Source organism: Perca flavescens, chromosome 16 (assembly GCF_004354835.1).
Source record: "Perca flavescens isolate YP-PL-M2 chromosome 16, PFLA_1.0, whole genome shotgun sequence".
Taxonomy (NCBI): Eukaryota; Metazoa; Chordata; class Actinopteri; order Perciformes; family Percidae; genus Perca; species Perca flavescens.
Genome location: NC_041346.1, coordinates 5,829,643 through 5,901,731, shown reverse-complemented (window position 1 = coordinate 5,901,731; position 72,089 = coordinate 5,829,643). Strand labels below are relative to the sequence as shown.

At 40.7% G+C, this 72,089-nt stretch overlaps 2 protein-coding genes across 2 annotated transcripts in view; one reads left to right on the top strand and one right to left on the bottom strand.

Moving 5' to 3' along the window:
• fech (ferrochelatase) overlaps window positions 1-4,785 on the top strand; it is a 26,156-nt gene extending 21,371 nt beyond the window's left edge. The window contains exon 11 of the mRNA XM_028602274.1: window positions 783-4,785. Within this exon, the coding sequence (XP_028458075.1) occupies window positions 783-920 (138 nt within the window). The 3' untranslated portion in view covers window positions 921-4,785. The remainder of the gene's footprint in view (window positions 1-782) is intronic.
• Window positions 4,786-27,202: 22,417 nt separating this feature from the next.
• Window positions 27,203-65,955, bottom strand: onecut2 (one cut homeobox 2). Its single transcript, XM_028602548.1, has 2 exons — window positions 64,746-65,955; window positions 27,203-27,492 (listed from the first exon to the last, which is right to left on the bottom strand). Exons 1-2 carry the CDS (start codon window positions 65,953-65,955, stop codon window positions 27,203-27,205), a joined length of 1,500 nt encoding a protein of 499 aa, XP_028458349.1.
• Between the last annotated feature and the right edge of the window lie 6,134 nt (window positions 65,956-72,089).

Here is a 72,089-nt window from a genome sequence, read left to right as displayed (position 1 = left end):
GCCTTAATATGTAGCGGAAAAAACACCCAATCTGGCAACACCATAGACGGATAACACCAGCCACCGGTGTCGCACCGCTGCATGCATCATCAAAACAAAAAGCAGCGTGGAGGCGACGAGGCCGCAAAGAGGCGTTGTGTCCACACTTCAGTCACATCCACAGCAAACCTGAAACTGCACATTGAACTGATTGGATATGAAGATGAAATCTGAGACATAGTTTCAATGTTAAAACTGATAAAATAATTGCTGTCTGTGGTTCTATATGGGCTGTGGCAAACATTTTGAAAAATAATAGCTCGCAGCAACATATGGAATAAAAGAACTATGAACTAGTTCATTTTTGGAACTGTGAACTTAGTTCAAAATGTTGAAGTATGAACTGAACTAGTTCATTTTAAAATGAGTGAACTGAACTTTGAACTAGTTCATGTAGAAAGTGGACTTTCCCAACACTGGCTACCGAGAACGCTATCCTCGCCTTACCTGTTCAGCTGACTTTAGCAGGTAAAGTTGGGTAACACGCTTGACTGATCTGCCGTCACAGACGTGAACTAACCACAGACAGTTGTCTCGTTCATGGACTCTCAGCAGTGTGAAGCTGAATGAATATATGGTAAACATAATGGATATTTAGTGTTATTTTTGGCAGGGTTTCCCATTGTACAAGGAATGAATGAGCCCTTGTCTGACAACACAACCAGGTGTTCACAGAGATGAACAAGGGGAGTGTCTCTCTCTTTATGTCTGTCTCAATATTGAATGCTGTCTGTCCTGTCCAGGCTCTGGCAGACCTGGTCAACACCCACCTGAAGTCCAACGAGGCCTGTTCCCGTCAGCTGACCCTCCGCTGCCCGCTGTGCACCAACCCCACTTGTGGGGAAACCAAGGCCTTCTTCGCCAGCCAGCCAACCTCATAGAAACACACACACACACACACACACACACACACTATAGTGCCCTTCCTGCAGCAGTGCTACCTGTGAAAGAAACTTAAGGCCTTCTTCGATAAACCGAAGACTCATACACACAAACACAAACACACACACACACACACACACACACACACATAAACACACACCGTGTCTCCAGCAATAGTGTCAGTTACATAGAAAAACACAACATGAGGGACTTGGGGAAATGGTTTCTGCGAATACATTTTGACGTTTGTTTTATTGTATCTACATGTCGGACGGGAGGAGTTTGACCACAGCGAGTACCTTACCTTACTTACTTAATGGGAAACATACACAAACTCAATCCAAAATTGGCATTTTAGTAGCATTTAGTACATCATATTTTAATAATCAAACAAAATGCTAATATTAGGCTTTGAATACACCGACGAATACAATTTTATTTTTGGTTTTTGGTCTTTTCATGGGAGAAAAAAAAAGATATTTCTAATATCTGCATCTTAACACTCACTTCAGATAATTCATGATTCCATAAATGACTCCCAACCAGCAAACCACACAGATTAAAACAAACGCGAATTGCGGATACCATTTTGCAAAAAGTCCGCGAGGGTAAAAGAACTGACACTGTGCAGGAACTGCTCACATCCCATCAACGCTAAAGAAAACAAAAGCCTTGCACTATTATTTTTTATTTTTTTGTGTGCGCATCTTTTATTGCAGCTCTTCTGGTTACATTCCATGCGATCGGCCCCTGTTAACCCCCATCAGAGACCCCGTTTCTCTTCTCTCTGGTGCTAAATGAAAAACAGTTCGCCAATGACGACGACGCCACACACGAGGGATCTGGTCGTCATGCCGTTGACCCACCAGCCAGCCCTGCTGCAATTCTCGCAATGTGATTGGAGGAGGTTGGTTGCTGCTCAAAATGCTGCTGCCTGTTAGGTGGATACCACTGAACTTAAGAGAGTAAAAAAAAAAAATAAAAAAAATAGAATTTAGGAGGAATTGCGCGGCTACTTTATTTAGGAGAGTCAACTTCATGACAGGAAGATTTGAGTAAAAAAAATATTCTAATCCTCATTCTTAGTCCTGCATCCATCCATCATCTATTCTATGTTGGTGCTTTGCAAAGCTAAGAAAGAGCTTAGAAAGAACCTTGCGTGAGTTCTACAATAATCCACAGTGCCGCTGTAGTCCATCTGCAGATTCCGTTTGGGTCAGCTCATAATGCTTTTTCCTCTCTGCCAACTGCCGCGTGGTGACGTCTGTAATTTCCTTTTTGAATCCTCTCCCTAATGACCTAATTCGTTACTGAAAATCATTTTGAGCCTAATTACGTGCAGGTACTTCTGTTCATTACCAATTCTGATCTAATACTTTGATTCATCAATATCGAAATAGATGTTCGATTTTGTAACATATTTAGCAGTTCGCAGAAGCCTTTTGTTCCATTACTGTAAGCGCTCTGTATACAGTTTTAGTTTTAAGTGATAAGACAAAAGGTTTTTACATTTAATTCATATATCATATTCTTGGAGCCGTGAAAAGCTTTTCACGAGTCACTTTTGAAGGACGGCACGGGAAGTTTAAAAGAGCAAAAAAAAACTACAATGACACTGGAACTGTCCTACAACAACAAGATTCAGTATGCGTTCTTTAAAAAAAAAACAATACTGTGTAGAGAAGTAGCACAATTAAGTAGGATTAGAGTTAAGTTTTAATGTAGATTCACTTTGACTTCGGTCTGCCTAAACCTCTCTGCAGTTTTTTTTCTTCCACTCACACCTCCCCTGATCACAGGGCAGTAACTAAATGTGAATCTAATTAGTCATAAGGTTGAAGGTTTATAGGTTTATTTATTTAGTTTTGCCGTCAGGTGCTACAGCTCCATAAAATGTCTTGAAGTTCACAGGTTTGATTTATCTGCTGTCCCATTCGGCATGAGACTCCCTAATAATGTGTAAAGGTCAAAATAAAACCGTAAAACTTTTTATGGGTAGTACTCGGTACCTCTAACCCCGTCCCTCCACTGTTTTTGTCCTGTGATACCATGAGACTGTGCCTTTTACACTGGCTAACTAGAAATACTGGACTTTATGCGTTATGTTATTTTTTTTTACGTGTGCTTAACCAAAATGCTGACAGGAAAAATCCACCCTGAAATCTGAATTTCCCAGTGTTTTATATTCCAAACTTCCGTAAATGAACTCCGAACTGTACAACTTTAGCAAACGGCAAGCTAACTACATAGAAGTGTGAACTAGCGAGCATAGAAGGCGAGCTAAGTGTTAGCAAACGGGTAGCGTAATTTCTGCAAAGCCTTCGTCGCTTGCAGTTGCGTATAATACAATATCCAATATCAGAGGACAGTAGGTCGATTGAAATAATTGAGAAGCTGTGCAACGTGTAGCCTCTATCTGGTTTTTACTTTTGAACAAACCGCTACAAATACGTAACCTGATAAAAACGGTAGCTAATGTAGACTACCTATGTGCTGTGAGTACAAGGCTAATTCACGAACACTTCGTCTTCCCGTTCTCCTCCAGATGTGGCGCAAATACAGCAGCAGCAACGCTCGCTTGCTAGCTTATTAGCTCGCTTGCTAGGGAGCCAGCTAACCTGTGCATTACTAGTGCTCACATGCTTGCTAGTTAGCTCACTAACTTAGTGTAGGTGCAGCCATTCTGAAGATAATGTGAAAGAACATACAAGATAGCTGTTGACTTATTGATAGTCTGAGCTTGACTTTTCAAAACCAAAAAAAGCAGACCCTCAGACTTTTTATTCTGCCAATAACTGTCAATGAACCTTTGAGGTCTTTAGCGTTTCAGCCTTTTTCCAGTAAGTACAGACAGTATACATTGGAGCTGTTGGATGTGCTTGCCATTGATTACCAACGACGTTGGGAGAGACACTTTATAATTTAGAAAGATTTACATCTTTTTATCTTATTGTGTAGCTATATTGGACCTACTACCAGCACTTGCAACTTCCAAATTTATGTTTCTCTTAGTCACTCTTTGAACATGGTTACACCTAAATGCCAACAATTGCTGTATTTATTGTACTGTTCTTTTAGTTGGTAAATCTCTCTGCTTCCACTGTGTAATGCATACATGCACATTGCAACACATATCCGCGTTCAATACAAACAGCACTACTTTGTGCTTTCAGTGCCCTTCCACAGGTTTGAAAGTGATGGTTTTGTTTTTGAGGAATACTTTACCCAGAGTTCTCTGTTTTATGTCAATGGATCCATGTGGCAGCTCAGTTTAAATGAGTTTCAAATGAGTATTTCTCCTTTTTTTTTGTGCATAGCTGCTAGCTGATCCCACAGACATTAAGCTAAAATAAGCCAATCTCGATGTTACAAGACACCATCAAACTGCGGTATCAGTAACCCAAAAGTAAAATTCCTCAAAAAACCTAACCATCACTTTACTACAACTATATCTAACTACCAATTTGTGCAGAATGTGATGGGTGGGTTTTTCCTCAACCAACATGTTTCTCATTTATTTTGAATTATACTCTGTGTGTCCGGTTTGACAAATCTGTGTGTTTTAAGAGTTTTGCTCGGTGTGTGTGTGTGTGTGTGTGTGCGCTTAGCTGAAAATGCATTTAGCAGAGTTTGCGTTGTACATATAACAAAGACGCTACAGCTTTGTTGCAGCTCAAGCGTACTTTTTTGTTTGGAATTATTTATTTTTGGTCTTTTGTTTGTGTTCCAGACCACATACTGTCTCCATTGTTTGAACTTTTTTATTTTATTTTTTTTATATATATATTTGAGGGACATGGTATTAGCATTGCGATTACAGCATTGTAAATTAAATGCAATAAAAGAAAACAGCGACTGGTGTAAGATGAAGTGTTTGTGTGGTTTCTTCATATAAACAAAGCTGGATGGATGAAAGGTTATATTTATATAATTTATTAATAACTTCTTTTGCTAGCATTAGATATGTACACAGCTAAAAGACATTTAGCATCACAGAGATTAGTTTTGTTAGGGTGTTGGTGAATGTTAGCTTATCTGTGTCGCCAGATCTCGTGAGAGTTTGGTCCTGAGACAGAAAAAGGTACATCTTCTCCTGATGTGTCTGAAAAATTCCATTTTAGTGTCAGAATGTCCAATATTTACTTTAGTGACTATGGCGTGAAAGAATCGCTCATAATCTGTGTTCACTTTCGCTTCTCCCATTGGACTCCACACACTCAGGACCTGCCGCTACTCTACTAAAGAGGCGTGGCCACGGCGGGGCCCAGGTGACACATACAGGAAACTACTCGGAGTTGCGGCGTCTCGGTTCTAAACCATCTCTGATATACTGTACCGTACACAAGAATGCAATTTTTGGCTATGTTGGGTTAGTGGTGTAGTCTAGTTTTTTTGTAGCGAGTATACTGTAATTTTACTCCCATCATTTTACTCGCCCGTCCCAGAGCGACAACCCCATAGGTTTTTTTGTAACGTTACCACGTCGAGCATCGGCCTCATCTGGCTCATTTTCTGTACTTTCTGTAACGTTAAAGTCCGCTGCGGTGTCATCCGAAGCGGCAGTATAGCTTCAGGGGCCAGGCTTACCAAATCACTGAGAGAGTGTAGTTTAAATTTGCTTTCGTTTCATATATCTACTATAGTGATTCATATTTCTTCATTTCAAATTTGCGCAGAGAATGACTGTGTTGTTGTTCCTCGGCGACTCGCAACACCGGCACCGAAGTGTGTAAGTTCTCTCACAAAACTATCATCGTTACGTAACGTTATTCTTGCGTTTTTGTAAGTGAGTATACTAAAATCCTTGACCTTTCCTAGCGGGTATACTCCGTATACCTGCGTATCACGTAGACCAGGGGCGTCAAACTCCGTTTCCCAGAGGGCCACGCTGGAAAATAAGAATCTCATCAAGGGCCATCGAAAAAGTCAAACCTCTTCGACTGTATTATTGCATGTCTAATATACTCTTCTCACTTACAGCTCGGTGGACTTTAAGACCCCAAAAAAGTAACTTAGCCATCAAAGAAAAAAGGTCGACAAACGCGAGGGGGAAAAAAAGTTGGAAAACGCGCCAGAAACGTTGGCAAAAGTTGCAAAAAATTTGGAAAAAAAAGTGCCAGTAGCATCGACAAAAGTGACAAAAACTAGGTGGGCCAAAATGTATTATGAACCTAAATTGTTATGGGGGCCAGATCTAGATTTGGCCCGCGGGCCTTGAGTTTGACACGTGTGACGTAGACGTAAAGTTGATCTTGAGAAAAACCTGGTGAAATATTTGGTTGTCACTTGTACAATGGTGATCATGAATCACGCTGTGGGACGGGTCCACCGATGACCGAGCTTTGGAGACCTAAGACGGTGACTCGGGACAGCGGTAGCCCGGTTTGTGGGGACTTGGCTCGGGAACCGGAGGTTAGCCGGTCCAAGTCACCGTATGGACCGAGTGTGGACTCGCGATGGCTTTGGTGATGCCTTGACTTTTCCACGAGTGCCAGGCTGAAGTTGACATTCATGTCCTCCTAAACCCCTTTAGTGAACTTTCTGCCGTAACCCTCTCTCATCTGTTTCTCTCCTCTTCGTTACCTTACCCGTTTTCTCCTTCCTTCATTGCATCATTTCCCCACCTTTTCCTTTTACCTCTCCTCCTCTTTATTTCCTCCCCCAATAACCCCCTCCTCTCCCTTTTCTCCCTCTTATCGTTTTCAATCTTCTGTCTTCCCGCCCGTATTCCCACCCTCCCCCCTGTATCTCCGTCCTCAGCCCTGTTTTTCCTCCTTTTCCAATCTTTTCCCCATCTTCCAGCTCGGTCCCTCCATCCCTCCACACCTTCCCGTTCATTCCTATCTCGTTCTCTCCCCCTCCACCTCTTCTCCTCCCCCTCCCTCCCTTTTTTTTTTCTTTTCCCAGCAGTCCCCTGCGGTGTTGCAATCACCTCTGCTGCTGTTGATTAAGCTGAGAGAGATTGGCTGTCCACGACCCAATAACCCCTGAGGGCGCCGGGGTGGGCGCCTCCTCCCCTTCTACCCCTGCCCCTCCCCCCCATGCATCTGAGCCAGCTGCAATCTCTCCTTTCATTTTCATTTCTTCTTTTTTCTCCTCACTTTCTCTTTCCTCTTGTCCCCATCCCTGGCCTTTTTTTTTTCTCCATTCAACTCTTCCCTTTCCTCTTGTATCTCTGCCTCCTCTTCTCCAGTTTTATCTCAACTTGTCTCCTCGTTTTTGTCTTCTCTCTTGGAGGCAAATTTGTGAACACTAAGTCACATGTTTGATAGAGCACAGTATAATTTACGCTCCTCTTTTGTTTATTCTTTGTTATTTCAGTAAATGTCTTTACTTCTTACCATGTGTCCAGCTAATTTAAATAGCTCACGTTACTGTATCGTGTCAACAGTTAACTTCATTTAATATTGTATGTGGCTTTGTAACCGGCTCAAAGTCACCTATTTTCGGGTAACTAAACCACCAACTACCACTGATACAACGGAGCTCTGTAGCAGCTTAAACAACTAGCAACTCATGTGTTCTTCTTTCCCTCAAGACATTCATCTCTTACCTCTCCTCTTCCTATCATCTCCTCTCTCAGAGTAGTTCTGCTACTGGAGCTAAAACTCTTGTGTGGACGAAGATCGTTTTTGTCTCAAAATGCCGCTTAGAAAATGAAAACGTCAGCGTAGATGTATAGCCTCACCGTCCCGGTGTCTGCTCTCCTCTAGTCTCCTATTGTTTCTTCCTCCTCTTTTCTCCTCTGGCCTTTCATCTCTCCTCCTCTATTTTCCCTATCATCTCTTTTTCCTCCCTCCTCTCTTCACCCCTTCTCTGGTCTCCTGTCTTTGAACCCTTTCCCTATCACACACCTGTACATGTGTTTTATTTGTTGTGTGGCAAATTAATCCCAAATCAAAGTCAATTTATATATATATATATGTATATATATATATATATATATATATATATATATATATATATATATATATATATTTCTGTTTTTACCCACATTGACGGTAACTTCTGACCAGTTACACTGACACACACACACACACACACACACATTGTGGCACTATCTTTGTGGGGACCCGTCATTGACATAATGCATTCCCTAGCCCCTTACCCTAACCTTAACCATCAAAACTAAATGCCTAACCTTAACCCTTACCCTAACCCTAACCATAACCTAATTCTAACCCTAATCCTAAAACCAAGTCTTAACCCTCAAACAGCACTTTAAACTTGTGGGGTCCAGCATTTTGGCCCTACAAAGCTGTCGGGACCCCACAAGTGTACTGGACCCCCGTTTTTTGGACCCCACGAATATAGTTAAACAAGCCCACGCACACACACACACACACACTTAAAAGTGAAGAAAACTAGGTGGGCCAAAATGTATTATGAACCTAAATTGTTATGGGGGCCGGATCTAAATCTGCCAGGGGCCGGATTTGGCCCGCGGGCTTTGAGTATGACACGTGTGACATAGACGTAAAGTTGTACGTAAAGTATCATGGACTCCCGGTTTTTGGACCCCACGAATATAGTTAAACACACACACACACACACACACACACACACACACACACACACACACACACACACACACACAACCCCTACAACAGTCTCCATGTCAACTTTCAGGCTTTGGTGGCTTTGCTCGTTGTCTGTGATGTAAAAACATCAGATCCCCACCCAGTCACTGAGGGATTTAGTCATCAAATTAGACTGGGCTGCCCCGCACATCTGTACCACCGGGCAACTTCCAAAGACTTCCTGGCAAAAGAACAAGAAAAAAGTTTAAAATCTGGGCGAATTTGCAGTAAATTCAGCAGAATTCTGCTTCCGCAGACTCTGTGTGGACCTGCTGATGATTTTAGAAGTCCATGAAAGCACCAGAAGCTACTGTACAAGAAGACAGACCGAGAGAGACCTCTACTGTTTCTCTCCTCCTATATGCCTGAGCTCCTACCTGTCCTATCCTACCTCTCCTTTCTCCTCACTTTGTATCTTCTCTCCAGACCACCTCATCCACTTTCTCTTGTCATTCTCCTCCTCTTATTCATACTGTTTTCTCTCAACTGCCCTTCATTCTCACGTCTTCTCTCTCTTTTCATCATCCAAACAGCTCTTTAATTTTGAAATCTTTCTCTGTTTTGTGTCTCGTCAGCTCAGTGGGGGAAGGGCTGTTCAGAACCAAAGTGTGCGAGTGTGAGTGTGTGTGTGTGTGTGTGTGTGTTTTGGTGACTGCCGGCTGCTAGTAATTGAAAAGCTGGGACACCAGCTCCTGCAACCCCTGTGACCTCCTATTGAGAGAACGACCATTGATTTCTACAAAGAGAGAGAGAGAGAGAGAGAGAGAGAGTGAGAGAGAGAGTGTGTGTGGACTAAAGTGAAAGAGAAATTAGAAGGGGAAAAAAATTGAGAAAACAGCGAGGAACAAGAACGAAATGCAAGAGGTCAGGGAAGAGAGGAGAGGAGAGGTAGATACAAACTACAGGAAAGCAATAGAGGTAAGCTGGAAAGGATGAAAGGAAGAAAGAGAAGGAAGGGTGAAGACAAAGGAAGGAAAGGAGGAGCCAGACAGACAAAAAAAGGAGGGGAGAAAGGAAATGGAAGATGAAAGGGCATACAGTACATGCTAATTTAGCATTATGGGAGGGAGAATAGAGGGAAAATGATTGGAGGAGAGAGGAATCAGGAAGTTTGGTATAAAGCAAGGAAATGTTGGTTGAATGTCAACATGCATGGGGAAGAAATGAGAAAATGAATATTAAAAACTCGGTTTTGCTAATATTTGCTGCTGTTGATGCTAACAGTCGCCAACAAGTTCCATGAACACATTTCAGATCATAAATTGGTCACTTTTAGTTGTTTTTTGTAATAATTGTTTTGTGAAAGTGTGAATTGGTTGAATTGATTATTTATCAATTTAATGGCCCTGGTGTGTTTGCGTTAAGCATAATTTGCATACTCAACTTTGATTCGGAAGTTGTTATTTGCCACTTTGTCTGGATCGACGACGGTTCATTTACCAGATGGTTCAGGCACTGCCGGAAGTTCCGCCAGATGTCCCTCACTTTCCTCTTTCCTTGTGTTTAAACATCGAGGAACATCAACCGGAACCTCTGAAAAACGTTACTCGCTGAAAATGGCAAGTTCTTAAGAAATTTTGGATTGTGCAACAAGGCAGGCTTGCTTGGTTCTTTCGGGGAATAATGGTTAGTTGCAGCCCTACTTTAATAAAATTGTATTTTTCTCATTGCTCTAAGAACAATCTCTGCAGGGATATAAAAGTGGTAACAGCAGACCTGCGATGACTCCTGTCTTTGTTAAGCTTATAATGTTTAGATTGTGTTTTTTTCTTAGCATCTGATAAGACTTGTTTCAATCCAGTGCATTATCATATATATATATCTATATATATATATATATATATATATATATATATATATATATATATATTAAATATCTTGAAATCCTTTACACCCCACCTACACATATGGACTTAAAACACTAGCAACGTGACAGGAAACCGTTGATATAATATTTCTGGCTCTGGCCACCACTAATCCAAGATGGATTAAAAAAACGCAAGGAACCACATCCTTTTGGAATAGCAACTTCTTTGTCCTGTGCCAGTATACGACGCATTCTCATATCTCATATCGTACGAAAATGTATGCACACCAAAACGTATGATATCCTAAGAAATTACGATCCTACGACGCTGGCTGGTCACCTGACGCTGGCTGGTCACCTGACGCTGGCTGGTCACCTGACGCTGGCTGGTCACCTGGCGCCGGCTGGCTACGAGCTCAATGGCGCCGAGTGGCAGTTGCTAGTTGTTTAAGCCGCTACAGAGCTTTGTGACGCCGGCTACAGAGCTCCGTTGTATCAGTGGTAGTTGGTGGTTTAGTTACCCGAAAATAGGTGACTTTGAGCCGGTTACAAAGCCACCTACAATATTAAATGAAGTTAACTGTTGACACGATACAGTAACCTGAGCTATTTAAATTAGCTGGACACATGGTAAGAAGTAAAGACATTTACTGAAATAACAAAGAATAAACAAAAGAGGAGCGTAAATTATACTGTGCTGTATCAAACATGTGACTTAGTGTTCACAAATTTGCCTCTCTTTAAGCCATAGTTTAATTAATTTTTGCAGCTCTGTACTACAGTAAACCCTTTTTTTCTCACAGGCTGTTCTGTCACGGCAGAATTGACTTGTGTTAATGAAGACCAGCATTTTACAAATGTTTAAAGTGTTTGGTTTCCCACCCTTTGTCCTCCTTTATCAGGCATCTGACCCACAGGTAATAGAAAGACAATGTCACCAGATTAACAGCTACAGAATGGACTGCTGTTTCCCTGGCAACGGAGAGAGGAAGAAGAGCAGGAGGATGGGATGGAGTGATTAAAAAGAGGAGAGGGGGAGGAGGGGGTGAGGTGAAAGGAGAGAAGTGAGGAGTTGGATTGATGGGAGGAGATGGATGCTGGGATGATTACACAGAGAAGAAGAAAAGAATGACGGGAGAAAGAGACACAGATGGCAATAGGGTCCTTAAAGACAGAGACAGATCAAAATAGATGAGTTGACGGATGGAGCGTTTAAAAATATGAGAGGGAAAATGAGCCGGTGAGAGGAAAGGCTGACCTGACTTATGAAAGAACAATATTACTCTGTAGGGAAATAAGTTTGCAGCAGCAAATGTTGAGAAGGAGAAGCAGAGATCAAACAAACATGTTGCCCTTGGTGTGTTTTCTTTTTAAATGTATTTGTGTTTTTTGAATGGTCTTTTTTTTTTTTTATATTTACAACTAAACAAAAAAATGAAAAGCTCTATACAAAAGGCAACACTCTCGTGACAACCAGAAGGCCAAAATCATAATTATTAAAACAAACCAATATTGATTGTTGGGTAGGAGACACATTGTGTCAAATTCAGACACTTTGTACAAATAGGGAGGTGGTCAGAGCGGAGCAAAGCACAGGGCCTTGACACCAGACTCTCCTCCAAGTGCTTCGGTTTAGGCAACATAAGCGCTCTGGTTGAAGACGGGGAAAGATCATGGTTTCTGTTAAATATTAATAAACACGTTGTCTCTCAAATCTCTGTGGACTTTTTCTGTATTAAAGTGCCCATATTATGAAAAGAAAACACTTTTTCTGGGATTTGGGGTGTTATTTTGTGTCCCATCCATGGTGTTCTGAGTGAGATACGGTTTCTGGATGTGTCCTGCCTTCAGTCTCCGGGTGAGCTGTTCACAAGCCGAAACGAGCTGGCTAACTGCAACCGTTAGCATGCTAGCGGCTAACGCTAGCAGGCTACCTCGTTCTCAATAGCAAAGCACTGCTACAACACACACAAGTTCACCATAATCTACAAAAGAACTACTTCCATGTGCGCCCTTGTTTAGAAGTCTTCCAGCTAATCCTGCCTTGTAACTGACCGAAGTCGGAGAAACAGGCTTTCTTTTACCGTCTATGGAGCTAGCTGACATGATCTACGATCTGAGCTACTGAGCATGTGCAAGTGCAATCAAAGATAGTACAGAAGAAAAAGAAGAAAAGAGGTCTCACTCTGTAGCTAAAACAGAAACCAGGTGAAAAGAGGATCTGCGGCAGTGAGAGAGAGCTGTGCAGTACAACAAAAATATGGTGTTTTTTGAAAATTAAACCATGTAAACCTATTCTGGTACAACCTTAAAATACAATTATGAACCTGAAAATGAGCATAATATGGGCGCTTTAAACTAGACCATGAGCTTTCCCTTACATTAAAGGAACACGCCGAGTTAGATATGTCCATACATACCCTTCTCATCTAATAATAATAATAATAAATTGAATTTATATAGCGCTTTTTAAATACTCACAGTCGCTTTACGGGGAAGGTAAATTAGAATCTCTGTGCGTGTCGTAACTCTGTCTGACGCACCCACCACTAGCCTAGTTAGCACAGATCCTGGAGGTAACTGGCTCCATCTAGCCTACTGCTCCCAATAAGTGACAAAATAACGCCAACATTTACCTATTGTGATTTTTTTTGGGGGTACAAAGTCCTTCTACATACTACGTTGCAGTAGCTCCAGCTGCTACTAGTGGAACCAAACTGGAGCTCAGTGGAGATACCAGAAAACACGCTGGCCAATCAGATCAGACTGGGCTTTTTTCGGGAGGGGGGCTTAAAGAGACAGGCGCTCCTACAGAGTGTTTCATACAGAGGGTGAATACAGGTGCAGCAGCCATGGGCAGTATGAGAAACATTAACTGTTTTTTGAACATTAAAGCGTGTAAACATGTCCTAGTATATACAAAAAATACAAGTATGAACCTGAAAGCACTATATAATAGTTCCCCTTTAATTTACATTATATACAGTAAGTAAAGTTTTGAGGTATTTCTTGTGGTTGAGTTTTTTTTTCTCCATTTTTTTGTTATTTTATATTTCTTCACCAAGACATTTCAGATGGAAATACATTTAATTCTCTATTAAAATCCCCAACTATGAAATCTAAGCATGCTAACCTGCAATTGTGTTTCCCATCAGGGTATTTCAGACGAGAAAAAAATAACCAGAAGAAAAGTTGTACATGGATAAGACCATTGTGATTTCTTTATTGATTTTTTTTCTTCTTTTATACATAGAGTGGAACAACATTAATTCTCCCAGTATCTCCTTCATGTTTAATCATCGTTTTATTCCACACCACAAGTTTTCAGTCACTTCTCTATTTCTGTTTCAACCAAATCTCAAAAATAAAAATGCATCATTTGATTTTTGATTGCTGTATGACAACCATGAAAGAAAATGGTAAAAAGAAAAGAAAAAAAGGGGTCAGTAAACAGAAAAGGAAGGAAATATCATTTTGGGTAAGGCGAGGTTTTGGCGGGAAAGCGTGTGATTGGATAATTTGGTCGAGCTCGATGTTTGGGCTTGAATAAGTTATCTGATACGGTTTACATGTTTATTAGCTCAGGAGTAGTGTGCTGTGAAACCTCTGGATTCCCACAGTGACTTAAAAAGTGGACTGATTGTGATTTGGTTCACTGACGGATGTCACGGATTTGCCTCGTTGACCTTTGACACCTTACTGTTGTTGCTGATGTTGGAATCAAAACGCTGCTGTGTTTTGTTCTAAATGTCTACATGGGAAATGCACTTAAATGCATATAGTTTTAAACTGATTTGTTTGGTACGGAGCCCCCGAAGTCCTGGAAAATGATATTGATGACAGTGTAGTGTAAGGCTATCAATGTCAATTTACAGTAGGCAATTTTTCATAATTTAGCGCATTATTCTTTGTGCTAAAATTCATCTGAAATATCTTGCATCTGAACCTCACGGCCATCCAAAAAAAAAATAATAATAATTTTTACGCCCATTTTTTCATTTTCAAAATATGTTCCAATCAGAAAAAAAGGTTTTCTGTTTCCTAAGTTCAGATATTTCTTGATGCTCTGAAGCTAATCGGGAATGTAAGAAAGGTAGAAGTAGAAGTGCTTAAAATGTAATTTGGTTTTCCTTCAACTAACACTGCTCCACCACAGCTCTACCACAGCCGTTGCCTGCCAATCGGAAGGTTGGTGGTTCGATCCTTGGCCCTGCAGTCCCTTGTCGAAGTGTCCTTGGGCAAGACACTGAACCCCGAGTTGCCCCCGATGCTGCGCATCGGAGTGTGAATGTGTGTGAATGATTATCTGATGAGCAGGTGGCACCTTGTACGGCAGCCTCGGCCACAGTCTATGAATGTGTGTGAATGGTGAATGGTTCCTGTACAATGTTAAAGCGCTTTGAGTAGTCGTTGAGACTAGGAAAGCGCTATATAAGAACAGTCCATTTACATTTACTGCATGAACTTTAATACAAACATAACACACAGAATTATTTATTTTGGCCTTTCAAACTTGTTGAGTTCATATTTTCCTTTTGTAAATCTTGCCAATAACAATGTTCTGAATGTAACTTAAATCCAGATAGAAAGAGAAAAACATTTGATGTTTTTCGTCTTACTTTGTTTTGTTCGTGGGGCCATTTGTTCTCTCACTCTTGTTGTTCAAAGCCAGTTTTGCAGACTTGATTCAGCTTTGATTACACACTGCTGCATGATGAACCCAATGTAAACTGTCTGTATGTTTTCTCATAGATGCTGACGCTTCGCCCTTGGAACCCGATTTCAATTGGAACAAGGTTCATATTAGCAGGTCAAAGGTCATACTAATGCGAGATGCAACGCAAAGCTCTGTGTGTATAGCATACCATTTCGGAAATGAAATGAGATGATGATAATAATAATAAGGTTACTAATAAGTATCACAATGCATTACACGGCTAGCTAATTGTAAATATACTCATGCATAAAATCTGGGCAATAGCACTGCTGTACGGATAATGTAACTGTGATGCTAGCATTAGAACAGGAAAGAAAGGACACCAAAACATGACTTTAAAAAACGATGCATAAAAATAAAAAAAGTTAAAAGTGGCTGGATTTAAAACAAAACCGATGGATCAAAGGAGCCGGTATTATTCTGGGCATCATTCCAACATGTTCCCAATCCTAAGAATGTCCACATGAGGGGACAGTGACCCCTTCAAATGAACCAGAGACTAAAAAAAAAAAAAAAAAAAAAAAAAAAAAGATTTGAAATGATAATCACTCAATCCTCGGCAGATGGGACAGATAGAAAACAGCAATACATCAACAAGAAAGAGAGCATTGAAGAAAACAAGCATTTTTCATTTTTGGTTTTAGCGCAACTTTTTAACTATTAAAAAAAAAAAAAAATATCACAACTTAGAAATGTGTAAAGCTTTTTTTTCCCACATTTGTTTCGCTTTAAAGTTACAGTTACCGAAAAAAAAAAAAAAAAAAAAGGAAGAAGAGCAAGTGAATAATTTATGACATACGCTATTATAACATCATCCTAACACTAGTGTCTATGAGGTATATCTGCAACAGTTTGGTAAAGAGAGCACGGTGTGCGCACAACTCGCACACGTTTGTCTCATGCTTTTTGTCATCATTTAAAGCTTTGCAACCATTTCAAGAAAGAGAAGGAGGATGGTGAAAGGGAAGGAGCTGCATTTCCAACAAAGCTTAGGTCAGAGAGTTTGTATTAATGACTGTTTTAATGGTCGTGCCAATAAAGATGAAACTGCACGATTAGTTAATTCCAGATCTCAGAAGAACAAGCTTGGTTTTCAGTCAACAGAAAAAAAAGATTTGCTTCCCTTTAATCATAAAATGACTATCCTGTGATCCCAAGAAAATATTAAATATGACGCTAAAGGAGACTTTTTGCGTCAAGAACAAACGCCTGACCAAAGGCACCTGACCAAGCCTCACTTTTGATGCGATGGGCGTGAGAATGTGTTGAGACTGATATTATAATAAGTTCAAAAGATTAGTCTGTGATCATGAGAAAAAACACGTTAACAGCGCGAAATAACTCGGCTAGATCATGGATGATCACAAAGTAATATAGCCTACCGGTATTTGGCTACTTATGTATTATTGGTATTATTCCACGTGTTGACTCCATCTCATTCTGTTGCTTGAAACAAACTGATTCGTTTTCAAATGCTAATAACTCAAATTTAATTTAAACTATTTTTTTTCTTCAGTTAATGTAGCTGTAGTCTCATCATTTCAGATCTGTCTAAAAACACAAGGGGAATCAGATTGGACTTTTTTTTTTTCCTAGACTAGCTGTGAGAAGATGATAAGCTTATGAAACAGATCTTTCCCGTGGAAACCCAGCTCAGAAATCACAGAGAAAGAAAAAGAGAGGGGATAGTAAAAGGAAAGAGTCAAACAGAACAGAAAGCCTTTGGTATTGACTCAGGATTTCTTTGCACTGATTACATTGCAAAGTACCATAGAGCAAGAGGAAACTCAGAGCGCTGAGGTATTTATTTTTCACAGAAATAGAAAGTGTAGCACAACGGAGAGGACTAGACTTCGCTTTGGTTAAAGCAAGGCACTCATCCAAGGTTATCTCATACTTTGCAACAAAAGCAATCTTGTTGTCTTGTGGTTTCTCTGTTTGCTTTTTGGAAAAGCAAAGTGCAAGAGCAGGGGTCTGAAAACTGGCTCAACCCTCGACTCTAACCAGGACAAGCCACACATTTGTTCCTACGCCATTGGGCTTCCCTGGTCAATTTTGAAGCCAACTGCTTGTAAAAAGGGAAGCAAAATGGCACCGTTGTATATACCTAACCCTACTTTTATATTGCTGCTTAAATGGAAAAACAATGTAGTTTTATTAACTGCATTAAATGATTACATAGACAATGACATGTCTTCTAAGAGATGCAACTCCTCAGCCTCTTCAGACAACTTGTAGTTCTTGTCCTTCACTCTCCTGCATGAGCTAGGAGTGTGTGATCAGTATAAAGTCCATGGACTTTAGTATCACCATCTATCTCAGGGTTGTGTTTTTGGTCTTGTGGAGGCAGTCTAGGGGCCATAAAGCAGAACCAAAAAGTTCACCAACAAACTCAGATTTCATCTTTGGAGGTTTTTGCTATTTGAATTTTTCGGATGATGTTCAAATTTTGCACTTGAACAACAGATGAGGATTGTTGTGGCCTTATTGGGATGTCCTGTTGTACCGTATGTGTCTCCTGATCTCTACTGAGCTGGCTCTATTTCCCAATGACATACAGTATGTTTATGTTTGAAGTGAATAAGGTAGTACAACTACGTTATTTACTCTTAAATGTTCAGTCTCAACATCAATCAAAATGATGCTTCTTCAGGATTTTTAGCCATGCTCACCAATCGGTTGATCGGTCCACCACTTTGGTTCAGACTAAAATATCTAATATATTATCAAATAAATTGCCAGTAAATTTAGGATGGATATTCAAGGTCCCCACGGGATGAATTGGAATCATTTTGGTGAACCTGTGGTTTTTAATGTAGCACCATCATCAGGTCAAACTTTCTATTTGTCCTATAGTTTGGTCTATAACCAAATACCTAATACCCAAGACTAACTACTACTACTACTAACTAATGACATGACTTTTAGTGCTAATTCGCAAATGTTAGCATGCTAAATAAAGATGGTTAATATTGTAACCATTGCCTCAGGATTTTAGTGTTGGCATTGTGAGCCATGGATGTATTATAAGGACTGGACTACAGTGTTCGAGGTGGAGCCCTGTTCATTCATATGAGAGTTGCTCAGTGGTGGATGAAGCCCAAACAGTTCTAAACTGACGCGTTTAAATTATCCGGATGTATGGTGCTGCTTCTGCATTATGGGGCCCATAGAGCAGGCACACTCTGGGCCGCCGCCTGCCGAACTATAGCTTCACTCCGCTAACTTGAATGGGGATTTTGCAGGGGGTTGTGGCACTCCCAAAAAAGGTATCCACTGATTTACAGACGTCTCTTTCGCCATGGAAGATGTTACGTGCTGATGTTAGCATTCAGATAAAAGCACCCCTGTGCCTAAGTACAGTTCCTCCCACTAAAACAGAAAAGTTCAGCCTTGAGCTCAAAGGGTTAAAGCAGCATTGCATCACTGTGGTTGCAGAGCAGCACAACGTTGATAACAGTCAACCATCTAATTACCGCAAAAACACCATTTTCAGTAAATTTGATTTGAGGTCTACTTTTTTCAGGTGTCACGACCATACATTTTTATGGTATCTGCAGCTTTTTAGGTTTCGCTGCAAAACAGCATTTTTGGTTGTTTTAACTACTGCATGTCACAGTCTCGGGACCTCATTATGCTTCCATCAAAGTGCATGTCAGATGGTAAAACTAAATCTGAAAGCCGCTCTCTGATGGCAGAATTAGGTGGTATGATCCTCTATGACGGCAGACCTTTCTTGCCATCGCGCCGTTAGGAACAGCTAGGAGAATCTTTGTGGAGAATGCAGGAAAACAACGTACAACGCAGAACCAACTGAGTCCATATCTGGTCATCATTAGTTATCATTATTTGCCAGTCACATTTACATTATACAGTATATCTTTCTGGCTAACAATGCCTAACAATTGTTTTTTACATTCGAGTTTGGAGTTCTTTTCTTTAGCCTCCACAATCCTTTTTTTGTCGTTTGTCATATTGCTGAATTTGAAATTAAAACTGTCTGCTCTGAGGGTCATTACCCAGACGAATGTTGATTGAGTGAATCTGCCTGCGCTCCCTGATATCCAGCTGACCCCCCGCACTACACCTGCCTCTTTCCTATTCACACATCACGTCTTTTCAAGGAGAAGAGGCAATGCAAGGCCGAAAAGAGAGAAAGAGGGAGGGAGAGAAAAGGAGAAAGTAGAAAAAGAGGACATAATGAGGCAACGTCATTGAGAAAAGAGCACAAACGCATGGAGCTGAGCGCAGACCGCACTGAAGACGACAAAAATCTTTGGTTTCTTTGGTTTCATCAACACGATTAAAAGGACAAATGGAAAGTCAGTGAGGTAGCCTCTCTGGTTCTCACTATCGAAATAGAAAGTTTTTTTTTTTTTTTTTTTTTACACACACACAAAGTCAGTCTTGGAAGCAGCTAGCTTTAAGGGACTCCTCAGTTTTCCTTCCTAACGAGTGAAACAAGTCGGTGTGTTTGCATTCACGCAGTCACACACACACACCAATATTCGGGGGTGGTGGGAATGGGAAACACAGCAGGTATTTTCCTGTAGAGGTGCTGTGTGTTAACATCCCATTCTGTTTACAATAACCTGGATAAGATCTTATACCGACATAGAGAATCATAGAAAAAGTTAGATATAAGCAGGTTTTCTCTGGGATTCCAATTGCACGTCATACTTTATGTTGTGACTCTAAAGTTGTGTGTTTTTACGGAATGTTGGAGAGGACATTCTTCTGCTTGTTGAGTTGTACGGAGCCCATAAGTGTACACCAGTATCTGGTGCAAATCTGGTGCAGATGGAAGTTTTTTGTTTGCACACCAGAAACCTAAAGAGCCCCGTTCACAAATGCAAAACAAAATGCATTTGAATCTTGACACACCCTGACAGAATTACCGGATTTTCTCTTCTGTTGCAATGAACGCTAAAAAATGAAAGCGGGATCAAAAGATAGTGAAATAAAGTGACTGTACATGTCATTTAATAACTCGAAAAGTGGAGTTAGTGTTAAGTTACTCCTTAAAGTTTCCGGTGTGCACTAGAAAAGCTGTTGCTCATGTCTCCTTAGGGGCATCTTAAGGTTGGGATCATAAAATGAAAGCGTTCTATTTTGTCTTCATCGTGAAATAGTTACAATTATATTTACTCATGGCCTCCCATAGTCCAAGAGCATTTTTGATATTGTTCATTTTAGTTATGCAGATGTTTGAGACAAGACATCGGTTTGATTCTAAAACACTTTTCTTTCTTTCTTTCTTCTTGGGGCATAAAATGGCACTTTCTAACATGTGAATACTGTATATAATTTCAATGTATGAATAAGACCTTAACCAGGTTATGAGCTGCGCGGATGTAAACACACGCTGTTTATTGGCCTCTCAAGGATTCCAGTTATCTTTGGTGAGTCAGTTTATGTCAACATGTGGCCCTTACTTCACCTGATCACGTGTCACTAGAACATCAGTCTGAAATTCATTGCTTGTTCAACAATGGTCAGCAGAATGCAAACAAATCAAAAAAATTCGCCATAAAAAAAAAAAACACAGGGAGGAAAAGAAAAAAAACGATGCAGTGCTCATCATTCAGTAGGCTAATATTTGTCATAAAGAGATTGTTTTCATTTGCGAAAAAAAAAAGAAAGACAAATCATTACCAGGACAAAAAACTAGATTGGCTAAAAAAGTGAGAGCAAGTGTTGACATTCAGAAGTACGCAAGTCTAATCTGACATTCCTACATTGTTCTGTCATTAAGTCTAAACATTCATTAAACAACATTGCATTTGCTTTTTAAAGTAAAGCTAACTAAGAATAAATTAACAGGCCTGGCATAAGCACTGCATCTTTGATGCAACCTACTATTCTTAAATACCCATAAATATTCGTCAAAAAACAATTACATCTAATTAAATAACATTAAATTATGAAGTACAAAACTAGTGTGTTCTAAAACACCTCATAAATAAATACAGCATTGAACAGAAAGAAAAGGGAACATTTACAATGTAAACTTTGGCAAAGCTAATCATCAAGGGTAAAAGGGCTCAGAGGGAGATTTGGCAACAAAATTTGTTCGCTTAAATTAATTCACAATTAAAAAGAAAACATAAATTACATTAAATTAAATAAAAAAATCACATATTGCAAAAACCTAGGAAGGAACATAGCAATAATAGTAGACACATAGGCATTGGCAAATAATTGTTTTAAGTACTTAAAAATAAACAAGCAATGAAAACCTCTTTGGGATAGTTTTTGGTTTCATACCCATATTTTTTTTTATTCTTTTTTTTGGGGTTTGGCAGGTTTAGCCTGTGTTACATCCAGACAGAACTGCAAAGTGGGAATGGAAAATGGCCGCCACCCACCTGAGCCACAAGCCACGCCCCTCCGTCGGGCGTGGTCAGCAGGATGGGAGGGTCAGGTGGGCGGAGGATTTCTTTGGACTAGAAGCTTTACATACAGAAAGAGAGAGAGAGAAAATTAAGGATAAAGCTATTTGACCGATATTTTAGCAGTTTCTCTCAGTGGGCGTAGTGGGTATGTTTTTTTGGTTTTGTTTCATTTATTGTTGTTGTATAAATGGAGCAGCAGCGTAGCTCCTCCCCCCTAAAGAACTAGCTAACGTGGCCTTGTTAGCTACGGACGGTTAGCACGCCCGATGATCACCTTCTCTGTGAGGCTCCTCCTCCAGCATGGCAGTGCAAGCTTTAACAAACTGTTGCTGTTATGATCAACTTTTCCACCCAAGCCAGCAGTGCTTCTTTTTTTTTCTTCCTTTTGTTAGCTAAAAAAGCAGACTTTCGTCCCCCTTGGATTTTCCTCCGTCCATTAAATTTGGTCTGGTACCACATCCATGCTACTTATAATTGGAATTCAGTGTTTTTTTTTTTTCATAAATTCATATTGTGATTGACATATCTCAAATAAGAAAAGTTTTTTATTTTTATTCGTCGATTAAATTATGAATGTCGTAATTGGTAAAACGGTCCAAATCCCTGCTTTCAAACAACCTGAGCCAGTCTTCAAGCTGGTATCTTCTTGGTTTGGGTTGAAAAGTAAAAAAAAAAAAAAACAACAACAAATCACAAGAGGCAGTGAGTTAAAGAACACTGTGAGTGACTTCATGTAAAAAGAAAAAAAAGACTTTGATCGATCTAGATTACAGATCCGGGATCTGCTCCTAGACTCTTAAACGGGTATGGAGAAAATAAAAAAAAAATGGGTGTGTGTCAGTGTGCTACTGCTTGTACAGCAGAAAATCTTTGGTATGTACTGTACGTTTCACATAGCATTACATTGTCACTCTCTCCGCAGTAGGAAGTGTGCCGGACAACAGCCAGTTTAAAATGACAACAAACAAAAAAATGGCCTATTTGAATCCCCAGTGGGTGGAAGCAAAACGGAAGATGGAAGCTTTTAAGTAAAACGGTTAACTGTTTTTTTCTCAATCCTGACACACCGAGCTGCTGGTGTCAAACTGTATGGATGTGGGGGGGCGAAATAAACCGTCACTGTACTGTTGCCTGGCAGCTTTTGTCTCTACTGCTGGAGATTGTTGGAGGTAGACTTTGTCCTGTGGATTAGGTAATGACTTGTGGCGGTGAGGAAAAACAAAACGCACAAACGGCAACTGCAGCCAATCGGAGAAACTTTTTGTCTCTTTTTGAGTGTCATGTGACCATAGCCACGGGTGTGAAGGATTTATTACTGTGATGGCTTCATGTGTTTGACGCCATGCTGGAGGAATGACCAATCAAAATACCAGATGTATTCATTTGACCTCAGAAAGATACAGTAGCCTACTGTACAAATCTTTACGAGTCTCGCTGTGGGGAGTTTAAGCTAGATATTTTTGCTACAACAGATGTAGTAGAATTAATTACTAAGTGAAAAGTCCAGATTTACCTTTTTCGCGGGGGAGGAGGACTGCGACTTGAGTTAACGGTGAATCTTTGGTTTGTTAGCTGATGAGGTTTCTGTTGTTCTTTTAACCATTTTTTTTACTTTGAAAAACTGCATAGGCACACGTTAAAGACACTCTTCAACCGTGAGAGACACATTAATGTTCTGCCTGTTGTTTTTTTTGGAAGTCGGAGGCAAGAAAATAGCCGACGGTGTCGTCCGTTGGTTCCTTCCCTCCTTCCCGTGTGGTTTTACCCTTTTCAGTCCCCAAACTTGCTTCCCCTTAAAGATGGCCTGATGCAACATCAGGCAGAACAAAGCTACTTCTCCGATCCCGTGATGTCATCCTTCCTACTAACCTCCTTTGTCGTCGTCGTCGTCGTCATCGTCCTCGACGTCGTCGCCGCCACTCTTTTTTATTGTTTTTTTTTTTTTTTTTTTTTTTTTTTTTTTGGTAATAATTCTCTTCCATCTTCAGTTAGTTTTTTCCGTTTTGTTGGAACAGTTAGGTGCAGAAAAAGGTTTTCTTTGGTTTCGATTTGTCAATAAATAGAAAAAGTCTCAAGTTTTTTTTTTTTTTTTTTTTTTTTTTTTAATTTTAAATTGTTCTTAAAGCCTTTGGCTTGCCTCTAACCAGGCCGGGACTCAGCCTCGGGTTTCTAAGAAGCAGGGGCTGCTCACTAACGCCTTTCCTTTGGTTTTGGTTGTATTTTTGGTTCGATAGCTTGAGTGAGAGATGATTGATGAGGTGATTGCTGATGGCACAGGCTGTTAAAATGGAGTAGGAGGTGTTGGCGGTGTGTTAGTATTTACATCGTGTGTGAAGGCTGTACAGAGTGACGGTGTCAAAGTAAAAACCGATGGGTTGTTGTGGGTTTTGGTAGCGATGGATGCTTTGGTGAAGTTTGTCTGGACGCTCGGACAGGGAAAGTTGGCCTCTGCGTCTCGAGTCCGTGTGTCCTTTTTTTTTTTACCGAGCATCCAACTCTACTACGCTGCAAACAAATTCCATCTTGAGTAGAATCTCAAGTTTTCTCCTCGAAATCTTTTGTCTCAAAAACAACTGTTGAGTGGTAAATGTCACCACTGTCAACAAGGAAACGAGTTAATTTACAAGTGGAAAAAAGTTCCATTGTCTCGCCTTGATGAATGAACCCAATTTGAAGTCTGAATATATAACCTTATTAGCGTTTGCAGCGTCAATACCTGTCTTTCCGATTTCCAGCCCGCTGACCCCTCTGGAAGAGACGAACCTGCCAGGCATCGTCTTTAGATTGTCCTCTTTTAACTATTACAAAGGCCCTGATTCGCCTGGACAGTTCGTCCTCCGCGGGCTCAGGCGGTTTACTGGTTCTGCTGTTGTGTCTGTCACTTGATGCAGTAAGAGCGTGTGGTTAAGTTTTAGCGTGCTTTTTAGGGTTTCTGTGACGGCAGCTCTAGGTTTCCAAAAAGCATCTTAGCTCTACAGCTGGATTTACACCAACAGGTCAAAACTCTTTCAGCAATGATGAACCAATGCAGTCAAACATTTGTAAAAGATGCACAGCCTCTGGACATGGACACTGAAAGATTGTGTCAATCTTCAAACATTATGCGTTGAGTAAGGTAAGAATTGAGTTTTTGATCACATTGGCTAAAAACTAGACAGCTCTTCTTTTAAAAAAAAAGGGCCGTACGCTTCAAACAAACTCTCTTTCCTAGATTGGAATAATGGAGAGCCGCATCCGACAATTTAGATAGCTTTCCGAAACGGACGATCCGACAATCACTCCCCTTTTACACAGTGATTGGCCAGGTGTGCTCAGGTGTGACAGTAGGTGAGGTTTGAACTTCTCTCTCAAGTTCTCCTTTTACATTCTTCGCACAACTACTTCCATCACTTTTCTTGTATATTCCAAAACCATCAATGCCTTTGAGGACAGATTGTCGCCATTTGTATGATTTATTGGACCTCGCCCCTCTCTGTGATGGGCCGAATGTGGCCATTTGGAGCAGGTATAAACAGTTTGGGCTTTAGATGTTTGAAGCATACCTAGGCCTTAAGTGTCTTTTTCTGTGCTGTCCGTGCTCATTTCACAAAACTTTGGCAGAAATGGCTCAAGAAACCAATTTGTGTGCAACTATGTTTTGTAGCTTCTGCTGATTTATTGAAAGCCAAGGAGCTCTTAAAGCTCAGCACTCTCTTGGCTCTTGGATTTTCTGGACGCTGTGGTTGTTCTGTGTCCAAAGAAAATTCATTAATGAACAGGGATTTCCCCCTATTTTATTTAACGCCTATCTAAACAGGGGGAAAACCACAGTCTGGATTTGGTGTTTGGGCTCTGAAAGAGAGCTGTAGCTGTAGAGAAGATGCATGTGGAGTTTTTGCATTTAAAAAAATATGCCTTCAAATCTCAAATCTGCCTTTAGTTCACCACACATTTGGCTCAAATTGTTCAAAAATTGCTGTCGCAGCTGTCGTCATCAAACAGCACCCGATTTTAGTGGCGTTAATAGCATATTTATTCTAACTCATGCTAAGATTCTAGATGGAAACCGCTGCCCTAATGGATGAGTTACCATGGTAACAAATGATGGGTGGGTGAAGCCAGGGTAAACTTTGGTTAGCTTTGGTTTCGCTGACAATGTTTCGGTCAGGGTGGGAATTCTGGGGAACGTTTGGGAAATGACTCTTTAAAGTTGTGTGTGTGTGTGTGTGTTTCTGTAAAGCAGGGGTATTTGCTTGATTGCAACAGAGTGTATCTACGTGCGTGTGTGCATCCGTACATTAAAGTGTGTAACGACAGATGCCGAATGGATTTCAGCCACTGTTTAGAAAAAATGGTATCCTGAGTTTTCTAAGATGTGAAGACCAATCGGCTTGGCAGAGAGCCCCGGTTCTATTGCAAAGAAAATGTGCTTCAAGATTGTGCTCACATATGTTGTATATATTCATATATAATAATACTCCACTGATGCTAAGTATGCTGAGAGAGAAAGCTTGTAATTCTACATGTCGGCAAATGTTTTTTTGATTCTTGTTTTTTGTGCTTGCATATTTTGCCTTTTCCTAACTTTAGGCATCCTCACTGCGCCCTTTAAAGAGTCAAATCAATACATGTTGCTATTTTTAGAGAAAAAAAAAAGTTGGTTACATTGTCATTATGTAAGAAAAATAATAATCCATCTACAACCTGGATTATATATATTCCAGAGATAATTCTTTTTAAATGGATATAGAATATTTTGAGCCAACTCTTCAATTCTGATCTCAAACAAACTTTGTTTTTTTCTGTTAGTGTTTGTGAGCCTGACGGTTCAAATCGGAGACTGCACAGCCAAATGAACTCCACCGCGCAGCCATTAATGAACAAACTGACAAGTTGAACCCTCTACCTACTGATTTAGATAAATAAATCATTGTATGTGACGAAATCATTTCAACAGAAAGTCCACTCGCTTTTCCAGTCTGCTGACTCAGCACACTGTCCAAGCTAGTAAGTGGGCCCTAATGCGGAGATTATTTTGTCAAACATCGTATGGTTTCTCATGTCCAAGAAATGTCCCCTCATACATCTTTGGTTTGGTTAAAAAATAAAATAAAACCTTCCTTAAATTTGACTGTGCAATCTCTGAAATCCGACTTCTGAATGTGAAAGCCTTCAACTCTGCCCCAAACAGATGCCTTATTGCCATCTTTGGGACATTTGTAGGTAAAAATACCACGACATTTCCGCAGAGAATTTTTTTGATCTTATCCCAGAGCTTCTTGCAACATTCTGCGGACATAAAGCTTTCATTGGTTTTGTGTTTGGTTGGTTGGTTCCTAGCTTATATATTGCATAATAGAAAACGTACATCGTCTTCTAGTCTTTGGTATTTGGGCTAGTGTGTCAGCCTTTTGTCCTAAAGGAGACATCTGCAGTGAAAAGTCTATGATTTAAAAGTTTCTTTTTCCCAGTGAGGTTTCTAGGTTTTTCTAAGTGAGTTTACCCTTCAGCTTCATTATGGATTCACGATGGATTTGCAATAGGCGGTTAGGCTACAAACAATTCGTCGCAGTGAGCAGCCCCTTTCTCCGTTTGTCACGCTCGACGAAAGCAAAACAGACAAACAAACGGAAAAAAAAATGTAAAAAGTTAGGTTTTCCTCCTCGCTTCAACCGGACGAAACCTCGACCCGTGGCCTCAACCCCTCCATCCCTCCCCCGTATCTCCATCGCCCCGTCCCACCCCACCCAGGACCCATTCCCTGTCGCTTCCCTCCCCTCCCCCTTCCTATCGCCGTCTATTATCACGCTTTGGTACAAGTGCTGGACGCTGAAGATTGGGCGCCGGGGCTGGCGCCGTCGTCTGTCCATTTGTCAAGGCTCCGGCGGCGGGCGTTCATGAAGAAGTTGCTGACGGTGGTGAGTTCGAGGCCCAGCTGCTGCGAGATGGTGAGCTGCATCTCCTTGGACGGCCGCTTGTTCTCCTTGAAGATGGCCAGCAGGGTGCGCCGCTGCAGGTCGGTGAAGACCAGCCGCGACTTCTTTGGCGTGTTGTTGCGGTCCTTCGCTGTGTCCTGCTCCTTCCGTTTGCACGCTGGGAGGAGGGGATGGAAGAGGAGAGGAGAGGGGGAGAGAAGACAACAAGAGAGGGAAGCAGAGGAGAGGAGGAGTGGGGTGATGGGAAGAAGAGACAGAAAATAAAAGTGTTAGCGTTGTTTGGATTATTTGAACAAAAGCTACATGTTGGAGGAGGATTTGGCAGCCAGTAAGTTGACAGAAGTTCATGTTCCTGTGTACATCTGATATCGGTTTTTCTGCTGTCTTGTCTATGTCTGTCTGAGTCTTCCACTGTGTGATTACTAAAGTTAAACCAATACAGCTCGAGTATTTCACTGATTTGGACACAACAGAATCATATGAGAAGTAAAAAGCAATGTGAAAGTTTGAGATGCAGTGTGAAGTTTATTGATGAATGTTTAGTTACAGGGTGTGATTTGTGAAGAAAGCAGTTTATTGATCATGCCCAACAACAAAAAAAACCTGCAACAATGAAATCCCCCTTCCAATAGCCTAGCATGGAAATAGTGCCACTCTGCCGGCCGTGTCCAAACACTTGCACTGCAAATATCGCGGTGTCAACATAAAACACAGCTCTTTCAAAGCCGGAGAGCGGAGTTCACTATGCGATGAAGACAAAATACTTAGCTCGTTCATTCCTCTGGAACTTAACTAGTTGTTTTGGTGCCTAAACTTAACCGTCATCGCCGCATGACGCTCACTTTTTCTGGCCAAACTCCGCTACCACGGCCCCTGAAAGGAGCGTCATCTGGCGGTGCCTGTACCCGGCTCGCAGTCACCTACTGGCGGCTAAACAAATGCCGCTGGTAGCCGGTGTCCTGGAGCTCTGTAGCTGTAGCAAACTGTTGTTCCCCATTTCTCTTTCTTTGTTCTTTGTCATCTCTCTGCTGTCGGCTGTCCAACAAAGGAAAAAGAATCGCCCCCAAACGAGTAAGAAACACAGGTGTGTTTTGTATTTTAGCAGTTCCCCATTAAAAAGGGAGTGAAACGTTGCCGGTTTGGCTCAGTGGGTAGAGCAGGCGCACATCGACCTCGACCTCGACCTCGACGCAGAGGTCCAGGGTTTGAATCCGATCAGTGACGATTTCCTGCGCGTCTTCCCCCTCTCTGCCCTTTCTCACCTAGCTGTCCTATCAAATAAAGGCGGAAAAGCCCAAATAAAAGGGAGTGAGAAGATAAATTGGAAGCTGTGAGGTGCAGACTGACCCGCTGTCAATTACCAGAGTTATATTTCCCCGCTGTGGGCTCATGTAGCCCTGATGATGCCTGGCGACATCACCAAAACTGTCCAATCAATGAGTCGCCTGTCAAACCGCACCACCACTAAAAAGCAACAACGTACCCGTGGTCTGGACCAACTGAACCACACAGCAGGTGCGAAAGCGCCCTAATATTTCAGTCTGGTTTTGTCAGTCCAGCTCACTTTGGCCATATCAGGCTTCTTCTTCCTCCATGCCGAGCAGGTGCAGGAGGAAAAGCCCTGTGGTCCGAAAATGATCAGTTTCCTTCACTGTTCGTTTATCTCCAACCAATAACGCCTGTGTCCTGTCTCTAAAAAAATCAGTTTGAGTGTAATAACATCTAAAACGTGTCCCTTAGTGTGTTAAAAGCACATTAGTCTATATCGACGATGTTTCATTTCAGGGATTGTTCAGGTGCCGCCGGAAATTACGCCGACTGTCCCTCATTACGCCCAGATGTCCGTTACCTTCTCCGTTCTTTGTGTTGTAATTTTAAACTCCGGTGGATTTTAACTGCTCCTCAGATCGCTGCACTCAGATGCTAGCCACATCATTGTGATGTCATTCATGGCAATGTTTTACATTTTAAATGTGGTCTTCTGTTTTTATCATTTTTACTGCCATTCTGTAGTTAGAGTCAAAGAAAAATGTAAAAATATAAGATTTACTGTAAAGTTGTACATCAATATGAAAATGGAATGTAAAGGAGACAAACACTATCATATATTGATATATAGTAATATAATGTAATACAATAGCAATAATAGTAATAACACAGCATATAATGTGCCTGCTGTCAGTCGCTGAGGAGGAGGAGGGGGGGTGCGTCCGATTTGATCATCTCTCTGAATTAAGTATGCACCAGTCTGAGCCCGGCTGATCAGTTCAGGACTCAATTCAGTAACAAAACTATCACATAAGATGAAACTGTCCTTGCTGTAAACACACACACACGCACGCACGCACGCACACATATATGATGTTTACGCTGAGTAAAACATTCAAACCACAGACACCATGTTTCACCATTTCAAAACATGGAAATATTCTACATGTCTTGTGCATAATTTTAGACACATTCAGCCTGACATATTTGGTATCTTCAGAGACAATGGGATCTCCACTAGAATCTAAATTCAAGTTCTGTGGGCTTCACGGCAGCTTGTTTGTACAACATGAATTAGTGGGAGTGAAGAGGTACTAAAATATATAGGCCTAGTTTTGGGGGGAACTTTTCAAATCTGAAGTACTTTTACAGAAACATGACATGACCTGCTTTGAATTTGTATTGTTCTTACATTATTTTGTTTATGGTTTAGTTTAGCATTGTGGCTAGTTGCTGGATGGAATGACTCACATGTAAATATCCCAAAGTCCCTGTAAATAGGTGAAATGTTATAAGGAACTCATGTTAATCCTTCCTATTGTCTGGAGTGGTAATGCAGTTAGTCACTGACAGGTGGTACTATTGATCTCTGAATATGAGGAGTCACAAACACACTGGGTTTAAAACATATATTGTGTGTGTGTGTGTGTGTGTGTGTGTGTGTGTGTGTATGTGTGTGTGTGTCACACAGACAGAGAGCGAAAGAGACGGCTGCTTTGAATCATCACCATTAAAATGACAGCAAATTTTAAATGAAAGACATCAACAAATGGAAATAATACGGTTGTTACTGTGGATAATACATAATAATGATATTAATATTAACAGCATCAGAACCTGCCTGGTCTTTTAAATGAACGGTATGAACCCCATTTTCATTTTATTTTATCGACTTAATCTAATTTTAGAGCTTTAAGATTGTTATTATTATTACTGGATTTAAAAGTGCTGTTCAACTTATTATTAATATTTCTATAGATGGGACATAAACGTATAGATGGGACATATTATGGTACATAGAAGAACAGCGCAAAACTGTGTGACAAGACTGTGTTTTGTTCTTGTTTATTTAAAGTCTAAACACACACACACACACACACACACCCACCCCTCCCACCCACACGCACACACACACACACACACACACACACACACACACACACACACACACACACACACACACACACAGACAGCGCTGTGGAGATCTGGCAATGCAAGACTGTGGACCTTTTTCACAGCCGACATTTTGACTTGTCATAATAGGAAAAGCACCGCTGAAATTAATAACCTTAGCGATGGCTCAATTCCATCAAGTGTCCCAGTAAGATATTTCAGTGAGTCAGCATGCACAATACCAGGGCCTCTCCTAAGTGGAATGCAGCCATCATTAATGGTTTGGAATACACCTATGACACGTCAACATGTCTGCCGTGAAAAAGGCCTATTCTAAGTCTAAGTCTAAACTAGAAACGTTGGACCTGGCTAATTACTGAGTGATCTTTGCGATAACCCATCTGACTGTGAGCCGAAGTGTGTTTTTCTACAGCTGATCTGTAAGTGACGGTTATCACAAATGTTAACCTCTTTGTCTCTCAGAAACCCAAATATTTCCACTGTATAACCATTATTTAAACAAGGAAAGACATGAAAGCAGCAATTTGGCTTTCACTACTACTATAATTACACCTACTACACCTGGTATGAAGAAACAGGCTGTGTTTTCTCCTGCTGTTTACTACAACTCTTTTCCTATCATGGTCTTTGTATATGTCTAATACTATGTTTTTCTACTCGCCTAGTAATGACATCTTTGTAGAGGATCAGTAATCCAGGTAGGGCCAAAACTATCCATCCACTGTAGGCTTTTATTATGAAATTTAAAGTACTTGGACATTTTGTCCGATGTACTACTTCAGTTCTAATGATAGGAAGAAAATCCTGTCTTCACCTTCATAATAATAATAATATAATAAGAACAATAGCAAAAGAAAATAATCACAAAACACAAGTAGGGAAAAAGTTTAAAATGAGATAAAAGCATGAAATGGAGTGGAATGGTAAAACCAGAAAAGACATATGGAATATTCACAAAAAGCTTTGTCATACAAATGTTCTAAGAAGTAATTAACTAATATAGTGGATAAAAACAATTATAATAACAATAATAATAATGATTTGGTCATTTTCTAGGTTAAAACTGGGCTACATTTGTTTGATAAATGAATGTTTTTTTGTGCATATACATATATATACAAAAATACATCCAAAACAGTGTCTATGATTTCTTTTGTGCACTTTTGTAGTGTTTGTTTTGCACCTGGCATTTCCTGATTGGACTTGTGTTGATCATCATGAAGCTCTGGTAGCTGTGAGTAACTGGAGGTACTTCCACCTGACAGAAAAGAGTATACAGGGTTTTATTTTCAATATTATTTACATGCATATTTCCTGCATGCATATTAAACACAACAATCTACAGTTCTGAGTGACTGTAGCTGCCCCGTGTTGTTTCCACTTTGATTTACACATTTCATTTTGCATTGCACCAGACCATCCGCTGAACTTTACTTAGCCCCCCTTCCTCCTGGTACTACACTATGTTATGTAATTTGCATGTTATGTCATTTGCACAAGCACTTTAACACTACACCATTGCCATTTAAATATGCTATTTGCGCAAGGGCTTTAACTTATCGTATTTTTGCTATGCCATTGCACAAATACTATCGTCTATCATCTGAGTCTGTAAATAATGTCAATGTTGTTGAAATGTGTCTTTTAGTCAACCTGATCTCACGGAATTCCGTGAAATGACCACGGCCCCTTAACTCAAAATCTGTGGCAGTTTCACGGAATCGCAAAACATTCCGTGATGGGCCCACGGCAGAATTCTGTTAAATAAACACGGCCCCCTTAAGTTAAGGAAAAGGTTGTGGGTGGGCTTAGGGTTCTGTGACACGCGGGAAAAACGGGACAGTTGGGTTCAGGAAAAGAAGAACGGGACAGTCACGGTTGGGTTTAGGAAACGTGACACGCGGCACGCGGGACACAATACCCGGTCTCCTGGGTGAAAGTCCTGTGTTTGACCCAACCAACCTCCTTACGCGGAATTTCGGGCTTACATACTACTTGCTACCGTAGTCACTCCTAATGCTACGTCTTCTCATTGACTTTACATTGGCATTGTTTTCCGTGGTGGCCACACCGAATTTTCACACATTCCGTGCCACCACCACGTAATGAGCTGTTAACAGTTCGTGATCATTTCACAGAATTCTGTGAGGCCAGGCTGCTGTGTATGTGCTCTGTTTGTTGGAGAGTGACGACCTAAATTTCGGTGCATATGTGCCTGCACATTGTGGCAATGACAATAAAGTTGAATTGAATTGAATGTCAGCTTGAAAAGCTGTTGTATTCGTTTGACATTTGTACTTAAACCCAGGTATTGTATCAGCACTAGTGTCAAAAACATTTCAAACCATACTCGGCTCTAAACTTGGACACCCAAAGAAATTTAAGTAAATTAAAGGTGCTCTAAGCGATGTTGGGTGACGTTACTTCTTGTTGACGTTCAAAGTATTTTTTAACAAAACGAAGACTAGCTTGCCCCCCCCCCCCCCTCCAAATCCTTCTTGTCTGTTATTGGCTGAACACTGGAACACGGTTTGTGTATGTTTGCATGGTCCAATTTGGACCACTTTGTTTTTGTTGGCGTATGTGGACCCTAGGCTGTCTACAGAGACCGCGTTTTTTTACAGTGTGTTTGGGGGACCGGCAGCTCGCGTATAGTAACGAGATGATTGCTGTATGTGACAAAAAATGTTGTAGCATAAAAAAACGCGTGACATCGCTTAGAGTACCTTTAAGCCCAGTTTTAACTGATCACCAAATCATTGCTCACTTAGTAATATAACAATTCCCCTTTTAGACATGGCATATGTAACATTGCTGGCTTCGTCTTTGTGTTTCAGTGATGTATTTTTGTAATTTATATGATGGTGTCTTTTATGTAAATGTGATGTCATGACTTTATTGGAACGTGACTGCTTATTATTTCATAATATCCAATAGAATGACAAAACATCAAGTTAGGACTATTTTTATTGTTCACAAACTGTGTGTAAAGAATTTTGCTGGATACTTATAATTTCTAACTTGCAGTTGGCATGAATGAAGATTTAAAATATAGGAAGGCTGTACTGGTCTGAATATTGTAGTTATATAATGTCTTCTCTTTTTTCACCTGTTTTGCAGCATTGCTAGAGGAATTATTATTTTTTTTTACATGGAAAGAATCTCCTTAACAAACAACCAAACTTTAAACAGATGTTTCAAATAGGGCAGCACGTAAATAATGAATGAAAAACTACTTCAAATAATGTAGATAGATTTCTAATGTACACCTTTCCCTCTCGCTCTGTCGCTCCCTTTTCTGCTTACTGTAGCTCGATGAAAAGCAGCTCAGCAGCAGTTCGCCCCGGACTTAAAAAAAAAAGTGCAGACACATTTACGTGTAAAAAGGGAGCAATCAAAATCAGCCACCCACACACAACAGCAGCGTACCGTCAATGGAGAAAGAGCACGCTTGACCGATTCAATCAGGCTTTCCCCCCCCCCTCTGGTAGAGGTTACAGTGAGGATCAAATACACAATTATATTATTCAAAAGGGGTTTACTGGTTTTAGGAGGGGTTAGAGGAAAGGGGGGGGAGGGATGGCTATTCTTTAAAGGTAAGCGTTGAATCAATAGGATCAATAAAGCAGGGTTCCTCTGTCTGTCATCAGCTCTCTTAGTCTCTCTCAGAGACATCAGTGTGTTGCTAAATGCGTCTCTAACTGCAACCGAGATCAGCAGAAAATACGGAGAATCCCTTGCCTTCCCTTTCTATTTTCACTCTCTGCGTGAGTCAGCTGTCACAGAAGGCCTCCCTTGTCTTTTTTCTTATAAACTTGCTTTATAACAACTAATCACAGTCAGAATTATTCCCCTAACAGCACAGCCATTGTTAAATCATCATCTGTATAACCATTGCAACCATATCCAAATTCACATAATGAGCATCTTCAGCACAATGTTTGTCATGATTTTAGTTATCTTAGTAATCATTTATTGTCACTTTCTTATCTTAAAGCTGTAGTGCGTGGTTTCTGTCGCCCCCAAGAGGAATTCCAAGTAATGACAACAACGCTGTCGGCGCATCCACAAAATACAAGCCTTTCCGTGATCACACAGTTGCTAGTAGCCAAGGAGGACACGGAGGATTAAAAAAAACATGATGGACTCTTCAGAAGAGGTCATTATCTTCACTCAAGTTCCTGCGCGCAAAAGTCGCCGGACGACACAATTTTCTAAACACAGCCATGCTGAGAAATACAGAGAGAGTTGTGTGGAGCTGATAGTCTTAATTAGCTTTGTAGCAACTCATTTAGCAACGGCTTGAATTACATTAATATTAAAAAGTTATGCGCTAAAGCTTTAAAGGGAAACTTCACCGATTAGCATTAAGCTTTGTATCAGTAGAACCCCGGTAGTATTTTTGAATGACCATGCTTCCCTCCCTCATGTCCCCCTGAGAGGGGAGATCTCTGTATTGAGGGTCTGGAAAAAAACCTCAGATGACGCAAAATGACGATTTTTGCGTCATCTGAGGCTTTTTTGCCCAGAGGCAAAAGACTACTGTGTATTAGGAGCCACTTCCGCATAGCCCAAAGGGGGTTGGACTGTCGGCTTTTTCCGGAGATTGCCGAGGAAAAAACGAGTGTCAGCCATCTTGAATCCTCGCTTAGCTTCTCAGCAGGGGAAGAAACTGTTCATCCCGACGGAAATTTTGGGAGCAAGCTTTTATTTTGAAAAGTAGACGGGACGGCATGATATGGGACGCTCCAGGCTGCAGCCATACAGTCTTGGAAATTTTAGAACAACAATTATGTGCATTCAAACTACCACACACGTGTACCACCGGGATACATTGGAACACATCGGAGAATAGGCAGGACACTTTACTAACGCAATACTCGACACACTACGCGAACTTTGCCTGCATGGAGACCAGCGGTGGTGCTCGATTCCTGTGGCCTTTAAAGTGACCTTATCAGTGGGGAGCGTTGAACGAGTGTGCCGGTGGAAAGCTAACGCTAGCCGGCCATCTGTTCACCAATCGTGCTTGAAAGTGTCCGCTCATTAAACAAACTGGACTACATCCAACTTCAACGAAACTCCCAACGCAAGTTCAGAGATGGCTGTGCTGTGTTTTTGTTGTTGTGGAAATATTGCTGTGGACAATCAAGCCTGCTGTCACCGGGTAAGACTACTAGTGGAGGTGGGCTGTGTTACCCCGGACTGCCTGTTGCAGAAATGGGGTGATTTGTATCCAACTAACTGCTAACTGCTGGTGGAGTTTGTGACAGTAAAATGCCGACAATTCTAGCTACATCCCACGCAAATGTACGGCTGTGTTTATACTTGATGTTTATACCACAGACCACCAAGAGCTAATGCTAGTAGCTATGTGTTAGCCTTATTTTATTACATGGCTTGGTTGAATTATAATGTAGAATGCGGTCTGTTATTTCTTGACAACAGACCGCTCCTAAGGATAACACACCGTTGCCATGCATAGCAGAGCGTTGCCATGGACACAGTTCGGTTCACTCTGGAGCTATCAATCAATCCGCTGAAAGAAGTCCAGATAATGTATCAGCTGTGGCCAAAAAAAGCATGTTTTAAATGTGTAACACCACTTGAGCCACGGTGAAACGTTTTTTCGTGTATATGGTTGAAATGACAATAAAACACACTTGTTGAGTTGATCGTCTCACTGTTTGTCTGTAAAGGGCAGGCGTGGCTTGGGAGTGGCCTCATACAGCGGCAAAGCAAGTGCATTCTGGGATTTGATGTCTTTCATCCATATGAGCCAAAAACACATTTTCTGTCTTATCTTGGCCTAGAAGGCACCAATTTCAATTTTTTTTCACATTTCTACTACATAAGTGACCCAATTTAAAGATATATTCATCTTTCCAGCGGTGAAATTTCCCTTTAAGTAAGGAGCTGGAGTCAGCACGTGCTAAGCCTGAATTAGCATAACGACTGGAAGCAGGGAGAAACATCCCAGCACCTCTAAAGCTCACTTACTTGCTGGAACTATTTCTTGTTAAACAACAGCTGACCCCGGTGACTGTGCAGTCTTCTCGTCACAGTGAGGTTACCATATCTGGTACCATCTTGACTGTACAGAGAAAAAAAAATAAAAAATAAACCTGTGTTCACCGACTGCATCTGACAACCTGTGCTGTAGCTGGAGATGCTGCACCACTGGGTGCCCACCAACAGGATAAACTGTTACTATACTGCGTGTTAATTACTGAGCTTTAGTGGTGTTGAAAGGTGTATTTCTGAACCTTGGAAATAACCAGGCTAGCTTTTTTCTATGCAGTACTGCACCTGAAAAGTCCCATGGCAAAATTTCACTTTATGAGGTTTTTTAACATTAATATGAGTTCCCCCAGCCTGCCTATGGTCCCCCAGTGGCTAGAAATGGTGATAGGTGTAAACCGAGCCCTGGGTATCCTGCTCTGCCTTTGAGAAAATGAAAGCTCAGATGGGCCGATCTGGAATCTTCTCCTTATGAGGTCATAAGGAGCAAGGTCACCTCCCTTTTCTCTGGTTTGCCCGCCCATAGAATTTGGCCCACCCATGAGAGAGAGACATCATGGCTTTCAAATGAGAAAAGTGTCAGTTGGTCAAGGTCACACCCCCACTCTCCACCTTGCCCCCCCCTCTCCTCCTCAATAGCTACGGACACAGAAATGGCACAGACTAACAAAAGCTCATTGTGGAACTGGCTCTAATGGCTGTAATTCTGCACCATGGCTGAATTTCGGGAAAGAGATTTCAGATACAGTATTAGGGGACCACTAAGGTCTATATAAAAGAGACTTCAGATACAGTATTAGGGGACCACTAAGGTCTATATAAAAGAGACTTCAGATACAGTATTAGGGGACCACTAAGGTCTATATAAAAGAGACTTCAGATACAGTATTAGGGGACCACTAAGGTCTATATAAAAGAGACTTCAGATACAGTATTAGGGGACCACTAAGGCCTATATAAAAGAGACTTCAGATACAGTATTAGGGGACCACTAAGGTCTATATAAAAGAGACTTCAGATACAGTATTAGGGGACCACTAAGGTCTATATAAAAGCATGCAAAGAGCACCATGTCATGGGACCTTTCAAGCCTTTTTCTATATTCACTTGAATGGGGTTGAGTCAAGGGCTGCTAAACGTCAATAGGCACATCAAGGTGATGTTTTATTGAAGCGGCCATTTCAAGTGAACATGGAGAAACGGAGAAAACAAACCGAGGAAAGAGGTTAGGCAGGGGACGTCGTAATAGATCATGAGGAGAGTGGAGATGACAAAGAAGTTAGGAGAAAATCGCAATACAGAGTAGAGGAGAAAGACGGAAGGAAGATAAAGAGGGTTGAAGAGAAAGATAGAAGGCATGGAAACAGGAAGAGAACAAGAACGTCCCTCACGTGACATGAAGTTTACTTTAGTTAACGCTGAATGAAAATAAATAAACCAATATTACATTTTGGGGCGCCCGGGTATCTCCTCTGGTGGAGCTTGCGCCCATATACAGAGGCTCAGTCCTTGATGCAGCCGCTGCGGGTTTGGTTCCGACCTGCGGCCCTTTGCTGCATGTCATTCCCCTTTTTCCCCTATTCACGTCCAAGCTGTCCTGTCAACAATAAAGGCCTAAAAATGCCAAAGAAATATTGCATATTGATATCGCCACAGTCGGCGTTTAACGACGGCGGTGGCGTCTCGTCTCGTCATTATTTTATTTTTTAACGCTTCAGCAGCAGCCTGGAAATCCAGACCCAAATCTGAAAGATTAAGAGTCTGGCAATGAGTAATGAAAATGGCCCAACTCGAGGGGCGGCACCAAGCATGCATTTGAAAATCTCACTGCACGCAATCAGATAACTACGACCAATCACAATAATAGGTTTCACTAAGCCCCCATAGTTAATGAGCATCATTACTGAATGCCAGAGTGACTCGCTGAGCAAATTCAAATTGTGCTCTCGCGAAAATATGGATTTAATAAGCGGAGGTATTTTGCCGGTGGTAATGTTATTAGTGTTATAAGTTAGTACACTTACACAACCTAGTGAGAGACAAAGGAAGACAGCTCTCTTTGCCCAGTCAGCTTAGAGATAACGTTGTCTTCTGACGTCTGCTTAGAAGTGGGGAATTTAGAACTTGCTACGATATAGTGTCTGGCTTTTGTTTGATATCTAGTGTTGACAAAAAATGGCTTTTTAGACAGTTTCCTTTTAATGAAATACTCTGAGGGAATTTAAGATGGGCTTTTATTGTGAAGGGTCGACACAAAAGAGTCAGCGTCATTGGCAGTGTTTTTTCTCTCCTCAACCTTTAGTGTGCTGTTGTTTAGTTTTATGTACAGTTTATTAAAGGTCCCATGACATTGTCCTCTTTGGATGCTTTTATATAGCTCTTAGTGGTCCCCTAGTACTATATCTCAAATCTATTTCCCAAAATTCAGTGCAGAATTACAGCCACTAGAGCCAGTCCCACAATGAGCTTTCCTTAGGATGTGCCATTTCTGTGTCATGTAGCTATTGAGGAGGAGAGAGGGGGGGGCAAGGTGGAGGGTGGGGGTGTGGCCTAGACCAACTGCCACTTTACTCGTTTGAAAGCCATGATGTCTCTCTCTCATGGGTGGGCCAAATTCTCTGGGCAGTCAAAGCAGAGAAAGGGGAGGTAACCTTGCACTTTATGACCTCATAAGGAGAAGATTCCAGATTGGTCCATCTGAGCTTTCATTTTCTCAAAGGCAGAGCAGGATACCCAGGGCTCGGTTTACACCTATCACCATTTCTAGCCACTGGGGGACCATAGGCAGGCTGGGGGAACGCATATTAATGTTAAAAAACCTCATAAAGTGACATTTTCATTCCATGGGACCTTTAATATCCAATATCCAACGCTGTCCAAACTGCTCTAAATTGCAAACCCTAAGTTCATTGGGTACCCAGGAAGCCAAATGGGAAGTAGATTGGTAAACGGTTCTCGATATATTTAACATACATGTGTCACACAGAGGGTCTTCGATTTAGAGTTAGATGTTATTTACTTAAGATTTCTTTAATTATTCACTTTTATGTCAAACGTTTTGTTTATTATAAATAAAAGTTTAAAAACACCAAGTGAGTGAGCGACAAGCTTTGGTTTCATTTTTAGAGAGAGAGAGAGAGAGAGAGAGAGAGAGAGAGAGAGAGTGGAGCTCAGCAGAGTCATTAGAGATCCTCACCACAAAGATAGATCACAGCTTTACCATGACGGCCTCATTCTCCACAGTGCATGCATGTGTCCTGTTGCTGATGGACACAAATTCCCACATTGCAATATATAACAGAAAGGGAGGAGCTACATACAAACAAAAGTGACGCAGTGTACAATGTTGGCCTGAATTAAGACACCCGTTGCAAACCATCAACAAGCAGCAGTAACATCAGCATTAAAACAAGACTCGGTCAAAACCTAGTGTATGGCTGGACCGTGTATGGCCACTGGTTTCGTCATTGCAATATAAACGATATAGATCCCTGATCCCAGATCCCTAGATGCTTAGCTGAATATGCACTCTTAAATAGAGGTAAAAGAGGGATGTTGAGACTTAAAAGAAAAGAGAGAAAGAGAGAGAGAGAGAGCAGAGACTTTGGGGATCAATATAGCTGAATATAAACCATAGATGTCTGTCAGGACTCTACAGACTCAGACAGACCGGCTTCATTCTGTAAGAATAAAGGATTTATAGCACAGAGGGCAGCCATCAGCTGGAGAGCTCTGTCTCTCTCTCTTTATCTCCAGTCTCTTATGTCTCTCTCTCTCTCTCTCTCTGTGTCTCTGACGTTCTTTGTGTCATTTAGTGTTTTATTGCTGTTTTGCCTTTCCTTTTCTGTTTCATCACTATTTTCTCCATCACTCTCGTTTCCCTATCCGTCTTCCTTCGTCTCTGCTCTCTATCATTTTTTTCTTCTTTTCAGCTCGTCTGTCATCTGTTTTGCATTTTCCTCGTGTCTCTTTCATGGTCTCTCTTTTCTCTCCACTATCTCTCTTTAACTCTCTTCATTGTCTTTCCTTTCCGGTCTTCTTCCCTAACTCTTTCTTCTGCCGCGTCTCTTTTCTCCCTTCCTGTCTTCTTGCCTCTGTCTCCTTCATCTTCCTGCCCCTCCTATCTTTCTGTCTCTCTCTTTCCTCTCTCCATGTCTCTCCTCCTACTCCTCTCTCTGTATCTTTTTTTTGTTGTTGCACCATTACCACTTAAGCCTTGGTATCCATTACACAGAGGGCATATAAGTGCAGGGTAAGTAGTAAAGTCGCCCTTCAACATTCACTTCACTGCTCACGTGTGGCGCCATGTTTGGATGCTTCGACACTCCATCATGAGACGACAGAGCTGAGCGATGTTTTGATGAAATCCATCATGGTTACATTGTTAATGTGTCTGATGTCGTCGCGATGGCACCCGTGATGTCGCCCCCAAATAATCCCGACCGTTGACTGTCATTTAATTCTGCCTACTGCCTCCGTTCCTTTTGAACAGTAATCATATCATTTTCACAGCATGATCAGTGATGTTCGGTTTGTGCAAAGCATCTCCCCAGAGGTTCAATTTAAACAATTTACATTACAGAAAACAATATATAGAGAACACCTTTAATTCATTCAATAAACCTCCAATACTTCAAAATCCCATAACTAAATAACAAATTAAGTAGAATTTAATTTACATATTAATAGGCTTACCCCATATTTTGGGTACATTAATGGATCCAATATAGGTTTTAATATATTAAGGGATTCTTGTATTTACAAGAAGAAGAAACACTTCATATTTACAATATAACATACATTTACGCCTTGATTTTGCAATTCCATTGCAAATTCAGATTTTCAATTTGGGGTTAATTATTGGATAATCTAATGGATTACCATAAACTAAAATGGGTTTAAATAAATTATCTGCACAGTTGAGGACGTTTTAAATGGGTAAAGTTTCACCAATTAGCATTATAGCCATCCCTGAACTTTTGAAAAAACTTGAGGCCCTCTTATGGTATACATTAGGGGGCTTTTTTTAATGTTATTTGGTCAGTTTAAAGGGTGTTCGGATTTTATTCATGATTTTAAATCATGCATATAATCCAATAATAATTACAACATCATTAATGGGTGAATTATTGGAGTTTTATGTAAAGTTAAGACATTTGTTTCTTAATGGATGCTATGGAGTATGCAGTGTTACATTCTTTAAATGTCCCAAAAAATGGTATCATTACTTCCTTAATGGGATGTTCTTCTTTTGACCAATACACTGTTGGGTGGGACAATAAGCAGAGAGGTCTCAGTCATGTAAATATAATTTATAATTCATATCAGCCATTTAGGAAATTCTGCCGGATGCATGTCTTTTCGACAATGTCCGTTTCCTTCCTCTTTCATTGAGTTGGCATTCTAACCTCTGGTGGATTTCTGAGGACTATGGTTAACTGCTCCTCAGATCTCTGCAGGGTAAATCCAGACAGCTAGCTAGACCAGCTGTCCAATCTGAGTTCTCTGTTGCACGACTAAAACTACTTTTGAACGTACACACGTTCCACCAAAACAAGTTTCTTCCCGAGGCTATTTTACAGCGGCTCCGTGCGGTGCTTAGCGCCGCCCAAGACGATTGTGATTAGGGTTGGGTATCAAAACCTGGTTCCACTATGGAACTGGTTCCTACGCAACCGGTAGGAATTGGACTGCAAATTTCGGTCCCTCATTTTGGTTCCACTTAATATGCCGACTGAAATATTTTCCCTCTGTTGCTCCGAAACGGACGTAAAAATATCCCCCTTTCTCTGTAGTCTACCGTCAGCTAGCTACCGTAAATGTAGGCTACTTTTAAAATGCCATATTTTCCCTCTGGGCTCACCAAAATGGACATAAAAGCATATTACGGCTACCACATCTATGTTTTTCAAGAATCGGTTTAGGAATCGGAATCGTTTTAAAAATACCGGTTCGGCATCGGAATCGTAAAAATCCAAACGGTACCCAACCCTAAATGTGATTGGTTGAAAGAACTGCCAATAAACCAGAGTGAGTGACTAGGCCCCCAGGAAATGCACCAGGCTTTGAAGCCAATTTACCATAGCAGCCAAACGTGACTTACAGTATGTGGCAAAAGAGACATCTGTAAATCAGTGAATAATATTTTTGGAGCATCACAACCCCTGCGAAATGACTTGTTTCACTATCAAAATTTGATTTATTTTGGTCCGATAACATTTGGAAAGTCTAGAAGAGCCGCATAATACAATTATTTAAGCAGGCAGAAGTGGTCAGCCTGGCTGGCTGAGGTCTTTAGTGCGCCTGCTCTATGGCCCCATAGTGCAAAAGCAGTGCTGATCATCCGGGTAATTTTATACGCGGAAGTTGAACTTTTTGGGCTTAATGCGCCACTGAGCAACTCTCATGGGAATGAACAAGGTTTCGCCTTGAACGCTGTATCCACATTTTTATTGTACGTGTGAGTGACTCTCACTCCATACTCCATGTGAGTAACTGAGAGAAACGATGGCCCAAACTATGAAAACATTGTAGTAAAAAGCAATATTCTTCCAAGTAGTAGGAATATTGCAGTATATTACAGTCTGCAGACTTCAAGAGATGCTAAAGCTCAGCACGGGAGCCTGGCAAACACACTTGATGCATCTGCATCATATCTCAGCACTTAGACTCACACAAACAGATGTATAGAGATACACAACATTGTAGCAATCAGCACTCCACTATAAGCGTGTGTGTGTGTGTGTGTGTGTGTGTGTGTGTTGTGTGTGTGTGTGTGTGGTTGGTTGTGCTTAATGCACCAAGATGCTTTCCCTCTTTCCGCGTTGAGACGATAAGCGGAAATGAAACAACAGACTAAAGACACTCTCTCTGTCTCTGTTTCTCTCTCACACTCATAACTGAGAGCATGAATAAAATCTGTAAGAATATTTGTCATTTAACAAAACAGTATTGGAATGTTTCTCTATCAGCTGAATAAGGCAGCACTGATGCTTAGCTTCATATTGATTAGTTTTTGTTTTTTTAATTAACCAATTCATTGTTTAGCCTCCAAAATGTTACAACATTGTGTTAAATTCCTGTCATTTCCAGAGCCCAAAGTTAAACCTAAAGCTGACATTTTTGGTTTTAGTATAACGTCTCAAAAACTATTGGATGGATTGCTATGAAAGTCATTCATGTTTCCCTAATGACAAACTGTTATAATAATGACATAATAAAATTATAATAAAAATAATGACATTCCCATTAGCCTTAGATGTACTTTATGTTCATTAGCAAATGTTATGTAACATACTAAAGTAAGATGGTGAAAACATTATACTTGCTAGGCATCAGCATGTTAGCTTTGTCATTGTGAGCATGTTACATACGTTACGTAACATGCAAAAGTTAGTATTTAGCTCAAATATCAGTTTTTATGACTGACTGTATCGAGGAACAAAGAGAGAGAGATAGAGAGAAAATTTTAGAGTGTGTGTGTGTGTGTGTGTCCAGAGAGATGGTTTATCAGTGTATAATCTGTATGTCCACACAGTCTGTGGTGACATCACTGGACAAAGGTCTCTCTGACCGCTTACACACCCACACACACACACACACACACACACACACACACACACGCACATGCACACGCACACACACACACACACTGTAATGTATCTTCAGTTGTTTACCAGAAGAAACGGGTTGACCAATCAGAGCTTCTGGTGGCTCAGTGATGTCATTGAGCTGATGAGAAAATGGCCTCAGAGGGGTTTGATGTCACCCACCCTCTCTCGCTCTCTCCCTCTCTCGCTCTCTCTCTCTATCTCTCTCTCTCTCACTCTGATTTCTCTCGTTTTCCATTTTGTCTCATTCAGCCTGTTATAATCCTTAATCTGCTATTAAGCAATTTGTAAGGTTGCTAAACAAACTAAAAAACAATAACTAAAAAAATTGAATTAAAACAATGTGCGAGTTGTGAAGCTCTTATTTGTTAATTGACACCATTGTCATCAGACCCTTTCTGAACTGTTTGCCACATTATTTGATTTTTCTCTCCAATTTGATGATGTCGGTTGCATTAATGTATGAACTAGACTGGGAGAATACCTTGATCAAGCTCTCGGAGCTGTGGCGCCTAACCTTTTTGGTTTGTGGCCTCTAAAATTCAATTTATTGTGGACGTGAGTTGTCAGCAGTCCGACCAAAAGAGATTTTCCCTTCCTTTCCTTTCATCTTAAGGATTTGAGAGGCCCAAAGATTTAATGGTAGGTATCCGAAATACTAAAAGAAAACTGCCAAAAGAAGATCAAGGTACATTTTGTGTAACAGAAAAAATATTTTCTTTCTCATCCCTTTAATGATCCTGTGACACCTCAGATGTATCTCCTTACAAATGAGCATATGTGAAACTCCACATACAGTATAAACACAGATGCAACACATTGCAGCATTGCATTGCGGGATTTCTTGCAAAAAGTATATTACTTAGAGTACTAGAGTAGATCCGACCAGGCAATCTGATTGGTCAACTAGACATTTAGAACGTGCTCAAATCAGCATGATGGCACACGCAGAGCCATTTGAGCACACCATGCTTCCATCACTTAAAATATTAGCTACTCTGCCCATTTCCATGTCAACATTACGAAGTGTAATCAAAAGCTGTTTTTGAAACATTTGTATTCAGGAAAATAAATTAGGAACCACAGAGGAACACACAGAAACTCCAACACATTTATATAAAGTGATTTAGTGGGTTGAACATAGAGCTGGGCGATATGGAGAAAATCAACTATCAAAATATTTTTTATCAAATACATCAATATCGTGGCGATATTGTTTGCTCTTGGTGCTTTCACAAAATATTTACACAATGAGATATTAGATAAATAATCATGAATAATATGGATATAATGAATGAGTGGGTAAAGGCAAAAAATAGAACAGCTAGAACAGTCAGTGGTTACGTCGAGAAAATTATATCACTTTATACTGTAATGTAGTCTTTAAAATCAGGCAAAGACAAGACTTTGTCATATTGCGATATTACGATATGCAAAATATAAGACAACATCTAGCATATAAATTATAAATAAATATAAATTTCGATATAAAATCGATATATTGCCAAGACCTAGTTCACTACTCAATTTTTACAACACTCTGGAGATAGCTGTTATTGGAAATGTTTGGCTAACATCAGACACAGCGCTATGTTAAAAATAGCTGCTACATGTGAAGTTCGCAGACGTACAGGAGCTAAATGTGTTGATAAGAAAAATATTTTTTTCAGCAGATATCTTAGTTATAACAAGATAGGGCTAGCAAAGTTGTTTCATTTTTATATTTGCGGTATTTATTCAGTTTGGGAAATCCCACGAACGTTAGCTTCATTAACTGGCTGACTAAACAGGGACCAGAAAATGTCTCTGTTGCTTAAAGTTGGTGGATGTATAGAAGCTAAATCTATCCGTTAAAAAAAAATGATATCTTAGTTACACGATAGAGCTAGCAAAGCAGTTTTGTGTTTATATGTGTGGTATTGAATCAGTTTGGGAAAGCCTACGATCTCTACAAAGCTAACATTAGCTCACTGTGGCTGGCTGACTAAACAGGGAGAGACTCTCTGTTGCTTTTTTGTATTTTGAGAGGGAATTGCCCCACAATATGAATACTTTGATTATAACTTTTATTTTGTTGGTGACCGTTGTTGTATGATAACTTCACTTTTGTAATGCTTACGGACCTCGCATCCGCATTACTGTCGTGCCAATAATGACGTTAAATCACACCCTCTCGTGTAATGTTGCTTCATTCGAGAATGTGCAGGACGGTCAGAGACCGTGTCACAAATGTCTGTTATCACACTGACAATAACTTTTAACTTTACCTTGTAATAAATGTGTTCATATTTAAAGGTCCAATATGTAATATTTGTACTGTAATAAATCCAAAAATGACACCAATGCCTCATCAGATATTAAGGAAACATGTTAAACTGAAATACTATCTTTTCTGACAACAATGCTAATGTCAGTATTTTTTCTTTTTGAAATTTACATTCCGTGACGGAATTTATGTTTATGTTTTGATCTGTGTGTTGGTATCAACGGCCCAGTTTGACAGGCAGGCCGGGTTGCCAGATATACCTGTAAAAACGTAAACCCAGCACGCTACTGCTGTAACGGTAGTACAGCCATGAAAGAAGCAAACAAACAAACAGGATCAACGGAGATAGATTCTACATGACATAAAAAAAAGAAAACAGGATGTTTCTAACAGTTGCGTGACCACATACTTAACAACCCCCTGGTAAATATTGGAGATGTATTTGAAAGATGGAGACAGCTTAGATCCCAAAAGGACGCAGAATTGGCTTATTTTCTCCTGAACAGGTAAGCATTAGCTTCAGGCTAATTTATCATAGCTACTAGGGATGGGCATTTTATGTCATTTCAACATTTGTGTACTCACATTGAATTATATAGCTAGAGTACCCGAGTTGGTTACTCGCAAAAACAATTGAGACATAGCCAGTAAAGTGATCCCGACTGGTCCTGGCTAACGCCGCCATGCTAACCCTGCTAACTGCTAACGTTACCGGGAGGACCAGGCAAGCAGCCCATGGCTGTTTACAACGTGTAGTTCAGCGGCTGGAGCCGACAACGGTGAGTTATTTTAAGCCACGAGAGGGGGGCTGTAAATCGGAAAGAGAGGACTGTGAGTTTGCAGTGTGTTTAGCGATTGTTGCCGTAATTCTAAGCCAATGAAGTGTGTTTAGTCGACAAGGTAGTAGTATTTTTAGCGTTTCGTATTGTAATTCTAAGCCGAGGAAGTGTGCCTGACTGGCGTGTGGAGAGGACAGTGAGGTTGTTGTGTTTTTAGCGGTTCATACTGTAATTCTAAGCCGAAAAAGTGTGTCTGTCAGTTGGTTACAGAGCTCCGCGTGAGCACGGCTTTTATGACGTTAGCTACTCTGCTGTGCTGTGGAGTAATGTCTGGCTATGTGAGACTAGCATCTAACATTAGCTACTCTGCTGTGCTGTGGAGTAATGTCTGGCTATGTGAGACTAGCATCTACCGTTAGCTACTCTGCTGTGCTGTGGAGTAATGTCTGGCTATGGGACAAAAGTGTCTAGCAACATTGTTGTGAATGCTGCGGTCTCAGCCTGGCAACCCCCGTGAACTTCGAGTCTGGGCAGGAGGGGGCGGGGGAAACCACTCTCTAGTATTTTGAATCGGTAGTGCAGTAACTATTTTAACCGCTAGCTGCCAGTATTACATACAATATTACATATTGCACCTTTAAAAAAATGACAGTTTTATTCGAGATCAGGCCCAAAACTGCTGCCGTGGTTCGGGCTCGGGTTGGAAACTATGCGGGTTCATGTAGGGTAAGCCCTGATTTTTTAGGCCCAATCATAGCTCTAGTGTCCAAGCCATTTTTCCAAGCCACCTTGAGTTGGGACACTTAAAGCTCCTACAATCATTTTCTTTTGGTTAGATTAACAATGCATGACATGATTACTTGTACGTAAAGGGGGTCGTTCATAGTATACAACCCCACAGAAATTTTAGCACCCAAGCTCCCCTCATATAGTTCTGTGGAGCTTTTTGCGTCTTTCAGCTTATTGTTTTGGTTTTCTGGCCTGCAACTATATGGTTTTAGTTCATTCTCACCGCTCTCATCAGCATTGGTTTTGGCTACAGCAGTTTTCAGCAAACAATCTCTAAAAACCCACTGTACACTTACTGCTCAGCACCAAAAAAGCAGACAGATATAGTTGCAGTGTCAGTCCATAGCTCATTTCAGTTATTGGAGGTTTAAATACAATGGTAAAAATAAAGGGTAAAAATAGAGCACAGTGTAGCAAATAGGCAGTCATTTCAGAACCAGCCTCTGACTCCATGGCAACATTGTACTTCCTGTTTGCATCAAACAAAGCATTTTTGGAAACTATAGTGCCAAAACTCCAATGTGGTTGCCCCAAATAGAAATACAAGTGAAACGCAGCAACAACAAAAATTTCAATAGGGTTAAAAAAAATGAAAGTACAATAAAAGTTTGGTGTTGAAAGTGAATTTCTCTTCTTCAGGGAAAACATTCACTAAACTTTAACCTGCTACATGTTGACAGTGAGGATAAGTCAGAGGAAAGCTCTGTTTGGACATCAAACACACACACACTGACACTGACTAATAGATGATGAGTTAACCGGCCTCTCAGTACCTTTTCTTATCAGTAATGTTTTTGGCAGCCTGAGGGCCATTGCAGCTCGGACTCACAGCACACAGCTCCAACAGAGAACAAACACAGGCAGAAAGATAATATTCTCTGATCAATAGATTGTATTGTAATCGGTGATTGATCAAAAGAGAGGTTGGGCAGTGATATATACGGACATCCTGGCAAACTGCTCACCCACTGTGTTCGTCTCCAAGCGATCAGCGGCAAGCGATTTGAGATGATCCGGTTTCCTGCTCTGAGAGATAAAAAGCAGCTCAAAGATAAAAGATTGAGTGTCCATATACTTTTGTCCATATAGTCTTCTTTTTATTGTGCCAATTCTTCCTACCCAGCTTTTATTTTTCTAGTTTATTATTTGGTTTTACTTTTTCTGTTCTATCTGCTGTTATTATTCATTCCTATCTTTATTTTCTCTTTATTTTCTTCCTTTTTCCCCGACATGTTTCTGCCTGCTCTGTTCAGCTAAACCTGTCTCCATTAAAGGCCGTAATATCTACAATTGGATGCCATCCATCCAATATGAAACATAATCCAATAACAGACAGATTCAGCTTAATGAATCCAGTTATGTGGCACAATCAAATAGAGGAGGATTCCCTTCAAACCCATCTGTCTGATACACATCGCACTGGCTGCTTTTAATGCTTTTACCAACAAATATGCACCAGGTGAGCAAGAGAGAGAAATAAGAACAATTTGTCCATCAAAAAGTGCTTTGTTTACTAGGTTATGCTTTGGTTTGGATTCACTCAGCACAAACAGTACAAATGATAAGACAAAAGGTCAAGAAAAGAAATACAATGTGCGTATGTGAGATAAAGAAACCCAAAGATCATCCCAAGAACAAAAGAAAAAATCCAGGTGTCTAACAAATAAATCCAGCTTTCATATGAGTTAGGTAAAACATAATTACAAAGCTTTCCACGTGTAAATCCAAAATCTTGCCTCTTTCAACACGTTCTGTGGAAAAATCTGCGCCCAACAGAATTTAAAAAGGCAACATGTTGCATGGAAGTCATTTACAATGGAATCATCACAATCAGCAGAGATGAAATAAATAAGCACAAATCTTTTCCATCAAGTTCAACTTTAACACGTGGATTCAAGCTGGAGAGTCCAAAACAGAGGAGACTATTGTATTAGCTATATTGCACCACCCGCCTTTATAAATCATTACTCTGCCAGAGACGCAGCATGGTCTGCAAACGGTTATGAGACAGTAGCTGATGTTACAAATTTGTCTCTTTAATAAACTCCTAAAGGGTTGCAGAGAGGCCGATGCTTTGCAACAATGTGTCATACAGCCTTACATCAATAACCTGATTGGTACGGTGGCCCTAAAAGCTCTACGTACACGTGCAAAGCAACAAAACACAGGCAAATGAACATCTTTACCAATTTCACAACACAAAAAAATTACTTTTACTTGAGAATAGTTAAATTAATGTTCACTTTTAAGAAAACCTGTAATCACAATCGAACCACAACCACAGTGTGGTTGCCATTCGCAGATATGTGTAGAGAGCAAGTCAGACTTTTTTCAAAATTGTCCGACATCAACCTCCTTACCGATCATACAGTACCTTACAATGATACCTTTCAATTTCTGAGTTATTCATTTGCATGTTAACATCGCACATTAAAGTGTATATGTTATTATTATCATCACCGTGAGTCATTCTGATACTGCTTGTCCCTCTCTTTCTCCCTGTTGTATAATGTCTCTCTCTCCCCACCGCTCTGTCTACCCCCCCCCCCCCCCTTCGGCTCTTCCAGGAACTGGTCTGGATCAAGTTCCTGCAGATCAATGGAGATCTGGGTCCGCAGCGTTTACGTTATCGTTGCCAGTATTAATGCTCTTTTAATCTGCTCGGGATTACAGCCATCGATCCACATCATCCACACACACACACGCACGGTGGAGCCCAAAACTGCTGTTTCACACGCACACGCACACGCACACGCACACGCACACGCACACACACACACACACACACACACACACGTACTGACTCCCAGACTGAGAGAGAAAGACCAAAATTACAGAAAACAACAACGTGAGCAGAGACAGGAGCAGGAAGGACAACAAACACAATGTGCGTCTACTTCCTTGTTTGTGTTCGCTTTCAGTATCTGGCCATCAGAGAATTGATCGGTTATAGATACACATGAGCACATTTACATACAGAGAACTGTCAGCTGAAGCAGCAAACAGAAAATAACACAGACTAGATAAAAGTATATAATTGTTGTCATAATATATAATATTCAAATTGTTGGGTCTCTGTAAATTATAGTGTGGTCTAGACCTACTCTATCTGTAAAGGGTCCTGAGATATTAATCGATTTGACACTATAAATAAAATTGAATTGAAATATTTTTTCTTTTTATATTGTTGTTGGTTTGTCTTTAAGCAAAAACAATAAAAATAGCAATACTACTAATGGTAATAATAACAATTATAAATAGATGTTAGATGTTAGTAAGAGTTAAAAATATGTTTCTATTCAATTCAATTTCAATTCAATTTTATTTATAGTATCAAATCATAACAACAGTTATGTCACAGCTAGAGTAGGTCTAGACCACACTCTATAATTTACAAAGACCCAACTTCCTTTTATTATTAATTTCTTTATTTTCATCTTCATAGGATATTACCATTCTCTAAATGAAATCATCTCTTTATTCATTTCTTTTTATATTATATATATATAATATTTTGTGACATTATATTAAAATCCTATTGATTTACTGGTGATGTTTTTTATTGACAATAACAACTGTTATTATTAGGATATTATTCTTTTCCATTAATATAAATGAATAGTTGACTATTCATTTATTTGAGATTTAAATTTAAATAAGATTTTTATATTAAATTGTTTTAATTATTACTGATTAAATATATATAGTAACATTTAACCAGTATAGTAATAATAATCATAATCATTAAAATAGAATTCAAAGTTCAAATTCAAGTTATTTATGGATGTCTTTGTTTGTTCGTCACCCCCAGAGGTAAACACAGGATTTTTTCCAGACACAAGGTCAAAGCGCAGCTTCACCATAAACCCTGACGGCTCTGTCCCGCCTGTCGTCGTTCATTACGCCTCCGGACAGAGTTATTTCAGCAGCGCTGCGACACCAATACTAATGAACCCGAGGGAGGGAGCGACAAAGTGGGGAAAGAAACAAGAGAGCAAAGATAGAAATAGTGAGAGAAAGAGAATTCAAAAGGAAGAAGACATGAAAACCAACAAACAACGATGGAATGGGATTAAGAAGTGACATTCAGTTGGCTCAGCCCGTTTGAAGGTGCTCTATGTACCTCATATACAATTCAATTAAATTTTATTAATAGCGTCAAATCACAACAGGATTTATCGCAGGACACTGAAAGCCGCCTATACATGATCCGCGCCAAAAAAGCAAGGTAGGGCGCAGAGCAAAGAGGCAAAGCGCAGCGCAGGAACGTTCTGGAATTGGTTGCGCCTTGAAAGGTCAGCGGCAACTGGGTCAAAGTTGAAATAATTTGAACTTTGAGGGCAGCGCACAGCGGCAATTCCGAGTGGTGCGCAACGCCAGGGGTAGCTCTCCGCCTGGCGCAGAGTGGTTTTGCCGTCTATCATGTGTAGGTGGCTTTATCTATAGAGTAGGTCTAGACCACACTCCATAAATCCAAAGACCCAACAATTTCCCACGAGCAAGCGATCGGTGCGACAGTGGCGAGGAAAAACTTCCTTTAAACATCAGACAGAACCAGGCCCTTGGTGGGGGGGCCATCTGTTTCTGCTGATTGGGACACAGACACACAGATACAGATACACAGAAATATATATTTTTAGCAGTGGGGGGCAGGTCCAAGACCAGGATTAAATGAACTGACAACATAAGTTATACGACTTACAGTTATCCTTGTGTTTCTGCGCTATTCTCCGACATGAACTCTAATAATGCAGCCCTATTTCTGATACAGTGGGGGGCAGAAATCTTGCACTGTAAACACTGGAACTGTGACTAGAAGTAATAGTTGTAGCAGTGCAGGGCATAGCAGGGCGTTGAGCAGGACCACAGCAGCAGCTGCCAAAAACGACCAAATCCCACGTAATATTTGAGACATATTGTAAACAAATAATCAGCCTCTGCTCTTCACATTCCTTCTAAACCCAGCACAACCTAAACAAGGCCTTATATCCACTTTCTTGTCCACCTCCATTCTAGATAAGGTCACACTAAAATTGCCCCAAGTTTCCAATATTGAACTATGAATTGAAGGTATTCTTCAGGTGCACTGCTCGGCAGCGAACCACGTCTTGTCCTTACTCTTACAAAATACATCAGTCTATCCTGTGGCTAAACCAAAATCAGTGTGCTGCCAATTAAGATCTGGATCTGAGGATATCATGAAACGTGTTTCTTTGTCATGGCTGTTGATGTGTTTTTATCTTTGAACTCTGTGTGTACTTTTTTTTCAGTTTAAACTGACAATAAAGTTGTATCGTATCGTATTAAGTAGACCTGAGACGCTGACACCATGAACAAATATATAGTGGATCGTTGTCATTTCATTCAATTGTGTTTTGTATTAAAGAATTCTGATGAACATAAGAAGCAACAACAATTGGTTGGTTGCATGAGAAAGGGCTACCAAATATCAAAAACCAACCATTAGTCAACCAATCAAGATGCAGCTAGTTAACAAATTCCTTCCTGAGGCTATTTTGCAGCTGCACCGTGGCTACACTCGGCGCTTAGCACCGCCCCAAGACGATTGTGATTGGTTTAAAGAAATGCCAATAAACTAGATTATGTTTTTCTCCCATCCCGGGTTGCTGTGTGGACTCGCCCTTCTCCATAGCACTGTGGTGAGATTAGTAAGAACCTAAATGTCCAAATTTAGCTCCCTAAATTGGTGTAATCTCTGATTGAGCCCAAAGTGAGAGAATTCACAGCTAACGACGACGTTTCTGTCGGCCAGCACAAAAACAGAGAACAACAAACATCCAAGGGTAAAGAAGGAGGGTGATTTACACGAAGACGTTAACGAAAATGTTTAACTGAAGAGACAATGAGATTCGGGAACTTCTGTCGGTAATGGCCAACGCCAAAATTGTCAGACCAAATCAAGAAACGTCAAGAGACTCAGTTATTTATGACCAAATTAAGAGTGACGCCATAATGCAGAATAATCCGTGTCCTGCACACGTGTCCTACACGCGTTTCTCAGCGCCACCACTCATCTAAACTAAATCAAAACCCAAAACCATTTCCAGTAAGTAAGACTGCATCTGAGACACACAACCTCCTGGTCCGTGCTACATGTGACAACTTGTAGCACATGTGTGCAACTTTGAAAAATGTCAGGACCTAATTTGTCGGAGTTTATATGTGAAAATGGCTGTAGTGTCTGTTCTTTAAAAAGCATTGCATTTTGTCAACAGTCTTGGATGCCCTGTAGTTTTTAGCGAATCTTACTTAAACACTAGTATATTATTAACAGGACTGATGGGAAATGTAGTCTTTAAAGTGGCCATATTATGCTCATTTTCAGGTTTATAATTGTAATTTGAGATTGTATCAGAATAGGTTTACATGGTTTAATTTTCAAAAAAACACCATATTTTTGTTGTACTGCACATTGCTGCAGCTCCTCTTTTTACCCTGTGTCAGGTCTCTGTTTTAGCTACAGAGTGAGACCTCTCAACTTCTGTAAGATCTTTGTTGTCAGTCACACGTGCGCAGTAGCTAGGTAAGGATTACATGAGCTAGCTAGCTGTTTCTCCAACTTTCGGCCTGTACAAGGCAAGATTAGCCGGGAGACTTCTTCTAAACTAGGGCGCACTTCACACTTTGCGTGGATTACGGTTAGCCCACCTAGGCCCCTAGGCCCCCCGTCTCGGCTAGTTACGTAAAAAGCCGTACAGATTTTGACCAGCTCACCCAGAGACTGAAGGTAGGACACATTCAGAAACCGTATCTCACTCAAAACAACATGGATGTTTGTTTTTTCAAAGTTTGTATGCGTGTGGAAGCACCAGAGACACAAAATAACACCCCAAATCCCAGAAAAAGTTTTTTTCATAATATGGGTACTTTAAAAAGATGGGTTTTTAACAATACCACTGTTGAGCTATTACCACTAATGCACTTCTTTTAAAATGCGTCGGATAAATTCTGTGAAAAAAAATGATATATATGGTTCTTTAAGCATGATTCAGAGTTGAGTTCCTGTCCTCCCCTGCAAGTGTGTGTGTGTTTGTGTGTGTGTGTGTGTGTGTGTGTGTGTGTGTGTGTGGCTCTTACTGATTGTGTTGTGTATATTCTCTGTGCGCTCTGGTTCGATGAGCTCACAGTCCAGGTGTCACGTTTGATTTGACCGGCGTAATAAAGCGGCGACAGGACCATTTTCTCCTCTGAACCCAAGCCGCTCAGTTGGCCCCAGCAACACTTCTACCTTTCCAACACCGCCGGCGCACCATAATTGGTGTGGACAGACTTAACCAAAAATCACTACGCTATTCCTTTGATTTTGTTATTGGGAGCTACAGTGAAGGTTGTAAAGAGTCTGAATGCACAAGGCTGATGTTTGGAGTTTACCGATTTGGTAAAGAGCTTGGTGCCATAAGGAATATGATGCAGTCAGAGTCTCTATAGTCTACATACAGTAAATGACATACATGTAGAGGCAAAAACTTGCAATGCTTGCAGCCATATGAATTAATCTGTAGGCAAACGGACAGGATTTTTCCATTTGTAGTGCATTTGTGGTCCAAATAGCATTGACCAATCATGTTTGAGCAGGCTTTAGTTGTATGCAGGTAAACAGTCTGTGTGGAGAGCAAAAGAAGCGCAGCACCTTGGCCAAAAATGCAATCTCTGAACCCAATGGCTATTGTCTGACCCTGATTTAGCTTTTTAAAAAATGTATCTGCATTTATATTCAGAGAAACAATCCGGTTGTAAATGTTGGTAAGCTCACTTCTAATTTAACACCACCAGATGTTTTTTTTATTCAGAAACATGTAATCTTCATCCCCAACCAACGCTGACTCAAGTGACATCACTTAAGGCAATTCATCGGACTTTTTGCAGCTCTCTCTGCAGCCACAAACGTTTTTATGCAACTTTTTTCACATATGCTCCCAAGCACCTGTAAACAGACTTTGTCACGTCTCAGTTTCCCAACTCCAAAACTGCGATCGACAAGATAGGACAAAGATAACAATGTCTGTCAAATCTTCTCACGCTGACAAACAAACAAACATCAAAAAGTCTTCTCTCAGCAGCCCGAAATCCATTATTACAGATCAATATCAGCCTGTGAATATGGAGGTCAGAACAGAAACCCTGAAAACAGACGTGTATTCCGGGTCTGAAACTGTATGGCCAAACACACGCACACACACACACACACACACACACACACACACACACACACACACACACACACACACACACACACACACACACACACACACACACACACACACACACAGTAACTGCTGGTAATCTGTGTCATAAAGCAGGGTCCGGCTCATAAATAATGCACTGTGTCTGCTTGCAGCAGGATGCGTAAAATGGAAAATATTTAGGTTCAGTCATTTTGATTTTCAGCACAATTTAACTCTAAGTGGACTCTTCTCAGTCTGTTCTGTTACATAAAAGACATTATAGGATAAGTCTGGTGATAGTTCCTGGTTTTCAGTCAAGTCAACAAACCCCATGTGAAGAACCAGCAATGAAGTGATCACTCAAATAGAGTATTGTGTGCGTATCCAAAGTCTGATATATCTTTTTTCTCTGTGCCATAGAGCTCCACTGTTGTCCAAGAGCTGTTAAAATGTTTCCTTCATTACGAGGAAAAGCCTTCCAGCAGCTCAAAGTGCATAATCCCTCTCTGGTAGGCTTTTAATGTGAAACATCTGTAGTGAGTGCTGATTTTCATTGACAGCAATTTAACAGCGATGGAAAAAACGGATAAGTAGAAGTGTTTTGAATGAACGTAAATGGCAGTATGGTGTTAAAAAAAAGTAGTACTACATGACTCTGTTGGTGTACTGATGGAATTACTGCAGTGCTGTGGAAATGTACATTATACTGAATTAACCATGTCAACTATTAGAGTACTTCCCCTGTGTTTTTTTCATTTGTGCTGACCATGGCTCCTATTCCATGACTCCAGCTTTTATATGAGCTATTCTATTCTAACACTGATTGTTGTCTTTTCATCCATAATTCACTTGGAGTCACAGTTAGGCAGCATCCTCCAACCAAACAATGGACTCCTCCTCTTCCTTCCTGCTCTCTCTCTCTCTCTCTCTCTCTCTCTCTCTCTCTCTCTCTCTCTCCTTGCCTCCCTCCATTTTGCCTGGTTAACCCGGCTGCGAGGTGAAGAAGAAGTGAAGTGAGCAGACCGAGGCAGGTCACGCCGAGATTCCCATCAATAATTCATTGGGCCGCTGCTGCCTCTGCTCTTGTGTTCAATTCCCCTGACGATCACATAATACCTCCCCCCAAAAGAGAGAAAGAGAGAGGTCCAAGGGAGAAGAGAGATGGCAAGAGAAAGAAATAGATGTAAAATGAAGAAGGCGAGGAGAAGGAGGCACAGAGGAAAGGCTCCAGAGAGACATGTAGACAGATTAGTGTTTTTTTTTATCATAGTATACTGTCTAGTAATTAGCATACCATTTGTTGTATTTTTCTTTAAAATTCTGAATTCCTACTCTTTGTAAACCTTGTAAAACCTGCTTTGGCGATACTGTACTTAGACTACATGGCTAAAAGTATGTGAACACCAAAACAGGTACCTCTGTACCTGACAAACAGCCAGTTTGGGCTTGAAATGTAAAATATAATGTAAAAGGGAGCGTTCAATAGTGTTGCGAGTCTTTGGCGGGCAGAAATCACCCAAACATTACACCCATATGTAGTAGTTAAAATGTCATTTTTATTTAATTGTCTGAGTTATGTCTTTTTTCTGGTTCATTTTAAGTTTATTAAGTTTGGTAAAGTTATACTGGCTGTATATTTAGAATTATTAATCAGTTCTATGCAGGCTACAAGGAGCCTTCTATAGAAATGTAATTTACTGTATATGGTATTGTTGCTGGTCTTGTTCCACCTGTGTATATGTTGACATACAGCACATTTTGTCCTACTTTTTAAATTTTATTTAAGTACCCTTTTGCATAAGTACTTTTACATGAGTACACTATTCTAGTACTCTTTCCATCTCTGCTTAATGCCATAGATTACTGTACGTCCTTATACTCCTGTCTGCAGTGGTTGAAAATACCGCAGCCTCTGTGATGCTAAATGCTTTTATCATGGAACTATGGAGGATATTTTGGGTCATAATTCGAATTAAAGTCTGCCAAATAGTAAAGTGCAAATGCTAAAAAAAAAAAGTTTTACTTTTTTTGTTTTTATTTCACTTTTTTCATTGTCACTTTACATTTTCACTTTTATCATTTAACATTTTGACTCAATTTTTAACTTATCAATTTCCTTTTTTTAAGTAAAAATGATGGCCCATCTTTTTAATTCAATCTCTTTTAATTTTTTCTGTGGACTTTCATTTTAATTATGACCAAAAATATCCTCCATACAAAGCACTCTGTAATTTTTTTTTTTTTAAAAGTGCTACTTTGTATAAATAGAACTTAACACATTTACATAATTACTCTGACCTGGAACACAGCAAAGATAAATGAGAGAGAGAGTAAGGAAGGGGGGAAGGAGTCGGCCTGCTGCTACTGATTATTTTGACTATTGATTAATTGCTTGGTCAATAAAGTGATTAACAATAGCTCAAATTGACAATCACTGTTACCAGCTCAATCGGACGTCTTCAAATGTCTTGTTTTGTCTAACCAATAGCCCAAAACCCCAAAACCCCATTCAATACAATTATATAATACAAAGAAAAACAGCAAAATCGTTTTAAGATCAAGAGAGAATGTTTGTCATTTTTAAAGCAAAAATGACTTAAGCAAACATAGGTGCTATTTAAGTTTTGGACGATCGACGAATCAAATAATCAACTAATCAACTAATCATTTCAGCTCAATGCGGGACTACATCAAAAGAGTCATTTAGAGAAGAAGACAAGAGAGACGAGTAAAGAGGAAGTTAACTGAAAGAGAGAACCTGTTGTTTCAATGTTGTGAATGTACACAACATGAATGTGGATAATGTAACAGCAAAAGAAAACCCCCAAATAACCCTGTCTCCCAGCTCTCTCATTTCGTTCTTCCCCCTGCATGCTGCTCCTCTCTCTCCTCTCTGCTAGTCTCAGGGTCAGGGGGATATTTGCTCCATCCATTGTCTGAGTGTTGCAGCTTTGACATTTGACCTCAGCTCTATTGGTTGCTTGTAGCGTTGTTGATCTAGGAATTGAGGCTCCCTCTGTTCATACAGTCATTTTAAAGTCACCGTGGAGAGAAGACAGAGGGATGAAAGGAGCAAAATGTGATTCCTGGAAAAAATAAAGCAAATAAAATGAGTAGAACCATACTAAAAGGAGTACCTTCACACAACTAGATGTGTTAGCATGCTTCTGACGTAAAAAACCTGAACAATATTGACCCATTCTCTGTGAAACCACAGGCTCCCAAGTCCGGAGTCACGCTGGAGAAAGAAAACAATTCATATTTCTGTGCTTACCTAAAAATATCTTTAACATGGAGGCGTCATGACCCCAACAACAATTTCAAAGGTGTCTGATTTACATGATTCAGAGGTCCAGTGCATGTTAAGCATATAGCTTAGCACAACGACTGGAAGCATGGGAAACTGCTTGCCTTAGCTCCGTCTAAAGAGAAAAACAAACCCTCCAAGAACTCCAAAACTGTCTGATTTACATGTTGTTTCTTGTTAGCTAACAAGCTAGTCACCAATCCTTCCTGTAATCAGCTAGGTTTTTCCAGTCATTTTGTTTAGCTAGGCTAAACATGTTTTGTTCCTATCTGTTGTTGCTGAAAGCAGGAAAAAAAAAAACTTCCTGAATTTAAAGCTGTACAAAGGCCAGCCTCTCACTTCACCCTGCTATTAGCCATGGAAAAAAGTTTGGCACTGTTTCATCAGATGCTTCTGTAGCTAGCAAGCTACTTACCAAACCACAATGTCTTGTTTTTGCATTTCAACTTCAAAGAAAGACATATTATGAAAATCAGGCACAGTAAGCTAAAGTTGTTGGAATTGTTGGAGGTTCAATTTAAGTTAAGTAAGGCCTAGTCAACATGTACACGGGTATTTTTATAAACAGAGTTTTTCCTCCTTCAACTAGCAAGCTAGTTTCCTCCATTTCCATTCTGTGTGCTAATCCAGGCTAAACAAAGTTAGCCTCTAGATTGTAGCATCTGGCTTTCCTCAACAAAACAGACTTTTGACTCTTTAACTGGTGACTTATAAGATACAGCATGTAAATCAGAAAGCTTTCTATTTCTCTAACTTTTAAAATAAAAAAGGGCTTTTGTTCATTTATCAATGTAAGGAATCAACAAAGTAGCCTATAATGTTGGTATTATAACCAAAACTCTGGTACTGTAACTATTGGCTCAATGGCCAAACCATAATAATGTTTTCATTAGTGATTGTTAGGCCTTTTGAAAAACAGTGATTTTATTATCAAGGGGAAAGCAAATGAGTGCAGTTCCATCAGACAGCAGCATAAGTGTGAGGCTGTTCAGTGTGTATCTGCACACAGACATCTGTGCAGTCAAATCCTGCACAGATAATCTCGTCCACATTAGCATGTGCACACATTTCAAATATGAGGGTCTGAGCTGGACCAAATCCACTGACCGAATCTAGGCTAATTAGAGGCACAATTCCAATCAATGTTTTGAAAATCAGCTGTCCGTGCTGGGATGTTTGGATCTCCATTAATTGGAAAAAAGTAAAAGACAACATCGCCTATTTGCAGTGATTATTCTTTATAAGAGTCTATTCAACAAACAGTGTTCAGCCACTTCAAACCATGTTACACCACAAATAAAACCACAATAAATCTCAGAACAATTTAAAAGGATACCAGACCGATATTACGAGCAAACATTGGAATATGATGCAGCCATCAAATATCAGAAACTACACCAGCATGTGTCAGATGAAACCATGGCAGATATATGACTTTAGATTACGATACAATCTCCATAACTCACTATGAATACATCACAAACGCATTGAGATCATAAATGTATAATGTAGGACTATTATAGAGATATGATGAATGAAATAAAATGGGTTTACAAAAAGTTATTACGTAGGTATTAGGAAAAAAACTGTTTAAATTTTGTTTTAGATATAATGTAGGAATATTATATATGGCAGAAAGTATGGCACTGTTTGATTCACTGAAGTTTATATTGACTATATGAAATAAAGGGAACACTTATTGGAATGTTATTACTGATAGTAATACTGAATACAAACAAAGACACCATGAGTTCATAGGTGTTTAATATATAGAATTTGAAATGTCCTCATATAAATATATAGGAATACATTTAATATGCAATGCTTAGTAGGATACCCAATATTAATTTGCTATAAATAAACTAAATCACCCAACTTTATACAACTATAAAAATTTGAAACAGAGCCTCCTGCATCTACTCTGTCACATATTTGTTGTATATATATATATATAGATTTTTTTTTTTTTTATTATTATTATTTTTCTCTGGTCTGTTTCTAGTGTTGTTGTAATGCTTAATGTTTTATCTTGATACAGCTAAATGATTGATACTTTACAAAATAGATTGACACCATGAGTAATGAGGTAATTCTAAGATTATAATGGAATTATTAAAGCCATTAGAAATAAGGCATAATTACAATTTAGGAATATTTTAGGAAAGCATATATATATATATATATATATATACATACAATTTTTTTCTTATATAATTTAGATTTGTCATTTCTATAGGTTTTCTTTTTGGCATGTATATGTTAAATGACAACTTATAGAAATGTGACACGAGTGTGCTTTATTTCAAAGAGTACACGCAGGTATGATACAAATTAAAATAACACACCATGTGTTATTTAAACGGTGTTAAAGGAATGTATTTTAATTTCAATGTACCTGCTTTAACCTGGATTATTCCCTGAGATCATTACTGCTTTCCAGGGAGTCTTGGAAATATATATATATATATATATATATATATATATATATATAGAAAGAAGATAAAAAGGTTTATGCTAAAGGTTTTTATTTTATTAGATAGGCCTACCAGTTGAAGCTCACTTCATGATAGGACCTTATTGAAAATAAAGTAAAACACTGTCCACTTAAAACTACATATCTCCTAAATGTAAACTTTGGATGAATTGTTTTGCTTTGTTTTAAGGTAATTTTAAATTTTTTCATACTTAACTTTTTTTAATTTATTTTTTTTCAGCCAGAAAAATACAGAGAATTTCCTCAACCCATAAAGGAGGATTAAATCCTTGAGTTTATTGGAAAATTCATTGTCTGAACAGCAATGAATATAATAAAGTTTCGTCATTCTACATATTTCAAATATTCTTTGACAGAATTAACTCTGCACTGTTTTTTTTTAACATTTAGCCTGTCCATGACCATTTCATTTAAAAAAGAATTGCATTTAATATTTATTCCATCATGCCTCACTGCCACACACTCTCTCTCAGCAATAACAATATGATTTTTGTCTCGATACATATATCTAATTTCAAATCTCTTGTCTGTACTAACATAATAGTTATGTTTGTTTCCCTATCTTTGTTCAGCTGTGTTGACCTTAAGTTTTGTGTCTATACAGTATTCGCAACTTGCGAGCTACTGACAACCAGAGTCAAATGAAGTTAATTGTGAAAATGCATATACAGTACAATATTGTGATGCTCTAATAAAGGACGTATGATCCAATATTATACAGATTTCTGCATCCTGTTTGCCCAAAATTAGGAGTATCAAAAGTTGTGCACAGAAAGCCAGTTGTTGAATACTGGAGCACGCCTTGAACCAGCGTGACCAGTAAAATGTAGTAAAGCAAAGTGAAATAGTGATTGTGACGCAAACTACTTTAAAACTGGAAAATAATATTGATGCTTGTAAAGATCATGGTATTTCAAAATATCCCAAGACAGCTCTTCTAGGCGTCATTCCAGAAAGGCTAAGATCTATTTGTTACAAATCTTACTGTTGGCCACCTTTAAATGTATTGTAGTTCGGAGTTTGGAACCTGACCTCATGCACAGTATGGATTCAAAAGTTTGGAAATTCATGAGATAGAGCAAACAACATTTGTCTCTGTCCGACTGTTTCTTTATGGGTTGACAAAATTCTCTAACTTCTTAAAACACAATTTATTTTTGAAAATATGTCAAAAGCGAACAACATCCACTTAGGTTCCAAGAGCTCTAATTTATGAACAGTTTGAGTCCTGTGCAATAAGGTAATTCAACATGTCCTTCACTTTCTTTACACCTACATGCATGCATGCTGCCCTCCAGTTTTATTATTTATTTGGCTTTTGTTTTTATTACCTGTATTACTGAATGTATTTGGATTTTTTAATTTTTTTATGTGTTTACGTAGGCTTATATATATGGAAAAAACAAACAAGAAAAAGGCAGTTGCTGTAATCCAGAAACTGGATTAGGAATTAAAAAGGGAGATTTAAACTATAGGTTTACAGAAGTTAAAATTGCCATTAAAAACGCCTCTTTTAAATACATAAAATGTAATAAAATCTTTCGATAAACTTGCCACATAGGCAAACTAAACTCCACAGCAATTTGTTGTTGCAATATTCCTAAAAACTGAACATAATCCACTCTCATGCTGATCCTTTTTATGTTGCTCGGTCCCTGCTGCTGCTGCTGCTGTCTCCTGCAGACAATAGAGGCGTGTTGTTGGGACAGAAACCAGGTTCCTCACTAGAGGGGGCACCGGACCCACTGATGCTACAAACATTCATGTTTATGTCACAGCCGTCTGATCACTTCAAGCTCCACACAATCAAACACAAATCCTCTTCCGTGCCTCTCAGCCTGCTGTGAATGCTTTCTCACACCTCTCTCCCTGCTAACACCATAAGAATACAATAAGCTGTAACAGGCTACTCAACACCAGCTGAATAAAGTAAAAGTCACGATGCCACTGAATAACACTGAGAAACCTGTTCACCCCTTGATTGAATTAAGCCTGAAGTTAACTTTGGTGCATATGTAATTAATGATTATTTTTTTCTCTAAGTTCTGTGCTGAATTTCCAACTAAAGAATTATTTTTAAATGAGAGTGCTGCCTTTTTTTATCTTTGCATTTGTTTTACTATTTTTAATAATTGATATGCCTGGATTTGAGCAAAAAATAATGAACTGATATTTAGTAAAAGTGCAGTGTTTTCCCTCTAACATGCAGGGACAGGAAGAAAAAAAAAAAATCTAGGTTACAGCACAGTGCCGGACTGTTGGAGGGAAATCCCGTGACCTTGTCATTTCCTATCGATCCCTTTTTGTTATTGATCAATAATGGTAATCATAACACCAGTGGTTCTATATGCATGTCTAAATTTGGGTGCTGCGCAGGAAAGGAGCCACGAAGAAACACCAAAACAAAGCCAGCAAATCATAAAAAAAAGTGACAGTGGGGAATCATTTGGGATTGTTTTATGGAGGAGGAGGAGGAGGTTTAAATTCCTCTTCTTGTCCGACGCACAGAGCGAACCAAAACACCAGCATAAGCTCCGCGGTTTGTTGTTTTCTTACCTGCCAGTCTGAGGGCCGACATCCTCTGAAACTCGGGCTCCTGCAGCCACTTCCACATCCTCCTGAAGGTCTCCCTGCCCGACTTAAGTTTACTCCAGGGTTTGGGGTTCCTCAGGAGATCCGACAGGGTCCCCTGGGAGCGGCACAGCACCCTCTGGGCGAAGATGGCCTGGGGGATGCTGTACCTCTTCAGCTCCGCCGTGATCCTCTGCGCAACCTCCTTGGTGTTGATTTCCTCCAGCTGCCCCGAGCTGTTCACCCCCTGATTCCCCGAGGAGGAGGGCGGTCTTTCCCTGGTGGAAGCCAACACGGGCCCGTGGGATGGAGACTGGAGGTGGGGGTGGGGGTGGTGGCCCGCCGAGGACACGGCCGGGTGCCCCGGGTGGTGCATCCCGTTCAGGTGCGACATCATCCCGGCCGCCGGCCCACCGAGGCCTCGGTGCTGGTGGTGGTCCCCTCTGGCCAGCATTGAGGCGGTGTGGTGCGCGTCGAAGTTCAGCATCTTATCGTGGCCTCCGTGCGTCGTGTTGCCGTAATTGTGGAGACCCTGCTGGGTGTTGTGTATGGAACCCAGGCCGTTACCCAGCACCGGGGAAAGGCTCTGACCCATCCCGGACATGTGGTCTTTGTGGTACGGGCTGTAGAGGTTGTTCATGCCCGGTAGCCCTCGTTCGTCCCGCATCAGGGTGAAGCTCCCGCTTACGTTCCCGGAGAGCCGCTGGTGGTGGTGGTGATGGTGATGATGGTGAAACTTGTCCGACACGGTGGAGATGGGGGGCAGCGGCTGCAGCGGGGTTAAGGTGGTGTAGGTGCCGCTCATCCCCATCCCGGGAGAGGACGTGTCGCAGGGCACGCTCATGGCGTGGTGCAGCGGCAGGGACAGCTCCGGACGGTACTCCCCGCTGCCGTCCAGTATCGTGGCCATGCCGGACACCATGGCAGAGCGGGATGACGCGGCGGCGGCGGCCAGGTCCTGGTGTATCCGCAGGGTGGCCGCCGCTGCCGCCGCCGCCCCGTGTCCCCCCGATGAGCTTCCGCGCCCGTGGTGCGGGCTGTGGCCGCTCATCAGCTCCACATCAGGGACCACGGAGCTCACGGAAACCCCGCCATGCAGGCTGCCAATGCCGTCCATTGTCATGTCCGTGTTCATGGCATAAGCGTCCAGGTCCTTGGCCAGGCATCGATAGGCGTTAGTGTAGGCAGTCTTCATTCATCTGTCCTCTCAGTCCATCGGGTCGAGCGGAATTATGTCTCCTTCTTCTCCTCCTTTCTCTCGCTGCTTCTCCCCTGATGCGCCGGGATGGGTCAGTAGCCGTATTCCCCCTTTTCCTTCACTTCCTCGGTTGTTTCCCCGTCCTCCTAAGGCCTCTCCAGCTCGGTGTCTTTGTGTATTTTCCCCGGTAGGTGCACATTAAAAAAAAAAAAAATTGTTTTTATCTCGATCGTACGGGCCTGTGCGGTGGCTCCCCCATATCCAGCCCTCTCCTCCTCCTGCGTTACTCTGCTTCTCAGACGGGAGCTGTCCACGGTCCCCTAGCAGACCGCTCAACCCAACCTGCTGGCGGGAGGAGGAGAGGGAGAAGCGGGCTCGGATGGAGGGGCGTCTCCCGCCTGACTGACGGTGCAGCAGACCAATCAGACGGACATTGGGATTGGTGCAAGGGGCCGACTGGCCAATCGGCGTCTTTGATGTATGCAGCGGTGTGGACTTCGAAGCTGCTCTGGGTGGGATTTGAACGAAAAATCATTTTTGCATTGCTTTGAAACGATAATAATAATAATAATAATAATAATAATAATAATAATAATAATAATAATAATAATAATAATAATAATAATAATAATAGTAGGCTATTACTACATTGATTTCTCTGAAGGACTTAAATGTGAGTGCATGGTGTCATATTCTGCTCTGTACTGTGGCAATTCTCCCTATTTAATATTATGACAGTAGGCCTATTATAAATGCACAATGCAAAGGCTAAATCATTAACTCAAAATCATTGAAGATATAAGTGTGGATGTGGAACCAATATTAATTGTTGTCCTTATTTAACTTTATCTTACTGTATTTCAACCTGGGCTAGCAAAGAAAAGACATACTGTTTTATAACATAAGTTACGGCCTTATGAAAAATGTCCAGGCAATTTAAAGGATCACCGGGACATGCGTGTGATATTAATTCAGCCAACAGTGTCTGTGTGGAGAGTCAGTGAGGTACGTCCTGCTGATCTTCACATTCACTATACTCTGTGAAACAGGATTCACACGGAGGATGTTGGTTTTACTGCTCTTCTTCTTTTTCTTCTTCTGCTGCTGCTGCTGCAAAGAAGCCATTTGCCCACAGGGATCATTAAAATTTGATCTCATCTCAGCTCTCATCTCATCACCTGCTGCTTCTGATTGTTGTAAGGTGACAGGAAATAACACATGATAAACACATGATACAACCAGAACTGATATGATAGACAACAAAACCTCCCCCAACACTGACGAATGGTTCCTTTTTATTTTTCCTTACAAAGCCCTAATCCCCCAAAAGGTTTGTCTGTCCATCATTTGCCTTTAAGGTTAGATTTTGGATTTTTGAAAACATACTTGTAACACTAGTTAATCTTAAAATCTTCAGCAAAGTATCATATGAAATAAACTCTTATGAGGTGACATAAAACTAATTGTCATAATGTAATATGACACATTCATAATATGACCATAAATGGCATGGCATAAAATAACATGACACTACATGACACAACCTGGACACATCTTATCTTATGAGATATAAAATAGCATGGCCTGATAAGATAAAACAAAATCTCATACTGTGATGTGAATTGATATAATATGACAGAAATAGCATGATGTAACATGACATGAAACTTATTATGTGAAAAGTCTAAGTTAGCTAACTGCATAATCAGAGAGTTAGAACATTTATCAAAAAGGATCAGATATATTAAAGACCACTAAACTCTATTGTCTAAAGATGTAAAATTCCAAAAGTGATGAGTTTGCCTTCTGCTAAGCACAACCCTATATCTGATGCATGTTTGAGACGAAAATTGTAAAGTCATTGAGCCATTGTCTAAACAACCAAGAAGGCTGCAGCTGATTGAACAAAATTGGACGGTATATTTTTTGCTAAAAGAAGAACAATCAACTGCACTTGAAGCTTTTTTTAAGATGAAAGGGGGCAGCAGCTCCGGCAGGGGACCCCAAACTTCCCTTTCCCAAGCCACATTAACCTGCTCCAACTGGGGGATCCCGAGGTGTTCACAGGCCAGGTTGGAGATATAATCCCTCCACCTAGTCCTGGGTCTTCCCCGAGACCACCTCCCAACTGGACGTGCCTGGAACACCTCCCTAGGGAGGCGCCCAGGGGGCATCCTTACCAGATGCCCGAACCACCTCAACTGGCTCCTTTTGACGCAAAGGAGCAGCGGCTCTACTCCGAGCTCCTCACGGATGACTGAGCTTCTCACCCTATCTCTAAGGGAGACGCCAGCCACCGTCCTGAGGAAACCCATTTCGGCCGCTTGTACCCTGGATCTTGTTCTTTCAGTCATGACCCATTCTTCATGACCATAGGTGAGAGTAGGAACGAAAACTGACCGGTAGATCAAGAGCTTTGCCTTCTGGCTGAGCTCTCTTTTCGTCACAACGGTGCGATAAATTGAATGTAATACCGCACCCGCTGCGCCGATTCTCCGACCAATCTCCCGCTCCATTGTCCCCTCACTTGCGAACAAGCCCTCAAGGTATTGAACTCCTTCACTTGGAGTAAGGACTCATTCCCTACCTGGAGTAGGCACTCCATCGGTTTCCTGCTGAGAACCATGGCCTCAGAGGTGCTGATCCTCATCCCAACTGCTTCACACTCTGCTGCGAACCAATCCAGTGAGTGCTGAAGGTCACAGGCCGATGATGCCATCAGGACCACATCATCTGCAAAGAGCAGCGATGAGATCCCCAGCCCACCGAACTGCAACCCCTCCCCACCCCGACTACGCCTCGATATGCTAAATATTACAAACACGATTGGTGACAAAGCGCAGCCCTGGCGGAGGCCAACCCTCACCTGAAACGAGTCTGACTTACTGCCGAGAACCCGGACACAGCTCTCGCTTTGGTCGTACAGAGACTGGATGGCCCTGAGAAGGGACCCCCTCACCCCATACTCCCACAGCACCTCCCACAGTATCTCCCAGGGGACCCGGTCATACGCCTTCTCCAGATCCACAAAACACATGTAGACTGGATGGGCCTACTCCCAGGCTCCCTCCAGGATTCTTGCGAGAGTGAAGAGCTGAGAAGTGTGATACCCCTGTAATTTGCACACACCCTCTTGTCCCCCATTTAAAAAAGGGGAACCACCACCCCGGTCTGCCACTCCTTTGGCACTGTCCCAGACTTCCACGCAATGTTGAAGAGGCGTGTCAACCAAGACAGCCCCTCCACACCCAGAGCTTTCAGCATTTCTGGATGAAACTCATCAATCCCCAGGGGCTTTGCCACTGTGGAGTTGTTTGACTGACTCAGCAACTTCCCCAAGGGAAATCGATGACAATCCCCCATCATCCTCCAGCTCTGCCTCTAACATAAAGGGCATATAAGTTGGATTTAGGTGTTCCTCAAAACCTTCCACCACCCTATTACCTCCTCAGTTGAGGTCAACAGTGTCCCATCCTTACTGTACACAGCTTGGATGGTTCCCCGCTTCCCCCTCCTGAGGTAGCGAACGGTTTTCCAGAAGCACGAAAGTCCTTCTCCATGTCTTCTCCAACTTCTCCCTCACCCACTGCTTTGTCTCTTTCACGGCAGAGGCCGCAGCCCTTCGGTACCCTGCAACTGCCCGTTGACAATGCCCCATGGAAATTGAAAATGAACAGAGTTTTCAGACTAATTTGCATTTGCGATTTGGTCTCGCAATGTCAGGCTAAGTGTTTGCCACTTCAGCAATTAACTAACAGCAGGAGCATCAAGAATCTCCACCAATTTGTTTTAAAAGACCCATAATGGTAAAATGTTCCCAGGGAGAATGCAACTTACTCCACTGAGGCTTGTTGTTTATCGACCCTGACCTCTTTTTTTGCATTATTTAGATTTGACATGATTTGATGGCAAAGCTTTGGATCTACCGGTCAATTTTCATTTGGGTCATGACCGAAAGAACAAGATCCAGGGTACAAGCGGACAAAATGGGTTTCCTCAGGAGGGTGGCTGGCGTCTCCTTTAGAGATAGGGTAAGAAGCTCAGTCATCCGTGAGGAGCTCGGAGTAGAGCCGCTGCTCCTTTGAATCAAAAGGAGCCAGTTGAGGTGGTTTGGGCATCTGGTAAGGATGCCCCCTGGGCGCCTCCCTAGGGAGGGTTTCCAGGTACGTCCAGCTGGGAGGAGGCCTTGGGGAAGACCGAGGACTAGGTGGAGGGATTATATCTCCAACCTGGCCTGGGAATGCCTCAGGATCCCCCAGTCAGAGCTGGTTAATGTGGCTCGGGAAAGGGAAGTTTTGGGTCCCCTGCTGGAGCTGCTGCCCCCGTGACCCGACCCTGGATAAGCGGACGGAGATGGATGGATGGTTATTTGTATATGTTTTACAAAATTGTACATTTGGATAAGTAAGAAGCATTTTATGAAATGTAATATGACATCTACAACTGTGTAAAAATATGTGTCTAAAGCCCTGCTCGTTAACGGAAGCGCTATCTTTCGGCAGCCCAAAATAAAACACCCACACTTCAGCACCGGTGCTGGAAAAAATCCTAGGGGCACTGATATGACCTAATATAATACCACATGACCTGTTATAACGTGATATGAAACATTTTATAATAGGACTTGACATGACATGACAAGTGTGATATTACTATAGGACACAATGCATATGATACGACATGGCATTACACGACATGGTATGGCACACCACGAAATGATCAACAACACATGAGCAACAATGCAGTAATAGTTTGGTCTGTGTGGTGTTGGACAGATGTTTGCAGCTCTGTAGCTCACAGTGTTGAGTTCAGACTGATGCAGTGTAAATGATGTGTTGGTGTGTGTTGGGATGTTATCGACAGTCTCTGGGTGGAGTGTTGAGCGTGGGAGCTGCATTGAAAAAGTATTATGGCCTGTAGCTGGTTCACTTTACAATTCATTACACTTCCAAGGACAAATGACTGCTACATAACTGTCTGCCTCTCTCTCTTTCTCTCTCTCTCTCTCTCTCTCTCTCTCTCTCTCTCTGTCTCTCGCTTTGACCTATCATCATAAAATAACAAGAGTAGAGATAACAACAAAAACAATCACACACTTACTTCATATTAAATTACTAATGATCGGGCTCCCTTTATCATCGTACGTAATGATAAAACACAACAATGACACCAGGGTTGATTGTAATATAAAAGTGAAAGACACTCTTTATCTTCCATACAACAAAACAACTAGATGTTCAATTACTGACGTTTCCATAATGTTTTATGTATTACAGTATGCTCAATCAAGAAATACATGTATTAGTATAAGTACAATAGGTTCTAGGTGGTCCATGTTGTATTTATCCTAATATGGTTTGGATTATTTTTCTGATAATCAGACCAAATTGCCATGTGGTCATTTTTGATAGAAGACATATTCCGATCCTCTGATGTGGGGGGGATTGAGGAAACGTTAATAAGCACAACACCAAACATATTTGAATCACTAAAGCAAGGTGGAGATTTTGAAAGCCATTCAGAGATCTGGAAAAGGCTTACCAATGTTTGCATTGAAACAACGCTCTTAAAGATTTCTAGCACAAAGTTCTTCTTCAAAGAGTATTTTGACACACTTTTGCACCTTTACAGATACAGAGACCGAATCTTTGTATCTGTAATCTTTGACTTATTCTTAGGCATTAGATTTGTGACTGTAAAAAGATTTATGTTCATTAAGACATCCTTCGAATTTTACAGTCAATTTCTTTTTTAAATTACATGAACATTCTTTGAAATGACGCAAAATCTTCTTTGAATGTTACGAGTCAGTTGTTGCTTTATTTTGGGGGTCTGTAATTTTCTAATATGATCATTTCCAGGAATGAACTATGTGATTTGCTAGTAATTAAAGGGAAAAAAGCTTCTTTAAACCCAAGTAAATATTCCTTATTATGTTATACTGGAAACTCCACATATATTGAATTGTAATCTTGCCTGTAGCAACATTTGACATGTTTTGCATGTTCAGCACCTGCTGTGCACTGACTAAAATACTTTATACACGGTAGCAATGATTTGGAATTAAGTAATTGCAAGTGAAGCAACTGAACACTATACTGCCTATATTATCCCTAACACATTTTATAGTT

What these genes read in the sequence shown, in the direction of transcription:
- onecut2 (XM_028602548.1), bottom strand. Translation starts at nt 65,955, where the DNA reads ATGAAGACTGCCTACACTAACGCCTATCGATGCCTGGCCAAGGACCTG. An exon ending in GTCGGCCCTCAGACTGGCAG is followed by an intron (nt 27,493 to 64,745) that starts GTAAGAAAACAA and finishes CCCTCCTCCCAG; the next exon opens with CGTGCAAACGGAAGGAGCAG.